Below are 72,089 nucleotides of genomic sequence, written 5' to 3'. Positions count from 1 at the left end.
TGTACCACAGTTTATTCATTAGGGCCTCTTTTCTCTCTCTCTCTCTCTTTTTTTTTTTTTTTTTTTTTTTTTTGAGACAGGTTCCTGCAGCCTTGACCTCCCTGGCTCAAGCCATCTTCCCAACTCAGCCTCCAAGGTATCTGGGACTATAGGCATGCACCACCATCCCCAACTAATTTTTGTATGTTTTGTAGTGATGGGGTCTCACTTTGTTGCCCAGGCTGGTCTCAAACTCCTGGGCTTAGGTGATCCACTCACTTTGGCCTCCCAAAATGCTAGGCTTAACAGATGTGAGCCAACACACCTGGCCTGTTAAACCCTCTTCGTATTATAAAATCTTAGTGATCATGGCTTTTTTCAGCACAACCAAGATATTTGATTTTTATATGACAATTACAACATACATATTTTGATGCCTATGGAATAGCCCTGTTTTCTCACAAATCAGAATTCTGCAAGGAACAAATAATAACCATAAATGTATTGCTGTATTTCATCTTCATTTCCCATCTGGTCTCACTTGAGGAGAATCTTATTTGAACATCAACAATGTCCTAGGTATCCTAGAGGACACTCTGAATTAATGGCTGAGATCCTCATTTGGCGAGTACCATGCAAGGTAGGGAATATTCGTCATCGTTTTCCTCTGGTAAATTATATTTCTCTTTAAGAAAAAAGATCAGACACATCATGGAACACTGCTGATTTTGTGTTCATCTCTGGTATATTTGTGTGTTGTATGCCTGCTGCCATTGTCCATTGTTTCCCCCAGCAGCATGTGTCTGGATGGAATCCAGGTGAACCCTGTGGACCTGGCTGACCCCTACCCCCACTTCAGTGATGCTCACTAGGAGGTGAGAAGATGGAGGCAGTTCGGATGGTTCAATGACCAAGTTAATCACCGGTTAACTCAAACAGGACTGTTTCAGTTCTGAAATAAAATTGAATAAACACCCTGGAAAGGGACATAGAATGTAAATCCTTAGAGGACACTTCCTGTGTTCTCCATTTCAGCCTCTCTCCCTCAGAATCTATTAGAGTGCCTTCTCTTGATGAAAACTCAGTGTGCACATTCAGCTTATTAAAATAGGACACGGTTTTTTGGTATGGTAGATATTTTAAAAGCCTTATTTACATAGAGGGTCTGATTTTTTAATCCAAGGTAGTAAATTAGGAATGGGAAACCTCAATTTAATCTCATTTTAGTGAAGATTTATTGAGAGCCTACTAGATGCTGGAAACTGTGATAGGTATAATAGAAGATGCCACCAGGAATCAGAAATGGATTTCAGCCTCAGAAAGTTTACTGCTTTAGGAGGACTGATTTGCTCATTAATAGTAGAAAAAAATACATTACGAGAAAGGAATAATTCGAGTTAAAGGAGCTGGTGGGAGAGGTTAAGATGTCTGCATGAAACTGTCTTATATTGCACGAGCACCTTGAAGATGAAACTCAGCATGTCAAGCTATCTGAACTAGGTGGTAAAAACTACGAAGGCAAGAAAATGGGTGTGTTGCCCTCATCTCATGAGTATGTCTGGTTGTTAAATATCGTCTCTCTTTGAGTTCTGTTTCCTACTCCACGCCATCTGGATTTTCTCTCACTGGCTCTCTCCATGTGCCTCTTACCTCCTTTTTCTTATTCCTTCTGTCTCTCTTGTCAAATTGTCCTCAGAACTCAAGATTTAGTAAGTATTACATACTTTGAATGAATTTTTGTATTGTCTGTGCCTACTCTTTAAAGGTATGTGAAGTAGTTTGTATATCTCACAATACTGAATTAAATATGTTTAATGTCTATGGAGAGGTGTCATGCTCAGCACTTTGAAGCAGAAGGATGTCTATCTTATTCACCTGTTTTTAATAGTGCCTGGGACACAGCTGGTGACTCCAAGAGGTTTCAAGCAAGAAAACCTGGAGTTTGTATCATTTATTAGTTCTGTGGCAATGGAAATTTTGCCCATTTTTTAATGTCTTCTCATCTAAAAAAAGGGGGTAATAATTATATTTCAAAGTTCATCTTAAATCAGAAGAAACAAAAGATAGGAAAACACAGCCATCAAGTGTTTGAAGTATTGTGTGTTGCCATTTGTTTGGATGGCAATCAAGAGCTCATGAAAGAGTAAAATTCTCCAGGCACGGATGAGGCGCCATTCCCCCTTTCCAGTTAACCTGATTAGATATATTTTTGAGGTTCCTTCAAGGTCTAGAATTCCACATTTCAGGACCATCTCATTTCACCAAGCTCAAGACATATTTCTTACACATCTTTTTTTTGGACCCACATTTCTAAATCTGTTCCCTTTCTCTTGTACCACTCTCCCTCCCCATTACAATGCACTGTAATATATCTTGGAAAAAAGTCCACTTTGCCTTCCTAACTTGACACAGACAGCAAGATCCGACAGATTTATTTGTAAATGGGTCTTTTTATGCTTCATGTAGCTCAGCGCTGCATAAATAATACCTGGAAAACTTCAGATTTCAGCCCATTGGCAGGCTTGAACTCCACATACATTGTTAGAAACTCCTACAAAGTGAATCTAAATGCCACGGTCCTTGTAGGGGGCTAAATGGCTGATGCGGCAGGTCAGGAAAATGCATACCTTTGCATGAGTTCCTCCAAACTCAAGACTGGGAGGAGGTGGCCTCAGGATGTCCTCTTGAACTGAGTGCATGGATTACAATCATAAGTGTTTCAGAATGAAAGAAGCTGAGAGAAGAGGAAGGAACGTTTGACATATCATAGTATGATTTCCAGGCCTTTAAGGGATTATAGAGAGGAGGCTGGGATGTTTAGGACACTCACTGCCCCAAGAACACATATGCATGGGCATGTAGTCACATGCAAACTTACGTACTCCCACCAAAACCAAAGAACACGTGAAATGGACTGGTCACATTTGAGTAAAGTGGTCACCTAGGAACAGTGAAGGAGTGAAGGAGCAAAGGTGAATCTTCACTGAGAGTAACCTGCCTCATTTACTCCATCCTGCTCAGTTCCATGGTCTTTCCTTAGCCATTTTGTTTGTGGGAGGCAACCCTTTCTTGGGACGAAAGCACTGTCCTCACAGCACAGTGGAAGTATCCTAGGGTAGGCTGTCTTAGCCTTTATCTGTCAATAACACAACAATAGACTGCATCTTCCCTAAGTCAGTAGTTGTCTCTTCTCTTGACAGTAACAAGTCTCAATGGTGGTGCTCTCACATGGGTTGGGGACTCCTCAGCTGTAGCAAAGAAAAGGCCAGGTAAGGGCTATACTACTGAAAAAACCAGCTGGGAATAGCGTAGTTTATCCCAAACTCCCGCAGGTTGACAGGATGGTGGCACTTGATAATTGCTGCCTTATGGAATGAGAGACCAGCCACATATTTTATGGGAGATAAACAAGGGCATTGGCAAGTGAACAGGTGGGTGCAACATAAGATTGACAGATAAAATACAGGATTCCCAGTTAAGTCTGAACTTCAGATAAACAAGTAATGTTTTAGTTTAAGTAGATCCCAGACAACCCAGTTATATTGGAGTTTTAAAAAAACTCTCTCATTCGTATATATATATATATGTGTGTATACACACACACACACACACACACACACACATATATATATGAAGGCCCTGAAAAGTGTCTTTCTAGTGAGTATGAAATGATAAAGCGTTGACTATCCATGTCATAGTCATGATTACTAATTTTAATTTTTATTTTATTTCAGTAGCTTTTGGGGAACAGGTGTTTTTTTGGTCACATGAATATGTTCTTTAGTGGCGATTTCTGAGATTTGGTGCACCCATCAACTGCGCAGCATACACTGTATCAATATATAGTCTTTTATTCCTCACCCCCCTGCTAACCTTCCCCCCAAGTCCCCAAAGTCCATTATATTATTCTTATGCCTTTGCATCCTTATAGCTTGGTTTCCATTTATAAGTGAGAGCATACGATATTTGGTGTTCCATTCTTGAGTTAGTTCACTTTGAATAATAGCCTTCAACTCCTTCCACATTTCTGCAAAGGCCATTATTTCATTCTGTTTCGTGGCTGATTAGTATTCCATGGTTTTTACATACCATGTTTTCTTTATCTACTCAAAACAATTTTTTTTTAGCATAAGTAAAGTCCCATGCAGTATTTGGCCAAGAGGATCAATTTAAGTGGGGGTGGGAGAAAGCCCCATGACTGACAGTCCATTTATGTTACGTGGAATCTGGGAAGCACTTCAAATGGAAACAGAAGAAAGGGTGAGGAAAAGTGTGTTGACATAAAGAAACACCTTCACCAACAAAAATGAAACACAATGATCATGGTCCCTACAGATGAAATAATTGAAATTAGGCTAAAGGAAAAAGATAAGTAATTATTTTGATTCCTAAATGTTTTGAGTTATGCTTTAATCCCTAAATTTTGGAACATTTTTCTTACAGTTATTCACCATGAGTAGATTAACTTAAGTAAATGTCATTATTTACTCTCAAATTTATTTTTTGGAAAAACTAACCAATAAGAAACGTACTCTCATCCAGGTTCATTTCATTTGCCCTCTCCACACTTCCTAATCTTTTCTAGCTATTTTCACATGTTTTAAAAAAAATGCTCACCATTTCTGCCCATACCAGAACCAAGCAAGTATTTAATCATTTAATGCAGTTCTCTATTGACTTCCCAGAGGGAAATCTGGGGATTTTGAATGGAAATTCAGAGCAACGTCTGTGTTGCCCTTGCCCCCATCAGATTCCACTTCTCCCTAATTTATGCCTTTCTTGTCAGAAGGAGTTCATTGAGTTCATTGCCAACTTCCACTGCTTCATTACCAAATGTGAACCTCCCCCTGGCACTAGGCTTACTTTAGCATTTTTTCCTCAGGTGAGAGCATGAAATGTCTGAGTTTAATCACTTGTGAGCAGAGATGGCACCAGATAGCAACCCGGGTGCTCTCCCACCTGCAGCTTCGATAGGAAAGAATCAACCTAGCATATAAAAGCAGGCACAGATAAATTGCTAAACACTGTAGTACAATGATGGCATACATCTCTGAAATGAGAATCTTCAAAATCAATAAGAATTGAAATTGAAAAAGGAAGAATTGTAGCTGTCAAAATGCAGGATGCCGGCAGGTTATTCACATTGAGGTCCATTTTGGCTTTTCTAGCCCAGGAGAATCATCTGTTAAGAAAAGTTGTCTCTAGGGTGACCTTTGTTATGTCTCTTTGAAAAAACATTGTGTCTCAGCCTAGGGACTGGATTCTTCTTCCAAATCATAATTGACCTTATCCTTCATGTCATGTTAGGGGACATTCCCCTCAGCGAGAGAGGGAAGCCCAAAGGAGAATTAGAAGCCAGTGTTCAGAGGCTCAGGTAGGGAGGGGGCCTGGGTATAGTGAGGCCATGTGGGCTGGAAGGACTTTAGTTTTTGACCCAATTTTACAATCTGTTCTATCATATTCTGAAATTTGAAATTCTAAAAAATCAAGGAAGCTACTACCATCACAATAATAACAGCCCATTATTTACTAAGTAATTATATGTGCCTGCATTGTGCAAAGCACTTGATATACATTCTTATATATGACAATAATGGTGATAATACTATTGATAATAGCTAAGTTTTTTAGTATATATTTGATGAGCATTGTGTCATGAAAGCCTTCTGCCACCCCTCCGAAGTATGTACAATTATGATCCCATTTTACAGATAAACAGGCTTAAGAGTGGTTGAGTACCTTGTTCAATGTCACGCAGTTGGTGGGGGCTGGGGTGGACATGAATCTCACTCTGTCTCTCTCCAGAATTTTCCTGCTTTGCTCCCTTCAGTCATATTTTACATCTGTGCATGTTAGCATTTCTGGTGGCTGACAGTTGGGCTGCCTTTGATGTTGTTGTTTTGTCCGTGACTCATTCTACTGCCCTGAAATTTCCCCACCTCAAACGGCAGGGAGTCCTTCGTCATGCCTGGTCTCCTTTCAATTATAACTTCTTGGACATGTTTCTTTTTTTCACCAAACTTAGAGCAAAGGAGATAGGGAATCTTCCTTTTGGCATTTGGAAATCTGTAAGAATCGCCATCATGTGATTTAGTGTGTGTGTGTGGTTTTTTAAAACTAACATACAACCATTCACAAATTAACCACTGTACGTGTGTCCTGAAAGCATGTTTTAAACCTCATCCTCATGTAATGATTAAAAACAAAAGTTTGTTGCCTGGAAGACCCACTAGGAGTGCAAGTAGCAACAGGGCACAGAGAAGAAAGAACTTGTCACAAACCATGGGGACCAGAAACCTGTCCTGTCCCTCAGTTATGAGATGAAATTCAAACTGTGAGGCTCTACTTTCTGTATATCTACATTTTTAAATGGATCGTGTTTATAACTAAGGAAGGGGTCTCAGGCTAAATTCTACAAGGCTGACACTAACCAGTTGGCCAACATAAATGAGTATCTTATTTGAAAGAACCTTTTTACTATAGAATTTGAAAATTAAAGCTAAATTTGAAACCAACTTATATCCTTCTCCTTTTTCCTCATTTCTCCCCCAAATACTTTCTAACTTCCCACTCAACTTCTCTCAGCCTATGATTAAGGAGACTAACCTAGTAGTGGCACTTTACATTTTACTACTTGAGCAACATAATATTTAGAAATACTACCTAAATATGACAGTGCATTTTGAGGCTTCGCTGCTTTAAAAACAAACAAAGGTTTACAGAGGAGAAACCTCACAAATACTACCTTGGCCAGGTGATGAAGCTTAGCGTTGCTGGTGAGAAGTTTTATTGATAGCACATACCACTTAGTATGATATAACAAGAAAGGCATTCACGTTTGTGGCATTCTTGCCAAAAATCATAACCCCAAGCTAATCACAAGAAAACCAACAGACAAACCTAAGTTGTGGGATGATCTACAAAATACCTAACTGGTACTCCTCAAACTTGTCAAGGTCATTCCAAACAAAAACTGAGAAATTCTCACAGACCAGAGGAAACCAAGGAGATGTGAGAACCAAATGCAATGAAGTTCCCTGGATTGAGTCTTGGGACAGAAAGAGGACATCAGTGGAAAAACGATTAAAATCCAAATCATGTCCAGAGTTTACTAAATATTGATTTCCTGCTTTTGACAAATGTAACAGTAATGTGGTAACGTTAGAGGAAACTCAACTGGGTGAGGGATATATAGGAGTTTTCTGTACCACCTTTGCAATGTTTCTATAAATCAAAAATGATACTAAAATGAAAAACTTATTTAAAATGATGTTGACACTAGGGAGGGAGTAGAAAGAGGGAATTTAAGGAATTACTGAAACATTCTTTTTGATAAGAATGACTCATGGACACTTTTTTTCCCTGATAAAGTGTGTGTGTGTGGTATGCAGGAGTGTGTATTTTGCTAGTCATATACTGAGAAAAATAAAGTCATACAGAAAATCAAAGGCTACCACTGGTTCAAAAAGGAAGGCATGAGAACATATCAGTACCACATGGAAGGTGTCTTTAATAAAAAGGCCTTAGTCATGAAAGTTAGCCCAGATGCTCAGCTGACACTTACCAAATTGCTTTGAAAGAAAGCATAGTCTAGAGGAACTGTCGAAAAATCTGTCGAGTGACTAATCCCAAGTTGGATCCCAATAGAGGAAATTGGAGAGATCCATTAGGCAGACGAGGCTGTCCATTTCCTCGGAATTATCGACCGTGGCAGTGCCCTTGCTCCCTACGCATGTGCCACCTTAGAAGCTCCCCTGCCGGAATCAAGTTAAGTGGAAACATCACAATCAATAAAAGACACTCTATTTTCCATTTGCTCATTGTTTTTTAAGGGCTTATTTTGGAACAGCATGAAGAGGATTCAATTCAATATCAATTCACCTTCTGGGTGGGGAGAGGACTCCAGATATTGACTTTCAGTGCCTGATAAAGTTTGTGACAAGGCTCAGTTTGCTAACATTCTGACCAAAGTGCAACCTCAGCCACAGAGGATCCAGAATGAGCAGATGTTCAGTGTCACTTCCTCATCCTAGAACCCTTTTCTAACTCAGCAACCAGTGTCAGCGGAGCATCTTCTGGCTGGTGACCTGGCAATGGAAGACCCTGCTCAGAACTATTGAACTGAGTCACAGAATCATGGGAAATAATAAATGCTATTCTGACACTGTGTTTTCCAGTGGTTTTGTTACATAGGAAAAGTTTACTCATACAGTTTATATTACTTGTTAGAATTGTTTACCATAGAATTGTTACATTTTTTCTCTCACCCAACTTAAGCCTTAAGGGTTCAAATCCTAATTCATGTAGAGGCCAAGATCAAATATTTTGTCCTCAGAGATCTGCCTCTATCTGTAAGCCATAATTAATTGTTCCTCTTTCAATGATTCCTTGCTATTGTTGTATTTTACGTGAAACACTGCTGCCATACTCCATTATACCTTTATTGTCTATTTCTGTGTTTCTCTAAACTCTACATGGTAAGGTGTATACATTTTTGGTGACTAGCACAGTTTAGTAGACACTGACATATTTATTGAAATTAAGTGTACAGAAGTTCTAGGAAAATTTTTTTTTTTTTTTAATTAACCAGCTTCTTTTTTTCGGTGGGGGTCTTTGAATCCAACATATAAGATCTTGAGTTTTGACCAACCTGAGAAATAAGAGGTTAGTCAAAACTCAAGAGGATGCTATATGCTGGACTCAGAAGAAATGGCAACGGGAGTATATTATGTCTATTCTATTAGCAAGAAAAGTAAGATTAGAGGACATAGTATACCTGTAAGCCAACATGCTTTCTCATTCTCACTTCCAGACTTAACCAACTTACCCCGTTGTTAGCAGTGCTACACTAGACTGTGTTTGAGTGGAGTCTTGAAGATCACCCTCCCTGTCCCTCCCCTAGGGTAGCAGTGACCCTGACCTCTCCAGGTCTCCATTGTACGTATGCCTGTTTGGGTGCCCATAACTCTTCCTGGCAATATTAATTATAGGTGAAGACCTAGCACCCTAGTTTTCTGTATTCCTTGTGCCCAGGAGAACTCCAGTTCTGGAGTCACAGGCACAGAGTTAGTACTTGGCAAATAGTTGTTGAAAGATTTTGTGATTCTGGAGATAGATTCTATCATCTTTCTCACTTAATTGGCATTAAAACCATCACACTTATTACACAGCAGCTTTTCTATGATACATAACACTGCATGGACAGAAAGGAAAATCAAGCTGTATGTGACACATGGTGTCTGGTGCATATGATACTCAATAGGAACATCCTCACTTAAGGAGAAGAGTTAGAACTCATTGCAATAATAAGGGATGATTAGCATAGGCATTTGCCACTTGTGCATTAACTTAACCTAATGATTACAGTAGTTTTTTAATGATTTAAAGATAATGTGAACATGACATGTTCTGAAAACTGAGTAGGGATTTGGTTGATTTTTTGTACTTCGTATTTTCAGCAACTTTCGTAGGTATGTAATAAAATGCCTTGGAAGATGTTTCTGTAAGGAATGTAGCTCTCAGATTCTAGTGGGGCATGTGATGCTTCTTAAAGTTAGATTCCTGGTCTCCATCCCTCCCATCTTCTGATTCAGGAGGTCTGGCATGGAAACCAGCATTCGATATGCTTAACCACCACCAAGTGGTTTGGATTTTAGTAGTCTATCTGCCACCTTATATTTAAGGGCTCTTTTGGTTGCCAGGAACAGAGACCTGCTCAAGCCACTGGAGTTTAAAGGCCATCTTTCTTTTGGAAGGATAGAGAAATGGCCCAGGAATACAGGAAATATTACACAAGCAGACTTGTGCAAGGTCCAACACCAAAGAAGCTCCAGGGACTGGCTTGACCCTCATCTATTATGGACTGAATATTTGTCACCCCAAAATATGTATGTTGAAATCCTAACCCCAAGGTACTAGGAAGTGGAGCCTTTGGGTGATAATTAAGTCATGTGGGTGGAGGCTTCATGAATGGGATTAGTGCCTTTATAAGAGAGACCCCAGAGAACTCTTTCTGCCATATGAAGACACAAGAAGTCTGCCATTTGCAATGCACAAAAGTGCCTTCACTGTGCACAGCACAGGACCCATCCATACTGGCATCCTAGTCTCAGACTTCCCAGCCTCCAGAACTGTAAGAAATAAATATTTGTTGTTAAGCCACCCTGTTATGGTAGTTTGTTATAGCCACCCAAACTAAGATACTACGTCTGTCTCTCTTGCTTTCTCTGATTCTTTCTTCATGTCTAATCTCTTCTCACTCTGAACCACTTTTCCTTAGGTCTTTAGGCCCTCAGGACATGGGCACAGGCCACCCCTCTTTGTGCCCCAGTTCTTCCCTAAAGTTCTCATCATTACCTAGGAGCTTACGATGGTTGCTTTCCTGAGAGAGGATCTAAATGGTGCAGTGCATCCCCTGGAGCCCTGGCATACAAGTTGAAGGTCAGGAACAACCTCTGTGAGAACCATTCCTGGCTGGGTATCCACTCTTCAGGCAGGCCACTGGGGGTGGGAGAGAAGGTTCTAGAAAGCAAGGTGGCTGGGAGGCTGAGGGGCATGAGTGAAGTGTCTGTTACTGACACTTGTCGTACTGTCTCATCATCTCAACCTCAGAATTTCTGACAGATAATAAGATATGGAGAGAATTCATCTTAACAAAAGACCTCTACCTTAAGGAGTGTTCACAACTGCAGCCCAATTTGACACTACTGTGGAGTGTGATGTCTTAATAATACAAAGACCCAACAGGGAAGTTCCAAGATGTTTACGGATAGAGAAACTCTTAAAATTCAAGGGCTGGAAGATGGAGAGGACCTACTTAATTAGGAACATATTTTGATTCAGTTGAGTCAAACTTTGAGTGCTTATTACGTCTTAGTGCTCCTCAGAATTAGTTGTGTTAGGTGGCATCTTAGCCAGCCAGAGTTTTCCATGTTGCTTTTGGTTGACTTGGGTTTTTATTTATCAAAATTAGTTGGGAGTATGATTTACTTGATGAAAATTTACCTAGATCAACTCTTTTCACACTTCAGAAGTTAAAAAAAAATCCATCATATTCAGAATTGATGTGTTTGGCAAAATAATTATTTTGAATTTTCTGTGTGTGTGCACACAAGTATGTGAATGTGCGATAAGAAAAAGTATACATTTGGAGTCAAAAACCAAGTATTTTCTTGAAACTCATAAACTGTCCACAGGTTAGAAAGATTTCATTTTGGACATTGCAGTGAAACTTGAGTAATTATCCATGTTGTGTGTCGGTAAGTTTGACAGTGTTGCCTTCAAAATATTTTGATATGCAACCTTTCTTCTTTTCCTTTGTGTTGTCGGACAACGTGCCAGCTGTCAGATGGAGGGAAGAAGGAAACTTTGGCATCACTATTCCTGCCACCTTCACCGAGAAGGCCCTATAAATAGCATAATAGGATAAAACTGGCCACAGAGGGAGAGCAGCAGCTGGCACACGTTGTATCCAGAGCTGGAGGTGTAAATGAATTTCAGTATCTTAGTGATACCAAACAACAATAAGATTACAGAGAATGAAGCTTTTGTTATGAGAGAGCCCAGTATTTGAAGTAAATAATAATGATAATGCTTTTCATTATCAGGCTTCTTTCCCCTTTGAAAGTGGTTGCAAAGAAGAAAGGGCCCTGTTTCCAGAACAACCAATTTCCTCTCTTATCTCTCTGAAGAATCTCTCTTGATCTCCCTCTTTTCAGAAGTGGGAGGTGATACTGATCTGAGCCAGGTGGTGGGTGGAGTGAATTAAGTTGATTGTTAACTTAAAATGTTACTATGAAATATATTTTGCTCTAATTACCAGAAAAGGAAATAATAGAGGACTTCATCTGGAATGTTCTTAATTGTCACCCCATTTCTTGGCTTCCCTGTTCTCTGCTCATTCCTTGCCATTTCAAATTTGTCACTTGAAGTGCCCATTTGTCAACTGAAGAGCCCATCTTCAGTTCTGGCTCTTTTTTCCTCTGCCCCAAATGCTTCATATCAAAGGAGCTCACCCTTCTTTGACCACCGATAGCATGTATAGAAGCACACATGTCACATACAGCTAAGCATTTGTATTGTCCTTTAGTTGTGTCTTATACTCCATGTTTTTAACCAGATTTTGAACTTCTTGAGACTACAGAAGACTTAGTCTCCAATTTGCTGTCATGGAGCCCAGCATATTTCTAGACTCATAATGCTGCCTTGTGCCCAACCTAACCAGGGTACATTGAACCAGCATCAAAAGACGCAGTCCCAAGAAACTCAGGTCAGTGGCAAAAGTTTTGGTCCCCTGACCGTGTGCCATATTTCCTTACCTCCTGCCTCCTATGTCTTCTCAGCTCTCAACTCCAATCTGCCACTCTGGTCCCACACTTACCCCTCCTGCTTGGATGCAGTTTCAATGACTCCAGTTTGACCAGTCCTAATCTTGCCCCAGCAGTAATTTTGCAGGACCCTCTGACTCCCGGCCACTCTGGCTCCCAGTTCCTCTTGGTGACTTCTCTGCCTTAACCAGCCTCCAAGATCAGGAATTGGACCACAGATGCTCAATTGTAAAACTGCAACCTTATCTCTTGTGATCAATCCAAATCAAGCCCAACTTTGTGCCAGGGTCACAGCTCCACATAATCTGACCTCCTCAATGTCTCCAGCCTTTTTTTTTCAGGCTTCTCTCCCCTCCCCTCCCCTCATTCTAGCATTTACATGGCCATTCCATCTGCCTGGAATGCTTTTCCTGCAGCGGATCACATGTCTGACTGCTGCCCATGTTTTCAGCTTATTCTCAAATATCTTGAAGTTGACCTCACCCAGTTACTCAACCATTTTTATTGCTATCAAAGCATATATCACCATCTATAATTATCTTATTTGTCAATTTGTTTACCCTCTGTCCCCTCCCATCAGCAGAATATAAGCTCCTTGAACACAGGAACCTTATGTATCTTTTCACTATCACTGTCACTTTCGCTATCACTGAGGGGGCATTGAATATAGAAAATGCTTACTCCATGGATGGAGGGTTGCATGGATGTGGAAAGAGTGAGAACACAGTAAAATAGGGTTCTTAATTGATCTCTGCTTGTGTGTTCTCTCTCTCCCTCACTTTCTCTCTCTCCATTCACCTCAGGGTCCATGACCTCCCTACTGCTATATGGCCCGGTAACAAATTGACCCTGAAATTGTGAACATCACAGATGCCAAACTATTTTGGTAAATGGTGGTTGGAGATCCATGCCAAGCCTTGCTTAATTACCTGTATTTCCTCACATTTAAATAGAGTGGATAAATTTCTAGTTGAATATTTGCTGAATATACCATGTAGATGAGACAATGGTGCTGTCTCTACTAACTGTGGAGATGATACACCACCACCAACTGGAGTAAGCTCCATTTGCCCAGCCCTATTCAGTGTTCAAAGGGGTTCTGCTCTATGTTTCTGGTTGATGTAAACAACAACACAGGCAACTGTGATGATCAAGTAATATTACCCCATTTCACAGACAAGCAAACCAAGGCTCAGGGGCTTTATTACAAGGCTGTTAAAACCAAGAACTGAATGTATACTGTGGTTGTGAATTCCAATCTGGGCTTTCCCACTCTACCCTGTCTTTCTCCTGGTCCTCTGTCACTTTGTTCTGGTTTCTTCTTTACTGACAGTCATAGTCAACCTCAATGAAATTTCCATGACCAACAGAGGAAGGCCTCCTGTAACAGCATATCCATGGGGTCTTTAGTAAATCTCCTTAATAAATGTGTTCCCAGGAGGGAAACTGGAGGCAGTCTCCTTTCCTAATACTCAAAGACAGGGATCAGCAATTTTTTTCTGGTAAAGAGCCAGATAGAAATTTTAGGCTTTGTAGGCTAAGAAACAAAATGGATGATATTTTGTAGATTCTTGTATGACAAGAGACAGAACTAACTTCCACAAATTTTTTCTAGAATTTAAAAACATAAAATCTACTCTTAGCTCATGGGCCGTATGAAAACAGCCAGATTTGGCCTGTGGATTGTAGTTGGACAAACTCTGCTTTAGGAGAAAAGCAGACATACTGTCCCAGGACTGCATTATGTTGAGTTTCACTGTGAATATATGTATATGTATATTAATATATGATTATATGTGTGTTTATGTGTGTATATATCCTTAGAGGGCATACTCCCAATACCTACCCTGAGGTTCCCTGGAGAACGTCAAATCTCATTGACCTTGCCTTCAACCAAGGACGTGTGGCTCCTTTTCCCTGGAGATGTAGGGACAGTATGGGGTGTGCTGGCTTCTATGCTTGTGCCTTGGCAGCCCTTCTGTAGAAAGTTGGAAAGGGCTATACCTTTCACCTTGGCCACAGGAGACGTATTCTCTCACCTGACCTCGTTGGTCAGGTGTAGCTTGTTAGGTGGGCAGTCTTGCTGGGTATTTGCCATCTGGTCATTGAGCCTCTGTCACCTTCTCTACTTAGAGGTCCCTGAAGGAGGCCTTTCTGCCCATCCAGTGTTCCAACTCTCCTCAGAGGCACATCACTTATCCAAAACCCCACTAGATTTGACTGTCAGATTTTCAGATATCCATAAAACTTTGTATTGGGAGTATTATTGTATGCGTGAAACCATGAAGGTAGTTAGGGTTAGGCCGATTGAGAGTGCCGTTTTTCTGTATGTATGGGCATGAGGCCTCGTTTTTCACTGAAGGGGGTGGTAATTATAATAGAGGTTTAAGAACTGCCTGATCATTTAACACTGAGTTGTTGGGTTATACCTTAAACTGTATTTTGACTATAACACGTGGGCTTTCTTCTATGGAAAGTTCTTCCCATTTTTTTAACTTTTAAGTTCAAGGGTACAAGTATAGGTTTGTTACACAGGTAAACGTGTGTCATGGAGGTTTTTTGTACAGATTATTTCAACATGCAGGTGTTAAGCTGAGTACCCATTAGTTATTTTTCCTAATCCTCTCCCTCCTCCAACCTTCCACCCTCCAAAAGACCCCAGCGTGTGTTGTTCCTCTCTATGTGTCTATGTGTTCTCATCACTTAGCTCCCACCTATAAGTGAGAACATGCAGTATTTGGTTTTCTGTTCCTGTGTTAGTTTCCTAAGGATAATGGCCTCCAGCTCCATCTATGTCCCTGCAAATGATACGATCTCATTTTTTATAGCTGCATAAAAAATGTGTCTGTATATGTACAATACTTTTTAAATCCTGTGTATCAATGATGGGCATTTAGGTTGAGTCCATGATTTACTATTGTGAATAGTGCTGCAATGAACATACACATGCATGTGTCTTTATAATAGAATGATCAATATTCCTTTGGGTATGTACCCAGTAATGGGATTGCTGGGTCAAATGATAATTCTATCTTTAGATCTTTGAGGAATTGCCACACTTTTTTTTTTTTTTTTTTTTGAGGCGGAGTCTTGCTCTGTCGCCCAGGCTGTAGTGCAGTGGCGCAATCTTAGCTCACTGCAACCTCCACCTCCCAGGTTCAAGCCATTCTCCTGCCTCAGCCTCCCGAGTAGCTGGGACTACAGGTGCCTGCCACCATGCCCGGCTAATTATTTGTATTTTTTAGTAGAGACAGGGTTTCATCGTGTTAGACAGGATGGTCTCGATCTCCTGACCTCATGATCCACCCGCCTTGGCCTCCCAAAGTGCTGGGATTACAGGCGTGAGCCACCACGCCTGGCCCACACTTTCTTCCATAATGGCTGAACTAATGTGCACTTCCACCAACAGTGTATAAGCATTCCTTTTTCTCCACAGCCTTGTCAGCATCTGTTATTTTTTGACTTTTTAATAGTAGCCATTCTGATTGGTGTTAGGTGGTATTTCATTGTGGTTTTGATTTGTATTTCTCTAATGATCAGTTATGTTAAGCTTTTTTTCCATATGATTGTTGGCCACTTGTATGTTTTCTTTTGAAAAGCATCTGTTTGTGTCCTTTGCCTACATTTTTATGCAGTTGTTTTTCTCTTGTAAATATAAGTTTCTTTTAGACACTGGATATTAGATGTTTGTCAGATGCATAGTTTGAAAAAATTTTCTCCCATTCTGTAGGTTGTCTGTTTACTCTGTTGATGGTTTCTTTTTTTTTTATTATTATACTTTAAGTTTTAGGGTACATGTGCACAATGTGCAGGTTAGTTACATATGTAAACATGTGCCATGTTGGTGTGCTGCACCCATTAACTCGTCATTTAACATTAGGTATATCTCCTAATGCTATCCCTCCCAACTCCCCGCACCCCACAACAGGCCCCGGTGTGTGATGTTCCCCTTCCTGTGTCCATGTGTTCTCATTGTTGAATTCCCACCTATGACCATGCGGAGTTTGGTTTTTTGTCCTTGCGATAGTTTGCTGAGAATGATGGTTTCCAGTTTCATCCATGTCCCTAAAAAGGACATGAACTCATCATTTTTTATGGCTGCGTAGTATTCCATGGTGTATATGTGCCACATTTTCTTAATCCAGCCTATCATTGTTGGACATTTGGGTTGGTTCCAAGTCTTTGCTATTGTGAATAGTGCCGCAATAAACATACGTGTGCATGTGTCTTTATAGCAGCATGATTTATAGTCCTTTGGGTATATACCCAGTAATGGGATGGCTGGGTCAAATGGTATTTCTAGTTCTAGATCCCTGAGGAATCGCCACACTGACTTCCACAATGGTTGAAGTAGTTTACAGTCCCACCAACAGTGTAAAAGTGTTCCTATTTCTCCACATCCTCTCCAGCACCTGTTGTTTCCTGACTTTTTAATGATCACCGTTCTAACTGGTGTGAGATGGTATCTCATTGTGGTTTTGATTTGCATTTCTCTGATGGCCAGTGATGATGAGCATGTTTTCATGTGTCTTTTGGCTACATAAGTGTCTTCTTTTGAGAAGTGTCTGTTCATATCCTTCGCCCGCTTTTTGATGGGATTGTTTGTTTTTTTCTTGTAAATTTGTTTGAGTTCATTGTAGATTCTGGATATTTGCCCTTTGTCAGATGAGTAGATTGCAAAAATTTTCTGCCATTCTGTAGGTTGCCTGTTCACTCTGATGGTATCTTCTTTTGCTGTGCAGAAGCTCTTTAGTTTAATTAGATTCCATTTGTCAATTTTGGCTTTTGTTGCCATTGCTTTTGGTGTTTTAGACATGAAGTTTTTGCACATGCCTATGTCCTGAATGGTATTGCCTAAGTTTTCTTTTAGGGTTTTTATGGTTTTAGGTCTAACATGTAAGTCTTTAATCCATCTTGAATTAATTTTTGTATAAGGTATAAGGAAGGGATCCAGTTTCAGCTTTCTACATATGGCTAGCCAGTTTTCCCAGCACCATTTGTTAAATAGGGAATCCTTTCCCCATTGCTTGTTTTTGCCAGGTTTGTCAAAGATCAGATAGTTGTAGATATGTGGCATTATTTCTGAGGGCTCTGTTCTGTTCCATTGATCTATATCTCTGTTTTGGTACCAGTACCATGCTGTTTTGTTTACTGTAGCCTTGTAGTATAGTTTGAAGTCAGGTAGCGTGATGCCTCCAGCTTTGTTCTTTTGGCTTAGGATTGACTTGGCAATGCAGGCTCTTTTTTGGTTCCATATGAACTTTAAAGTAGTTTTTTCCAATTCTGTGAAGAAAGTCATTGGTAGCTTGATGGGGATGGCATTGAATCTGTAAATTACCTTGGGCAGTATGGCCATTTTCACAATAGTGACACATACACCCTCCCAAGACTAAACCAGGAGGAAGTTGAATCTCTGAATACACCAATAACAAGCTCTGAAATTGAGGCAATAATTAATGGCTTACCAACCAAAAAAGTCTAGGACCAGATGGATTCACAGCCGAATTCTACCGGAGGTATAAGGAGGAGCTGGTACCATTCCTTCTGAAACTATTCCAATCAGTAGAAAAAGAGGGAATCCTCCCTAACTCCTTTTATGAGGCCAGCATCATCCTGATACCAAAGCCTGGCAGAGACAACACAAAAAGAGAATTTTAGACCAATATCCTTGATAAACATCGATGCAAAAATCCTCAATAAAATACTGGCAAACTGAATCCAGCAGCACATCAAAAAGCTTATCCACCATGATCAAGTGGGCTTCATCCCTGGGATGCAAGGCTGGTTCAACATATGCAAATCAATAAACGTAATCCAGCATATAAATGGAACCAAGGACAAAAACCACATGATTATCTCAATAGATGCAGAAAAGGCCTTTGACAAAATTCAGCAAGCCTTCATGCTAAAACTCTCAATAAATTAGGCATTGATGGGGCGTATCTCAAAATAATAAGAGCTATCTATGACCAACCCACAGCCAATATCATACTGAAAGGGCAAAAACTGGAAGCATTCCCTTTGAAAACTGGCACAAGACAGGGATGCCCTCTCTCACCACTCTTATTCAACATAGTGTTGGAAGTTCTGGCCAGGGCAATCAGGCAGGAGAAGGAAATAAAGGGTATTCAATTAGGAAAAGAGGAAGTCCAATTGCCCCTGTTTGCAGATGACATGATTGTATATCTAGAAAACCCCATTGTCTCAGCCCAAAATCTCCTTAAGCTGATAGGCAACTTCAGCAAAGTCTCAGGATACAAAATCAATGTGCAAAAATCACAAGCATTCTTATATACCAATAACAGACAAACAGTGCCAAATCATGAGTGAACTCCCATTCACAATTGCTTCAAAGAGAATAACATACCTAGGAATCCAACTTATAAGGGATGTGAAGGACCTCTTCAAGGAGAACTACAAACCACTGTTCAATGAAATAAAAGAGGATACAAACAAATGGAAGAACATTCCATTCTCATGGATAGGAAAATCAATATCGTGTTGATGGTTTCTTTTGCTGTGCAGAGGTTTTTTAGTTTAATTAGATCCCATTTGTCAAGTTTTGCTTCTGTTGCAATTGCTTTTGATGTCTTCATCATGAAATCTTTTCCTGTGCCTATGTCCTCAATGGTATTGCCTAGGTTGTCTTCCAGGGTCTTTATAGTTTTGGGTTTTATATTTAAGTCTTTATTCCATCTCGAGTTAATTTTTGTATATGGGTTAAAGAAGGCATCCAGTTTCAATCTTCTGTATATGGCTAGCCAGTTACCTCAGCACCATTTATTGAGTAGGGTATCCTTTCCCCATTGATTGTTTTTCTCACGTTTGTTGAAGATCAGATAGTTGTACGTGTGCAGTCTTGTTTTTGGATTCTCTGTTCCATTGGTCTATGTGCTGTTTTTGTACCAGGACCATACTGTTTGGTTACTATAACCCTGTAGTATAGCTTGAAGTCGGGTAGCACGATGCCTCCAGTTTTGTGCTTTTTGCTCAGGATTGCCTTGGCTGTTCAGGCTCTTTTTTGGTTCCATATGAATTTTTAAATAGTTTTGTCTAATTCTGTGAAGAAAGTCAATGGTAGTTTAATGGAAATAGCACTGAATCTGTAAATTGGTTTGGGCAGTATGGCCATTTTAATAATATTGATTCTTCCTATCCATGAGCATGGAATATTTTTCCATTTGTTTGTGTCATCTCTGATTTCTTTGAGCAGTGGTTTGTAGTTCTGTTTGTAGAGATCTTTCACTTCCCTAGTTAGCTATATTCCTGGGCATTTTATTCTTTTTGTAACATCTGTGAATGGGAGCTCATTCATGATTTGGCTCTTGACTTGACTGTTGTTGATGTTTAAGAATACTAGTGATTTTTGAACATTGATTTTGTATCCTGAGATTTTTCTGAAGTTGTTTATAAACTTAAGAATCTTTTAGGCTGAGATGATGGGGTTTTCTAGATATAGGATTATGTCATCTGCAAACAGGGATAGTTTGACTTCCTCTCTTCCTATTTGAATGCCCTTTATTTCTTTCTCTTGCCTGATTGTCCTGGCCAGAACTTCCAGTACTATGTTGAATAGGAGTGTTGACAGACGACATCCTTGTCTTGTGCCGATTTTCAAGGGGAATTCTTGCAGCTTTTGCCCATTCAGTATGATGTTGGCTGTGGGTTTGTCATAAATGGCTCTTATTATTTTGAGGTATAGTCCTTCAATATCTAGTTTATTGGGAGTTTTAAATGTGAAGGAGCATTGAATTTTAATGAAAGCCTTTTCTGCATCTATTGAGATAATGTGGTTTTTGTCTTTAGTTCTGTTTATGTGATGAATCACATTTATTGATTTGTGTATGTTGTACCAACCTTGCCCTGGGGATGAAGCCTACTTGATGGTGGTGAATAAGATTTTTGATGTGCTGCTGGATTCATTTTGTCAGTATTTTGTTGAGGATTTTTGTATCGATGTTCATTGAGGATATTCGCCTGAAATTTTCTTTTTTGTTGTTGTATCTCTGCCATATTTTGGTATTGGGATGATGCTGGCCTCATAGAATGAGTTAGGGAGGAATCCCTGCTCCTCAGTGTTTTGGAATAGTTTCAGTAGGAATGGTACTAGCTCTTCTTTGTACATTTGTAGAATTCAGCTGTGAATCTGTCTGGTTTTGAACACCATGCAGAGTTAGAGACAAAGTCACAAGTCAGTCTCCTTTGCTGAAGCCGGAACAGGGCTGTGTGCTAGTCACTGGGGTTGCGCCCAGGCATTCCATTTCACCACCCCCTTCCCAGTATGTGGAAGGTTACAATTCCCTGCTACCTTGCAGTTGGGTGGTCAGTGACTGGCTTTGGATGATGAAATGTGAGAAGAAGTGGTGTGTGTCTTTTCTAGACAAAAGCACTTAGTAGCCAGAGCAACACTGAAGTGCTACTTTTTACCCAGCTGTGGGGAACACAGAGGCACAGTAGAGATGGGCCTATCATCAGCCTCGGTCCCTGAGTCACTAAGGTAAGCAGAGCCCTCAACACAGGGCATGTAGTGTGAGTGAGAAATAAACCTGTGTGGTTATAAGTCACTGCAATGTGGAGTTATTGTCGCTGCATCGTAACCCCGCCCATCCTGACAGCTATCATCTGGCTAGCCCAAATATAGGAGAGTTGAAAGAGAAAATTTGTCAAGCTGCTTGTCTGACACTGTTAAAAATGGTTTCCAGTGAGGCTATTTCTGGATACTGTTGTTTTGTTCACCACACTTGAGCTGGAGCAGTGGGCAGTTTTGTGTCTTTGAGTAGGAAACCAAAAACCAAACCTCTGTCACAGAAAGGGAAAGCCACGCACTGGCTGAAGAACTCCAGACACTTGGGTGAATGTCATTGCTTTTTACTCTGCACATATTGAGTGCCTCTTGTATTCAAGGCTCTGTTAGAACCTCAGACTGCTTTGTCAGACATTTTCTGAAAGGAGAGCTGCAAGGATTCTCTTTGAATTCTTACTTGTTTTCTTTGCGGTCAGGCAATCAGTAAGGAGGACACCTAATTAGCAGCTGTTGCATCTTTGTGCAGACAATTTACAAATCTGTTCTCTAAAAGGTGAGAAGTTAATGAGCGTAGAAACCTGTGGCTAACTCTGGAGAGGAAACCCAGCCCCCTCCCTGCCACCACACACCCACCCACTTCATCATGTTTGCTGGGCAGCTCCATTCCTTCAGTTTGCTGAACGTGGTCAGAAGAAGCCCCTCGCTGCTCACATGACCCTAGTTTATTTTGATCTCTTTGGATTGAAAACTTATTACTAGTTTAGTAAGCCCTCTCTTCTAGCATGAGCAGGTAATGTGAAAAATCAAAACTGACAGCACATTTAACTCAAACCCCTAACCCAAATTTGGTGTCTGTACATCTCATGGAACAATTTAAATCCCCAGGTGAAAAAGCAAGGAGAATTATTGCAATTGCTGCAGCATGTGTATTGAAGGTGGAACCTTCCAACTGCTGACAACCAAATGCTGGGCAAACCAGGTTTAGGTTGCAGGGAGGAAATAGAGTCACCATCCATTCAAGAAACCTAGAAAAGCCACAAAATAGAAAGGGAGACCTTCTTAGTTTAGTCCATCACACACCTGCAGCCACTACAGAATTTACTGTTCTAAGCAACATCACTAGAGAATTACCTTTTCCTCCTCTTACTGAAAAATACCCAGATTTATTCAATGAATACTTTTCATAAGTCTCCATGAGACTCTTTTTTAGTGGAATAAGAAAATGAAAAACTCATAAACAAGTGGTCTCTGCTGCTCAGGCGTTTATAGTATACCCTGAGAAAGGGCACCTTTGGCTTGCAGGTTCTTCTCTAGTTGTGTTCTGCCAATGAACAAGATGGGAAAGGAACTTCTGATTTTTGAATCATAAATATTTCTTTGTGTGGTGGGGGAGTAAAAATATGGTGAAAAGGGGTTAGTCAGAGGCTACTCTGAGAAAGAGGAAAGAATAAAAATGTCCACGTTGGTAGAACTATAAATATTTGCTGTTTCTATTCAAAATCACTCTCTGAACCATAATATCAACATGTTTGGGACAGGAGCCAGTCTGGGTATTAGAAACGAGAATCATCTTTTTGTTCACGTAAAGAGGTAAGGGAGTACCTGTTAATTTATCAGAATGAAGTATGTGGTTAAGGCGCTCAGAGAATTGAGTACACTCAATTTTGAGCAATCTGGTTTCAGAAGGTCGGATTGGGGGGTCTTGCTTCATGTACAGAACTTTGGGTATCTTTTAACAAGTGTACCTGAGTTCCTCCAATGCTGATAAGCAAGGCTTTGGGCCTCAGAGGTCTGTAGTGGACATGGCTTTGGGTTCTCTTGACTTATTATACTACAAGGGCAATAACCAGTTCACGGAGGCCTTGGAGCAGCTTAGCAAAGGCGCAACAAGACAGCATCTTACTCAGCTGTGCATCACACACCTGCTGCCTTTGTTCTGTGCTTTTCCAATGCTGTGGCGCAGGGTGACTGTCAGAGCGGCTTGGCAAGTTTGCAGGTGCGACCCGGAGGCTCAAGAATTAATGCTTTTTAGGGAAACCTTTGGCAGGGGCAGTGGGGAGCCAGGGAATAAATGCTTTCTCTTCTAACCTTCTAGGTGGACATTTCTAAGACATGTTTCATAAGGCCCCTCAGAAAGTCCTAGGGGATTGAGCAGCTCAGTTCACAGTGCCCAAGGAGGGCCAACCTGATGGCATGGCTTTGTGTTGCATTCTCCCTTCCCTGTCTCACGAACCCAGTCCCTCACTCCTGCTCTGGGAGTCCTTTTACCAAATAAACCACCTGCACACAAAATTTGTCTCAAGCTCTCGTTGGAGATAACCCTTCCTAAGACACATTCCACTCACAGGCCTCTCCCTCCTTCTGTAGAAGTGTGTCATTTTAGACTAAATTCAGCCTCACTGCTGTTGGGACATTATTAGTGAATATAAAAGATCCCAGTCACTTTTCTGTTTCCAAAATGGTTTTAGAACCAGGGGCCAGTGGACTGAAATGATCCCATTAAAATGGTTGATGACCTATTTTTTTCCTTTTGATATAGGAGAGGTTCTTTTAATGTGTGTTTTTAGCCTGCTGTATTGCTCCTTTGTGAGTCTCATTATAAAGCCTTGACCTTTAGGAAAGAAATTAAAGTATAGGGCCATTTCATGGTATTCGCCTTCATTCTCTATATGCTTTCTGATCTTTGTGGAGTATAAACAAGTCTGGAGAGAGCGCTGACGAGGCCAGCATTGTGGCCTTGATCCCGCATGGCTGATTAGCCTTGCATGGCACAAAACCATCACATAGCCTGAAATTGCATTTTGAATTCTGATGGAACGTGGTGTAAATGTGTGCTCTTGGTCACCCAGGGTAGCAGATGACAATGCACATTTCGCCCACGTTCCTGAACACCAAACGAAAGTGCTTGTGACAGTGACTCGGAAGTGCGGTGTTGCGTGTGATGAGAAGAACACGTTTATGTAACAAACGTTTTTAGCTGGCTGAGCAGGGCTCAGATGAGACTCACGGAAGCAATGCTCTGGGGTGAGGAGCGCAAGGGCAAGAAACCACTGGAACTGTTTATCCCTTGAGACAGAGGACTTTGTGAGATGCTGGGCACAAGCAGAGGACCTTCAAGGCTCAGGTGACCATGCACGGCACTGGGCTGAGGCAGGGCCAGGCTCTCCACTCTGCAAGACCCAGGATTAGAGGTGTTGCTTCCATGCGAGGGGATGGCATGCTTGCCTCGACATAAGTGTTAATAAGTGTGGAGGAGGGTAGGGAGAGGGATAGGAGTATTGGTCTACTGAGCAGCATTTGGTAAACTGAGGTAGGAAAGGGGAGGAGGAAAAGAACAAAGATGTGGTGACTCAACAGGGTGACCATAGTCAAAATAATTGTACATTTTTAAATAACTAAAAGGATGTAATTGGATGTCTGTAACATAAAGGATAAATGCTTGAAGGGATAAATACCTCATTTTCCATGATGTGATTATTATGCATTGCATGCGTGTATTAAAACATCTCATGTACCCCATAAATATATACACCCATTATTTACCCACAAAAGTAAAAATTAAATTTTTTTAAAAAGATATGGTGACAACAGCACCCATTGGGTACTCCTCAACACCAATGAGACTCAGCTTTGTCAGCAGATGGACACACCTTTGATCACCCTGGCTCAGGTGGTGGCTGTTGAGCCAGCAGACATTTGGGTCAACTTTTTCTATTTCACCATAAGGGACTAGGCTGTGGAGGACTCCCTTTCAGATCTCTGTAAGGCTGTTGAGTGGTCTAAAAACTTGGTAATTATGGTGCATTTACTTTGTCACTTTCTCCCTTGCCCCAAATGAGCTGACTCTGCTGCCCTATTTCCAATGATACTGGGTCATCTTGGCAGCTCTGTGAGTTGCTGTTGTCCCTGAGTTTCAGGTAATGTCTGGTGGTGCCCCAGGAGGGCTGCAGCTTGCAGAGGCTTCACTAAGAGTAGAATTGGGTCTTCAGGATAAAGTGTGTTTGGACTAAATTTTGTGGTCCAGGAATATGGGGTAGTTTGTTTTTGTTTTTTAGGTGAAAGTCACATAAAATTAACCATTTTAAAGTATACAAGCAGTGGCATTTAATATATTCACAATATTATATGACTGTAATCTCTTTCCATTACTAAAACATTTTCATCATCGCCAAATGAGACCCCACAGGCCCACAGGAATGGGGTTGTAATGCCTGCCTACATTGATAATGACATTTTTATGAGGGACAAATTTTATAAAGAGCAAGCTGTGTACCACCTTTGAATTTAATTTTTAAATGATATCTTGTTTTAATTATTTAGAACTGATAGACACAATTTATCTTTAATGCAAAAAACTTGAAAATTTTGAAAATCACATGGGAAAAAAACCCAAATACAATACAAAGAAGATACAGGCCACAGTTTGGACTCAATCACTTGAAAATCTTTTGCTAAACGTACATGCTCTTCTCTGTCCACCACGTCGAGGTGGAGAATGTGTCTGAGAATCCCCTGAAAGAATATGGACAAGTATGAGTTCATCAGTCTCCTGCGGGATTGTGCTAAGCCTCTTCCAGCATGTTTGAGGATTACTGGTTAAGCAGCAAGGGTGGTTTAGAATCAGATCAGACCTGAGTTAAAAATCTGAGCCCTGCTACTCACTACTAGAAAAAAAGCACTGCAGTCTTCTCCCTCAATGGAATGGCTCATTTCTCAGCGTGTTACTAATCTCCAGTTTTGCCCCAAAGATAGTATTTTAAAAACTTTCACACTGAGTTCCTTTCTGTATCAGATGAGCAAATTTTTCTGAGCCTTGGTTTTCTCATCTGTAAATCTGTAATATCTGCTTCATGAAGTTATTATGAAAACTAAATATGAGTAAATAACTTTTTTGTTTTATTACTATTTATTAACCTATTTATCTTTTTTATTTTATTATTATTATACTTTAAGTTTTAGGGTACATGTGCACAATGTGCAGGTTAGTTACATACGTATACATGTGCCATGCTGGTGTGCTGCACCCATTAACTTGTCATTTAGCATTAGGTATATATCCCAATGCTATCCCTCCCCCTTCCCCCGACCCCACAACAGTCCCCAGAGTGTGATGTTCCCCTTCCTTGTCCATGTGTTCTCATTGTTCAATTCCCACCTATGAGTGAGAACACGTGGTGTTTGGTTTTTTGTCCTTGCGATAGTTTACTGAGAAGGATGATTTCCAATTTCATCCATGTCCCTACAAAGGACATGAACTCATCATTTTTTATGGCTGCATAGTATTCCATGGTGTATATGTGCCACATTTTCTTAATCCAGCCTATCATTGTTGGACATTTGGGTTGGTTCCAAGTCTTTGCTATTGTGAATAGTGCCGCAATAAACATACGTGTGCACGTGTCTTTATAGCAGCATGATTTATAGTCCTTTGTGTATATACCCAGTAATGGGATGGCTGGGTCAAATGGTATTTCTAGCTCTAGATCCCTGAGGAATCACCACACTGACTTCCACAATGGTTGAACTAGTAGTTTAAAGTCCCACCAACAGTGTAAAAGTGTTCCTATTTCTCCACATCCTCTCCAGCACCTGTTGCTTCCTGACTTTTTAATGATTGCCATTCTAACTGGTGTGAGATGAACAGATACTTCTCAAAAGAAGACATTTATGCAGCCAAAAAACACATGAAAAAATGCTCACCATCACTGGCCATCAGAGAAATGCAAATAATAACTTTTTTAAAAAGAGGCAAGAACAACAAAGGCAGAGATATAGATGTTTGGGGGCCAGCTTGGTACAGCTGCCAGGCAAGGGCCTTTCTCTGGCATTTCATCCTCAGAGTGAGTTTGATTTAAACTAATGCTTCTACAAATGTAGCAAAACTGCCACATACTAAAGCCAGAATGCCAGACATATACTGCTAGGCACTGCCTTCTTCTGCCAGGGATAGTCTTCCAATTCAATGCAAGATGAGTTTTGGTACCAAGTGATGATGCACCAGCAAAGGTGGAGAAGTCAGGGAGCAGACTGATGGAGGCAGTGGAAGGCCATGTGCTCTGCACATGACTAGCTCAGTAAACCCAGGGCTTTGGAAACAGGCCCTTTCCAAGGCTGTTGAGAATATCAGTTCGACAGGCTGCTGGAGGTAGACTTGCTGCTGGAGGGAGGACATCGATGCTCATGCAGCTGAGAGGTGCTCACACAACATGCCTTCCGACACTGGTTTTGTGCAGGAACTGAGGACTCATTGCATCAGCTGTCATCTAGGGATGGAGTGAAGTCTGGAATCCTGTTAGCTTTGCTGGGTGACATGTCCAGCCTCGCCAGTTTGTAATTTGTTCTGCAACTTGTTGAACATCTGTGCCTTAAATGCTATTGAAGGTGTTGACATCTGGAAATAAGCCATTCCCCGGGGGTGTCCTCCTGTGCATCTCTCATGTCTCTGGAGATTTCATCCATCCAAAAAAAGTATTCCATGGCCAGGCTGGTTTGGGAAACACTGTATAGGACATGACTCTTTCTTTTCTTTCTTTTTTTTTTTTTTTTTTAAGACAGAGTCTCGCTCTGTTGCCAGGCTGGAGTGCAGTGGCGCGATCTCAGCTCACTGTGATCTCCACCTCCTGGATTCAAGCGATTCCCTGCCTCAGCCTCCCAAGTAGCTGGGACAGCAAAATTTTTTTTTGTATTTTAGTAGAGATGGGGTTTCACCATGTTGGCCAGCATGGTCTCCAACTCCTGACCTCATGATCTGCCTGCCTCAGCCTCCCAAAGTGCTGGGATTACAGGCATGAGCCACTGCACCCGGCCAGGACATCAGTCTTTAAGAGTCCTAGGACAAATTAGCATTTACAACCTCTGAGATGTTCCATAGCAAAGGAAAAAGAAAGAAATAGTGAAAACTGAACTTGCTATTTCTCATGCTCATTTAAACATGAAATCTTTTTGCCATTTAATACTTTTAAATAGCTCCTAAAATCGGTGTTTCCTGCTGGTCTACAGGAAATCTGTCACAATAAGATACAAGGTTTTCAGACTGAGATTCATAAACAAAACTCCCCCAAAATTGTACTTTGATCCAAATGCAGATTCACATAGTGCCTTCAGAACCTTTGAGATCTGATTCTATTTTCAAAGCTTCTTAGGAGAGAGATTGCAAAGTGGGATGTTTCTCTAGCCAAACAGGGCAGGTAAATAGGGGAGGCTGGTGGGATGGGAGTTCATTTGCACCCATGTACAAATTGCTGGGAGTCATGGTGAGCTGGAAACCTACAACCCTCAGCTGTAGCCAGTGGCTGCTGTGCAGTGGGAATATGGGTCAGATCAGTGAGAGCTTTAAGTTTCTTAGAGGACACGGAAAACTGTAATTTTTAAGCAGGGAATTTCACAACTTTAATATGTTACTTCACATTTTTAAAATATTGTGATGACCCAGCAAAAACAACAACAACAACAACAAACAGGTGTTGAGACCAGCCCCATTTCGTGAGCTACCAGGTTGTGACCTTGCATGGGATGGGGCTGTGGACTATTTTCAGATTAGTAAGACATATAATAAAACGAAAGGATGTGTGAGTCTCTGAGGCAAATGCCGTGCCTGGATAAAGATGTTGGTGACTCATGCCCTCCATAGATTCGTGATGCTGTCTTCATCTTTCTTGACTCTGAGTCAGCAGCATTGACTCAAGCTGATGACGTCTTCCTCCCCAATACATTTTTTTCAATTAGTTTCCAAGCCCGTGCTCTTGCTTTTCTTCCTACCTTCTCCGTCTCCTTTGCTGTTCTTCCTCTTTTCCCCAATATGGGAAGGGTTAGAACGCTCTAGGGCACAGCCCTTGATCCTGGTTTTCTTTTTTTTTTTTTAATTTAACTTTTATTTTAAGTTCAGGGATACATGTGTAGGTTCGTTATACAGGTAAACTTGTGTCATGGGGGTTTGTTGTACAGATTATTTTGTCACCGATGTATTAAGCCTAGTGCCATTAGTACCCATTATTTTTTCTGATCCTCTCCCTCCTCCCACCCTCCACCCTCCAAAAGGCCACAGTATGTGTTGTTCCACTCTGTGTATTCATGTGTTGTCATTACTTAGTTCCCACTTATAAATGAGAACACACAGTATTTGGTTTTCTGTTCCCACATTAGTTTGCTAAGGATAATGGTTCCCAGCTCCATCCATGTTCCTGCAAAGGACATTATCCCATTGTTTTTTATGGCTGCATAGTACTCCATGGCATATATGTACCACTTTTTTCTTTATTTAGTCTATCATTGATGGGTATTTAGGTTGATTCCATGTCTTTACTATTGAGAATAGTGCTGCAATGAACATACACAGATTTACTCATTTCCTCGACAATCTCACATGGCTTCACAGCAGTAGATGCTATCTATATGGCAAGAGTGTACAGATTTATATTCCAGCCCAAATCTCCTTCCTGAGCTCCAGACTAGTGTATCCAAGTCACTTGTCATCTCTCATCTGTGATCTTGAACCCAAAAGATCCAAAGTAAAACTCCCAATCTCCCGATCCTGCTAAATCTCCATACACAACTTTGCCTATCTTGATTAGGGTCTTGGCACTGGTGATGATGGACAGTGTGGTGAATTTTGTTACTTCCTTCACATCTTGAATGAAGTGTTCCCTTTCTAAGGAGGTCTACCCTGACAACCCTGTTTTAAATTGTACACTCTAGTCTGATATACCTTTTCCTATAGCACTTATTTTCTAACATACAACATATTCTTCTTTGTTTATTTTTCAGCATCTTCCTCCCCACACTGGAATGTAAATCTCCATCTGTTTTATTCACTGTACCCCTAGATTCAATATCAGGTGCATAGTAGATACTCAATAAATATGTACTGAATGAATGAATTAATGAATGTCAGTTGTCACTTGGTTAAAAAAATTTCAAGAGAAGGTGTGCTTAAAGCTGTTCATAAAAGTTTAATGTTCATTGTCCACTAATTGCATTGAACCACAAACCATTGCTGTGTAAACAAAGAATGTCTTCATGATTTTTTTGGTAGATAGAAAACCTACTATAGTAGGGGCAGGTTTGAAGAAATGATATGTAAATATATATATATATATACATACACATTCTTTTTCTGATCAGCAGTTCCACATGTTGTTGCATAGACCAAATATTCTAATGGACATGACTGCTTAAGCATTCTACCAGCTTTCTGCTGGGTTTCCAATTTTAAAATTTAAAAGAAGAAAAAAAGCACTGCAGTCTTCTCCCTCAATGGAATAGCTCATTTCCCAGCATGTTGCTAATCTCCAGTTTTGCCCCAAAGATAGTATTTTAAAAACTTTCACACTGAGTTCCTTTGTGCATCAAAGACAAAGTTATTATCAAAATTATTACTCATGTTCTTTGTCATGCAAAAAGGCATAAGTAATGTTTTTAATAATGCAAGCCATTAAAAAGTAGATGGGCTGAATTCATTGTGCCTGTTTCTAACCTGCTTTGGGAAAGGATTTTTCTACGCAGAAAGGTGTAACCCCTTGATGCCTGCATGAGTCTTTCCCCCTAGTTTTCAATATAGAGTTGAACATGTACTTCATTTAGAGACTCAGAGACAAAGCTGCACTTTTTAAGAAGAAAAGGGTTTTGAAGGAGATAGGCTCACTGCAAGGAACAACTTTCTTTGGTAACCAATGGATTTGGAGGAAAATAAAGGTTGTGGGATTTCTTTAAAGGATAATTGAAGCTCTCATTCAAAATGGTTTAAGGTTAGGGTCATTGGACAGGTGATATTTTAGGAGTTAAGATTCCCTTCATGACTGAAACCTTACTATCACTGGCTAGCTAAGAAATAATTGTGGTGTGTGGGGAGTGGATACTTCATACATGTGCCCCTGTTTTCCTAGGCACTTAAGGTCGTGAAGTTCCTGCTTGGGTATCACTAAGATTAAAGAATCTGTTTCCACTGAGTTCCACAATCTTTTTTAAACATGGTGCTCCAGGTAGCCACCAACAATCAGTTTGAGTTGGTATGTGAAATTATGGTGCAGGATAAGATATTTTGTAAGAAAGTATTTGTAAAGGATAAATGACAAAGTCAGGTAGAGCGGCGCTCATGAAGTCTAGACTCAAGGCCAGATTTCATGTCCGTCTGGTTGCTGCTACTACCTTGCCAGCCTTTCTAAATTCTACAATTCAGGTTCCTGCCCTCGCTTTTGACCAATGCCTGAAGGTCCTTCTCTGAGATTTCTTAAACCTTTATGCAGGTTTTTAGAACAAGAGATATGGTCATAAGATCCTCATCTCAGTTCATCACTCTGGTATGTTTTGAGCACCCTGGCTACATACAACAAACATCTTTGTTTCGACTGCCTTAAATTATTTGACATACAAATGTGACATATTCTGAGTTTCATTTAGAAGAACCAGGTAGCCTGTAGCTTTAATTCCTTTTACAAATAACAGTCTTTGTTCTAGTCAAAAAGAGTCCCAACCTATAAGGTCGTATAATGGGAGACAGGAGAGAAGGCCTGGGATTAGAATAGGTCCCCAGAGAGGAGAACATGTCATAACTTTCTCAAACCCCAAACTTGTGGTGCTTCTCTGCTATTGGAAGAAAGTCGTGTTTCTTTTTCCCTTCTCATTTTCAGAAAAGAAATGTGAAAGGATCAAAAGAAAGGATTTGCTTAGATGTTACTGTGGCCTGATTAGGTCGGAATTAGCCTTTTTCTCTTTTCACTGAGAGAAGCAGAGACCATTTGTGGAAATTATTTAAATTCATGTGCCTTCCAGGGAAGCTGTTTTATTTGCCCCTGCATTTATTGTAGCACCGGGGAGCTTGACAGTCATTCCAAACTTTTGCTGCAGTAGTACTAGTATTGCCTGTGGCCATTAGATTAACAAAAGGAAAAATTAACTTTCCTCCAGTTGAAAATTAACACTTTAGATTAATTAAAAAGCAAATACAATCAAAGCCTCTGGATTTTTTCTCTGAAGGTGCATTCTGCAGGGCCTCAGGACTGCAGTGAGTCTCCTTAGCTTATGGGGAGGGAAGAATGGAATGTTTTATCAGGATTAATTTATAATGTAATTTGCTCAATGTGAATAGAATGGAAACCAGTGGGAGTCTAAAGTCTATTTCTCCAGGGAGAATGGATTGCACTGCTGGTTGTCTTGGAGAAGGAGAAGGAGGGAAACAAGGAGGTACACATAGGCTACTTGAGAGTTCTGGAGCTCAGTCACATCCCAGGTGCCCCACTTCCTGTGTGACCTTGGGCAAGTAATGTAACCTCTCAAGAACTCTGTTTCCTCATCAGCAAAATGGGGATACATAACAGAACTCACACATCACAAAGCCCTTAGCACATAAGGAGCATTCACTCAAAGGATGGTGGTCATCATTGTGACCAGGCACTTAGTGAGATCATCACTGATCATTACAAACATAGATGATGTTGACTGAATTATCCATTACTACTTGGTCTTTGGGTGCAATACACATATTTCAACCCACTTGTTTCAATTATTTGGGAAATGTAGTTTTGTTGGAAGGAAGTTGATTTGACAAAGGGAATATCAAAATCTACATATTATGTGATAGTACATTTTCTTCTATACATTTTGCTTATTCTTTTCCTTTGAAGATGCTTCAAAAATCTTCAATGTTTCCTTTTTAAAAAAATATTCTTCCAGCTACAAATTTGGCTCTTCAGGACCCCCTTGCCTGGTGTTTAAACTTTTCACTGTCTCATCCCAAACAGCCTTTGCTGCCTTGTCCCATAGACTGTGAAGTACCCTAGCCACACAGAAATTGTTGCCATTTTTCAAACCGGCTGTGGATTTTCATACTCTCTGCTTTGGCTCATAAGATTTCCTCTAACCGTGAAAACTTTTCCTCATTCTAAATCTGGAAAACTCTCCTATATAGACCTATCTCAAATATCTGTTTCTTTATAAAGCTTTCCCCTGATGTTAATCCGCATTCTGGTTCCATCCTTCTTTGCAGAAACAACTCATCTGTCCTTATACTCTTCATTTTAATTTTGTGTATGATAATAACAATTTAAGGTATAGTCATGCACAGCGTAATGACATTTTGGTATATAATGGACCACATATATAATGGTGGTCCTATAAGATTATAATGCCATATTTTTACTGTACCTTTTTTATGTTTAGATACACAGACACTTACCATTGTGTTGCAATCACCTACAGTATTTCAATTAACATACTCTACAGGTTTGTGACCTAGAAGCAGTGGGCTATGCTACATAGCCTAGGTGTGTAGTAGGCTATATCGTCTAGTTTTGTTTATGTAAATCTATGATATTTATACAACAAAGTGACCTAATGATGCACTTCTCAATGTTTTCCTGTCATGAAGCAATACATCACTGTAGTTATTTATTTATGGGACAGAATTATTTCCTACAATTTCTAGAGCATTACCATGTGTCTCGCATTGTGTGAAGAACAGACTCATCTTATCTCATTTAAGCTTTCCAGTAACTTACCTATGACTTGCCCTATTTGGCAAATGAGGAATCCAAGACTCAGACACTTACCATGGTTCCATAACCAGTATGTAGTAGAGCAGATGCTAGAACATGGGCCAGTTTGTCTTTAAAGTCCATGTTCTCAAACATAGACTATTGTTCCCACCCATGGCCAGGACAAATTCCCTTGTGTTATGATTTATGCTCCTGTCGGTCCCTCTTTTTTAAATTGTAAGTCCTCTGAGGTCTAGGACCATGGCTCATTTGTCATTCTATTCCCCAGGCCCAGAAGAGTGCTTGCTACCCACTGAAGATCCAGTACCTGTTAGAAGGACTGGATTCGTGCCTGCATGGGCAGGTAGAGAAAAACGCTGAGGACAACGGCTCCCAACTTTCTGAAATATGACAGTCCCATAAACGACATCAGTTTGTGTGCCTCCTCTGACAATGACTAATGATTCTCAGTCTCCTTGAGCACATTAAGACACGATTACATTCTGTTAGCTCAGCTCTCCTGCCTTCTAAATTAGAGTGGTGAGCACAGTTTCTCTGCTCCAGTCACGTTTTGCTGCAGCAGATTCCATTCAACCTCCTGACACCAATTTGTGTGCTATTTCAGCATTTAGTACGAAGACAGGAAAATGGTTTTCCCGCCTGTGTCCTCCAGGCAGACGGCCTGCTTTAAGGTTTAGCCATGTGATTTGCACTTTCCCCAAGTCTAGTCTACTCGATTGAAATTCTCCTCCTGAAATTCACTTATTAAACTCTCCCAAGATCCATCACTATGAAACGGATTATTACAGTGTTGTCTTTTACCATTATTAATCTTTGGAGATTGATGCTCTCTGGTGCATCTGACTGACTTGCATGATTTTGGCTATTAATCTTTATCTCAATCAAATTATTTACTGTTTTAACTTGGAAGGTCTTGCTGCTCCTGAGATTGAATCGTATCAGCTCTTATGGCTTCACAGTAAAACCTATTTTTAAAAATCTCACAAATGTTTGGGTTTGCAAACACAGTCTACTTCCAAAAATTTCTGAACACTGTTATTTCCCTGAGCCCATTCCAAACACTATAGTCTCTCCCTGTTTTTGTCCTTTCTCCATCCTCATGGGGACAATTAAATGTGATGCCCGAAAAGTGACCTTCAGATGTCAAATTCCTGGAAGATGACAGCGGCAGCCATTGGAGTGCTCTTTGTAGACCTCCTACTTTGTATGACCTCCTAAGTGTCATAACTGACTGAGGGTCCCAGCCACTGCAACTTGGAATCCATCATGGGTTTGCAACAGGACCACACCTTCTACCAACTACTCCTTGCAAATAACTGAGAGTGTCACAGTTATTCTAAGTCTAAAAGTTATTTTAAGTCTAAGGCAGACCCATTCCTGGAAGATAAGAGACATACATATTTGTCCATGAATTTTGGTTCTCTCCCATGCCTGGTGACAAAGGTACACACCCTACCTTCTCTCCTCTCTGGCTCACTTGGGGTCAGATTTCAGCATGAACTGATTGCTCTCCCTAGTCTACCCCAGCTTCCTCCCAGTGATCCAGACTAACATGACTCCTTTCCCATCTTTGACAGATCAAGACCTGACTACACATGGAGAATTTAACTTTAAAGGGAAATGGTATTGGGGAGGTGGGAGAAATAGGCAAATCAAAAATCAGTATTCTCTGAAGAAGAAAATGGAACCAGTGAAATTACTAATGGAATGAAATGGAAATAGTTTCTAAGACAGGGCATGTGGCATTTGCTATTTTATTAAGCCCACTTAGTTTAAGGTTTAATATGTTCATTAGAATAGAATGTATTCATATACTTCTCAAATAGTTGGGGATCAAAGGCAGGGAAAAGACATGACAGATACACTAAAACAGGGAGGGTGTGAAGATACACTCTGCATTATTCTGCAGATAATCATGTGTTTTGGATTTTGTATCTCAAAAGTAGATTTTTAAAAGTTAAGATATATAAACTATTTACAGGCTTGTGTGATAATAATAGAGATATAAAGAGAAGGAGATGATGTTCATTAAGAAGACTGAGTTTTAAAAGACAGAACTAACTCCAATTCATGATAATTTTAGACAATGAATTGCAAGGAGAGCTGATATTTACTTTTTCTCCTCCAACTTTCTTTTGGGGGTTTAGGGGATGGGCAATAACAATTTCAGTAAATTGACTGCACTATAATAGGTACATACAAATGCATGTTGTCAAAACTTGTCTAGTTTTCAAACTAAAACAATTATTACAGAAAAAATGAGTATTTGAAAACAAAGTACTAACAGACTAATATTATTCACAGTGGTGACTTAGATATATAAATCTTCAAATTTACACACAATGCTTTCACACAGTTGTCGCATTTACCCTTCTCTGTGTGATCTCTCTCTCTTAAGAATGCCTCAAAGTAGAAAAAGTGAAATCAGCTCCCCATTTTATGGATGAAAAAATTGAGACTCAGAGTAGTTGTAACTCACCCAAGAGCAAATGGCTGACAGGTGGTGCTAAAACCATCTGGAACTCCATGGCTGTGGCTGTTAACTTCGCTTGCTGTTCTTGCTATGACCTTCTTAGGACCAAGTGTGGCAGGCACACGTCATAGATTCAGACAGACCTTGAATATGTGATCTGGGGAAACTGAGGATTTGCTGAGCTTTCGTCTCCTTGCCTTTCCTATCTTTTCCTGAGGTACAGCGTGTGGGAGCACAGATGACAGGATCCCAGGAGACCCAAATGAGAAAAGGAGACCATTTTGTTGTGGTGGTAAAGCAGTAACACATTGATTTCAAATATTTATCCCAAATTCCTTCCCAATGAGTAGACTGTCTTTGTGGTTTTTTAAGGGGGCACAAACATCCCTAGTAAACATGAATTCAGCAAATATTTATGAAGCAACTTCTCCATGATAAGCATGGGGCTAAATGTTGTGGATAAATAATAAGAGGCTGCCAGTATCTTTGGAGCTCATAGTGAGATTAAACATTTCTCAAGCCATCTTCCTCAATCACCTTGGGAGCAAGTGAAAAGCAGAGATTTATGGAACGCATCCCAGTCTGACTGAATCAGAATCACTGAGGGTGATGGTGGGAGTGGGAGGGGGCAGAAATATATATTTTGAAAACATAGACCAGCTGATTTGCTCCAGTCACATCCACACAGTTCAAAACCACCATATTGTTCTATCTATTTCCCCTATTTAGATGACTTGCATTAATTACCTAACTGATTATTTGGGGATGCATGGCTGTGACCTGACAGTAGGGAAGAAACTCAACATGGAAGAAGTCACAATGTATAGTTCCTTACATGCAAGTGAGTTTTATCTTCTTCCGCCTGCAGTGCCTGTTAGAAGACTGGCTGAGTGAAAGGTTGCTCTGACAGAGCCTAGCCTGGGAGGAGGAAAACTTGAAAGCTAATCTCAAATCAGCTAATAATTCACCCTGCTCTCTGGTTCATCTTGTTGAGAGGTGAAGCCAGCTGGACTTTCTGTGTTGAGTGGGGACTTGGAGAACTTTTCCATCTAGCTAGAGGATTGTAAATGCACCAAGGAGCGCTCTGTGTCTAGCTAAAGGTTTGTAAACACACCAGTCAGCACTCTGTAAAAACGCACCAATCAGTGCTCTGTGTCTAGCTAAACGTTTGCAAACACACCAATCAGCACTCTGTGTCTAGCTAAAGGTTGGTAAACGCACCAATCAGCACTCTGTAAAATTGACAGATCAGCATTTTGTAAGATGGACCAATCAGCAGGATGTGGGCGGGGCCAAATAAGGGAATAAAAGCTGGCCACTTGAGCCCGGAGTGGCAACCTGCTGGGGTCCCCTTCCACGGTGTGGAAGCTTTGATCTTTTGCTCTTCACAATAAATCTTGCTGCTGCTCACTCTTTGGGTCCGCACCACCTTTATGAGCTATAACACTCACTGTGGAGGTCTGTGGCTTCACTCCTGAAGTCAGTGAGACCACGAACCCACGGGGAGGAACAAACAACTCCAGACGCACCACCTTTAAGAGCTGTAACACTCACTGCGAAGGTCTCCGGCGTCACTCCTGAAGTCAGCAAGACAGCGAACACACCAGAAGAAAGAAACTCCGGACACATCTGAACATCTGAAGGAGCAAACTCCAGACACACCATCTTTAAGAGCTGAAACACTCACCGCGAAGGTCCAGGGCTTCATTCTTGAAGTCAGCGAGACCAAGAACCCACCGGAAGGAATAAATTCCGGACACATTGTCATTTGTACAGCTAGGAAGGATGGGCTAGGGGAGTGCAATATGCCCTTCCTGTGAACATGCAGAACCTAGCAAACAACTTGTAGCCCTGGAAGTTGAAGGTTGGTGGTGATGAGTAGTTGAGTAGTGTTTCATGTCTAGAAAGCCAAACCTCACAGAATGATCTCAGAAAGATAAAAATGAGTAAAATTGAAGATACTTTCCTATTGGCCAGTTAAATATATAGAAAGAGAATTTAAGAAAGAACATAATCCAAGTTGTCTTCCAGGAAGTGTGGATTTCATGGAATTCTCTGTTAATTCAAGCATATTTATGGAGTATCTATTCCATGTTGATGTCAGGCACTGTGCCAGATGCCAGCACTGTTTGGGGATAGACCCTATTAGCATAATTCTGCAGATGAGCCCAAATTACTCATTACCTAACACCCTGGTGTTCTCTCCTCCTTCCTGGGAAAGCAGAAAGAGAAGGTTGGACTACGTGGAGTGGTGGCAGCGGAGCATCAGTTGAGCTCTTCTCTGCATGAAGCCCGCACCTTCAAAGGTAGAACTCACTTCCCATCAGAGAAGCCACATGTATATGGATTCAAACTAAAAGCTTTCTATCATATTGCCTTTTAACATTTCTTGCGGCTTTTAGAAAGGGGAGAGAGAATCCGATTGGGTGACAACACTTCTAATGGAGTCTTTACTTTTGATGGTTTCTGAAGGAAAAATCATTGTACGTGCTCGCTATGAAATGCTTTCTGTCTTGGAATGTCAGTTGGCTTTTTTTTTAGTCACAGAGACTCATTTACAGCACTGTGATCCCGGGCTCTGGAGCAGGTGGACCGAGGGTTCCAAGATCATTTGGCATGGCCTCTGCCACGTGCTGAAAATTAGGAGGGATGGTTCCCAGGCAACACCGTACTACAGAAGAGTCCCACAGTGGTTCTAACTCTAAGTGGGCTAGCATATGACCAAATAACTAACCAGTCACTTATTGCTGGGTTGATTCTCTGTCCAGCTGTCCAGAACCCTCTTGCCACCCCCACCTCCATTGAGTCTCTGGGAGAGTTTGATCAACTTTGCCTTGTTTCTAAGTTCTCTTTCACAGTGAACATCAAACACATTTATCAACACTAATTACAAAGTTATTTCTGACCCTCTGAAGAAAAGCTTAGAAAATACAAGAAAGCACAAAGAAGAAGAAAAACGCTATTCCTCCTTTCATCTTTCTATAACAAATATTTTCCATATGATTTTTTTTTCTTTTTTTCCTGAATCAGGGATCTTATTGCACACACTGTGCTGTAATTACTTTTCACTCAACAGTATATCTGGAACATTTTCTCCACCTTTATATCTTTTACAACAGGAGTTTTAGAGCTGCACGTTATTCTATTGTATTGATGTGCCTTATCCTATAGAACCATGCCCTTTTGTTAGAAGTTTAGAGAGCTTTTTTCTCCTTCTAACATTTGTCTATTATATAGAGACTATCCTTTCATTCAATTCTTTTGCACATCTGTGATTTTCTTCCCCCAGGATAAAATTTTCAAAGTGGAATTGCTGGGTTAATCAGGCCTTTTAAAGTTTTATGGGCTTGAATCATCGACAATTGTTTGAGGAGACCATTGGATTAAACCCTGTGCACTGCAGATGGAGGAGGTGATGGATTCTAATCTTTACTGATTTGTTAGGTCAAAATTGTGTCTAATTGTTATAAAAATTTTCATTGTTTTGATACCTAGGGATTTTCAAGTGTTTTACTCTTAGGCTCACTGAATTTTTGTGTGTTTCCCCTTATTATTTTCATTTATTACTGTTGTTTTTTTGTATTGTCCATTGTAATTAAAGTATCTTTTTATTTTAAACTCTTAATTCACACACTAAATTGTTCACAGGCTTTTTGTCTGACTTTGGTATTTAACAATGAGGTTTTCATTTCATTTTTATGATGCCAAATATTTTAAAAATCTTTTCCAGAGTCTCTTTCTTTTTGATTCTTTCATCCTAAGAGTGAGTAAATATGCTCCTATACTCTTTTGGTTCTTTTAAGATCTAATTTATTAAAACATGTTAATTCCCCTAAAACTTGTTTGGATATATAAGAAACTTATATATATAAAACTTATTTGTCAGGAGGGATCTAAGGACCATTTATGAAATATCTTTTTCACTGATCTACATGCCTCCTTTGTCTACATTATGTACATATTTTAAGATTTAATCCATTTTCTATTTTTTTCTGCCCACCTACTTTTAGGTCAATGCAATCGTTTTAGTTACTATGACTTTTAAATAGTTCATATTCCCTTGGGTTTTTTTTTTGTTTTGATTTTGAGAGTATTTCTTAATTTCTACCTTTATTTCTGCTTTTTAATGTGTGACTTCTCTCCTCTGATTATATAGGTGAATGATTATTATAAATGTTCCCAGAGTGCTTAAGCCTTCATTCCCAGCTGATTCACCCTCATATTGTCCTAACTCACACCATGTAAGTCTTCTGTTTCAGGCCAGGGGCCTCTATTGAGTGCCAGTTAATACATATTAATGTGAAACATGAATAATTGTTAATTATCATTTCTCTTACCCCTTTTTAAAAAATCCTCTCCATTCTTACTATATTTCTAGCCTTCTCTCTCTTCCTAATTGTACCATGTTTGTCTCTCCACCTATACAGTTAAATATCTCAGACTCTTGAAGGAGCTATACTTTCCCAAGTTGGATTATATTTCTTTTTTCATCCTATGGGAATTGAAAAGTACCCATGTGTTCTCAAACTTTCTCTAAAGACCCAAAAGATATAAATGTGAGCAGTAATCTCGAACTATAATTTGCCATGCAGTTCCATTTGATCTCAGCAGAGAGAAAGAAATACTGTTCTCCTAGGTCCACTTCCCTGATCTGTGCTAGAAACCACCATCTCCTTGACTATAGGGGTCATGTACAAAGAAAACGTATTTCTTTCCAGCTTCCCTCCACAAGTTGAAAGACAGGTTTTACATTAGAATATAATGTAACACTGTTGGGGGCCTACAATAAATTAAAAAGTTAGCAAATAGGATTTGCAAGTAAGTTTTCCATCCCTTTAGTTTCACATTTCCCCCAACACTTGACTTTTCAGCGTCCCAGAGTGTCTATCACTGTTGGGTTTCTCCTAGATGCTGTGCGTTAATGCAGAAATGATCTAAGAAGCAATGTGGCATCGTGGTTAACAGCAGGGGTTGGTAAGTTGGTTCTGTAAAAGGCAGATAATAAACATTTTTTGCTTTACGAGCGATACTCCCTGTTGCAACTACCCAACTGTCATTGTAGTGAAAAATAATCATAGACAATATGTAAATAAATGAGTATGGCTGTGTTTCTACAGAACTTTTTACTGAAATGGGTGAGGAGCTGCATTTGGTTCATGGGATGTAGTTCGCTGCTCCCCGATTAAGATTGCAGGTTTTGCAGCCAGCTTGCCTGTTCTGGCTCTGTTCCTCACTTTCTAGGTCCACAATGTTAGGTAAGTTTCTTAGCCTTCCTGTGCCACAGCACTACATCCATAGAGTGAGGATAATTATAGAATTTACTGTAAAGGGTCGTTATGAGGCTTGAATGAATTCATGCAAATAAAGCCCTTAGAATTTATGTGCCGGGAACATAATAAGCCCTAAACTAAGTGTTTAATGTTGTTTTCACTCGAGACCAGTATACTTCATAGATCATTGATAAATTTGTCAGGAGAAGAACATTTTTGGCTAGTTTTAAATATGTTATTAATAAACCCTTTCTTTTCTCTTAATTTCTATTGTTTAGACCTTGGATCCACTCCCAGCCCTCCCAGCATCACACCTTGAAATGTGAATGAAAAAGTCTAACTGCTGCTTGCTGTTGTTATATTTCCCAAAGAGAAAATCACAGTGGCAACAGCAGTCTTCCCGGGGTACTTTGTAACACAGAAAACAAGGTCTGCCTTGTTATGGCTACAGAGAAGCTCATTCCATACATTTCTTTTCACATGGTTTGCCAGTCAAGATCTATTTACTCCATGGCTTCCTGGCTAATTATTTCCAGCATGGCACTGATTGAGCTGTTAATAAAGTGTGAAGGTGCCTTGCAGATATATTCTCAGCCTTAAAGAAGCGGATCTGTGTTGCAAACTGCAAACTGCTGTGTCCTCCGATCCCCCCAATATTCTGGTGATAGCATCTCCAATTGTAAAATTAATCAAACTTTTCTCAGTGACAGAAATGTTAATTTAAAATTTTTGTCACAATTACCGAGAGTGTTATTGCAGCTTCTGACTTGTAATTAATTTCTCCTTCCTTTTCTCCATCACTGGGTTAGACTCCTTTGTAATAGTGATAAATGAAATAGCTGCCTGACCTTTTTTTTATTTAAAATAAATTACTTTACAAGAAAAAAATTACCTTCAGGTAATCAACACCTTCAGATAAACAGGGGAACATGGGATATAAGGTACTTTATTGTTTCTCTCTCTCTTTCTCCCTTTTTAATTTGTGTGTCTTCAGTGATTGAAATGACAAATGGTGAAAAGGTGAAGTGAGTCTACTTTTATGGCCATGTTCCTGTGTGGAACTAATTTAGGTTGTGGTGTTGGTTTTTATGAGTACTGGGGAACACTAACAAAATCAGAATATGATACTAAGGAGAAATTGTAAATTAGAATTAAAGATCACCTCAAGGGGGAAAGAGGAAGCAAAATGTTGTCTTTACTTGAGCAATAAGTGGAAAGTTTACCTCAGTATGAATCTGTCTCTTGCTATTCCAAGTGTGGGCTGCAGACCAGCCACATTGGTAATATCTGGGAACTTGCTAGAAATGCAGAATCTCAGGCCCTGTCACCCTAGTTGCACTAAATCAAATGAGACCCTCCTGCAATTTATATATGTACTGGAGGTTGGAAAATACCATGAGCCCAGATTTAGAGTTGGAATGTCTGTGGAGGCAGTTACAGGTGAGGCTTGTCAACAAATAGCAAAGCTCATGGCATACCACCACTGTGCGAAGAGTAAGAGATCCACTGTGCATATTTGAAATTCAGAACATGCACAAGGGATGAAAAAGGATACTTAGAAATAGGAATTGCTTTTCTAGTCCCCCTGCAAGAGGGCCAGATTTGGTACAACTATCAGAATTGTCAGCTTTTGAAGGGCAGGAACTGTTCAGCTGTATCACAGTAGGAGGTCACCAAACATCTGACTGAGTTCGCAGAAAGAGTAATGGAATCGACTAGACCCCATGGTAAAAATCCAAAGCAGCTGGTTGAAAGATGTAAAATGCTTTTGTAGCGCAAGTGGGTTGGTTTGTTTAACTAGAGTAATTGTGGTAGAATGAATGAGGATTTCCTGCTTCTTGAAACAGAATGATGGGGAATGAAAGAACATTTCCTGGCTGAGGTGCTAGAGACTAAGAACAACATGTAGGTGTAGAAACATTTATTGGGGACCTATGACAGCGATATGGCCTCCACCCTGGAGCAACTCATAGAGTCTGAGACATGGTAGGGCAACAGACTTAGTTTCTTTCTGGGACTCACTTTATCACTTCCTTTGGAATACATGACTTTTCTCATTAATCATTTGGAATACATGACATTTAAGCTAAATATAGAGCTTAAATGTTGGATTAATAATTAATATTTAGCTTAAATGTTTACCTCCAGATCTCAGCAGAAGTAAAGCTAATGAACAGTAGTGCAATCCTGGGCCACATTCACATAAATTTGGACAGATTGGGACTTCATGACATTACTAGAAGTGTGCTCATTTGTCATGTTGCTATTAATCATCAAAGTAGTTAAAAATGCTGGCTTTTAAAACCCCATCCTCAGCAGAGTTTTGTGAATAAGGATTACATGCACAATGTTTTTCTAGGAGAAGCAAGACTGGCTTGGGATCTTTGTTGTGAAACCCTCTGTCAAAATTAATTAAGTGAATCATGTAATTAAAATTTATGCATCTAGATGGCCCCCAATGGCTTGTTTCTTAATATGGGATTAGTTCTGAAACATCTGAAATAGCAACGAAAAGACTAAATGGCCTTTTTTGAGATAAAACTTAAAGCAGCTAAAAAACATTTGATTTAAGTGTATCTTAATGGCAGTTTTTGTTAGTATGGGGTCCTTCCCTCCTTTCAACTTTTATCGTATTAGGTGTAAATCCTCAGATTGGGGGCTCTAGAGACAACCTGGTATTATTTAAAAAACTAGGCCACATCACAAACAAACTTATTACAGGTGGCAAAGCTGGCAGGAGATAATTACCAGGCACTGGGTTCACACAGAGGCACTCGCCGGCAGATTGGGTTCCTCTGGCCCTTGATAAACAGAGTTATCACTAAAATACACATGCTGGTGAATATATTATTTCATTCACCAAATAGAGATTTCAAATGACTTTGTAACACGCCAAATTAGGTTAATTATCTTATAAGAGTGTTTTGGAAAAACTCTAAATGTGCTGTAATGAGGCTGCAGAGGCCCTGGTATAAGCCGGCCTTTAAAAAACTATCATTTCAAACTTCACTCATGTTTTGCTCCTGCCATCTTTATTTCTCCTTGCCTTGAAGGGCACCCAGCGAGTGTTTCTTGTGGCAACTTTTGTTCCTCCAGCCCAGTGCTGCTTTTACAGAGACCAAGACCCTATCAGAGTTTTTCCCCTCCTACCTCATCTATGATAACCCACCACATGTCCTGGGAGCTGTTCTGAGCCAGGACTCACGCATTTCGGGTTCTTGAGAATTGCCACCCATTTGTCATCTTGATGTTTTGATAAAGACATCTCTGTTCAGCAGGGAGCCTCATAAGGGCAGAAGTGTTATCGGTGGAGGGTCTTGATTACGTACTGTCCAGGTCCTTGGCGTTTTGAACAAAGAATTGAACAAAACGCACAATGTAGCAGAGGAATGAAATGGAGGAACGAAGCAGCGAAAGCAGGAATTTATGAAAGCGAGAAAGCACTCCACAGGGTGGAAGTGGGCCCCAGCAAGTGGCTCAAGGGCCCAAAGTTTTCTGGGCTTTAAGTACCCCATTTGAAGTCCTTATCAGCTACCCCTTATCTGGATGAAGGATTTGGTATGTGGCTAAATAAAGGCTGAGGCGAATTTGTACCCTATGCAGATGAAGGGCTGGTCCCTGCTTGGCCCTGCCAACCCAAGGCACTCTCCCTTTCCATCTGAGCCGTGGTAGAGTGAGAGGGCTGTAGGGAAAGTAGCCTTTGATCCTTTGCTACTCTGCTGGGGAGATGGGGTTTTTCCTTTAGGTTCAGCTTTAGGAAGTTGGTGTTAATAGGCCTTAGGTTTCCTGTCCCCAGACCCAGATGGTGTTCTTTTGATCCAGCTTTGGGAAGTCAGCAGGACTTGGCCTTAGATTCCCTGCCCCCAGGCCTTGTTGCTTTCTCTTTTAGGAAGTCAGCACAAATTGGCCTTAAGTTCTCTGTCTCCAGACCCTATTCTCCTGCCTCAGGAGCAGGGTTGTGTTTATCAGAGAATCCTAGCAGGGGGCGCATGCTTGGGAAGCAGGCTCCAATAGTACCTGTCCAATGAATGAATGGAAGATGGTGAAATCTATCCTGTCACCAGAATGTAGTTGGCACTCAGAGCTGGTGGAATGAGTAAATTCTGTGACTTCTCATCTTAGAATTCCCTGACGCTCCTTTCTACAGGATAGAGACAGAACTTTCTCATATCACCTTCAAGGTCCTCCTGGGCCTCTTTCATGTTGCTTCCCACCTTATATTCTCAAGTTTAACCACACTGAGATTTTCAGGACCTTGAAAGCATCCAGTCCCTTTGCTGTTAGAGTTCCAATACACTTTTTCCTTTACCTGGAATAAGTACCTAACTTCCGTCACTACCCTTTACATTCCTTTGCTGGTCAATGCCTCCCTTCACAATTTGCTTTGATATTACTTCTCTGGGAAGCCCCTCTGAGCTCCCAAGACTGATTCAGGCATCCATCTTTTTCTATAACATCTCACACCTGCTCTGCACCCCCAAATTATTTGGTACTTTCATCTCATAGACTGTGAAATCATTTAGGACAGACATCGCACCTGTCTCATTTACTGTTTGATTCCCAGCCCCTAGCACAGTATCCCTCACACAGCAGGCACTCAGTTTGTGTTGAAAGGATAAGTCACCTCTGCTTGGTTGTAAGATAAGCAGATTGTCATCAACACAGAACAAGGCTTCAGATTTAATGACCTCATTAAGAGTGGAAGATTAATGCTGGAAGAACCCTCCTAAAAAAGGGTTGAGATATGTGTGAATTGGAGATCCTGCCATTGTGGCAGCTGAGAAACATCTTTGTCCTGTGGAAGCAGCACTATGTCCTGAGGAGCAGCTTCCTGGAGGACTTGCTATTGGGTATGTCAGGGCCCCAGGCTTTTTGAGTTCAACAGAACTCTACTACCTGAAGGGCCAGGGTTCTTTGAAGTCTGCAAACTCTTGGAATTAAATGAGAAATGATGGGTGTGAGTGGCAGAGGTTGCCCATCCATCTCTAAGTATCTCCCCACCCTTCCTCTCCCATTCCCTAAGAAATAGAATTTCAGTTTTGCCTGCTTACCTCCCTGACTTTTTTTTTTTTGAAATAGAGTCTTGCTGTGTCGCCCAGTCTGGAGTGCAGTGGTGCGATCTAGGCTCACTGCAACTTCTGCCTCCTGGGTTCAAGCAATTCTCGTCCCTCAGCCTCCTGAGTAGGTGTGATTACAGGTGCACACCACCACAGCTAGCTAATTTTTGCATTTTTAGTAGAGACAGGGTTTCACCATTTGGCCAGGCTGGTCTCGAATGCCTGGCTTCAAGAAATCTGCCCTGCCTCAACCTCCCAAAGTGTCTCCTCACTTTTTATATAGCAAAAGGCACAAGGAATTGCCTAAATTCCTCTCTTGGTGAGGGATTCTGAATGCTTTAGTCTTAGAGATCTTAGAGTATATAGAATATTTCATTTTACCCATTGGATTTACTACCGAAAAATTCTTTGTTGGATACATGTGAGAACTTATTTCAATCAGTATATCCAGGAACATCTCTAAGTTTGTAGAGTTGCCTGGAAAATAAGAAAATGTAGCAATTGCTGGCATTTTCTGGGCATTTCTTATGTTGTAAATACATCTGCATTCAGCAGGGAGCCTCATGAGGGCAGAAGCACAGTCTTGTTCATCAGACAATTGTAGCACAGGACACATGCTTGGGAAGCAGGCTCCAATAGTACGTGTCCAGCGAATGAATGGAAGATGGTGAAGTCTATCCTGTCACCAGAATTGATTTGGCACTCAGAGCTGATGATTTTAGGGATATCTGGAGGTTGTAGGGATATCTCATTTCAATACACATGGCAGCCCACTATTATTGTCTCCATTACCAATGAGGAAATCGAGGCCCCAAGAAGAGACTTACCCAAATGGTAAGTCTCTTGTCTCTTACCAGAGCATGCAGCCTGTAAGAGACACAGTCAGTATTTGAACTGTCTTTCTTTCTTTTCCTTTCTTTCTTTCTTTCTTTCTTTTTTTTTTTTTTTTTGAGATGGATTCTCACTCTGTCGCCGGGCTGGAGTGCAGTGGTGTGATCTCGGCTCACTGCAACCTCTGCCTCCCGGGTTCAAGCAATTCTCCTGCCTCAGCCTCCTGAGTAGCTGGGACTACAGGCACGCCACCATGCCCGGCTAATTTTTGTATTTTTAGTAGAGACGGGGTTTCACCATGTTGGCCAGGATGGTCTCGATCTGTTGACCTCGTGATCCACCTTCCTCGGCCTCCCAAATTGCTGGGATTACAGGCGTAAGCCATCGTGCCCGGCCTCTGAACTCACTTTCTTTCTAGAGCCCATGTTGTTATTCTAAGTATATGGTAGGTGCTCTTGCTGGCCTCATTTCACAGATGAGAAAAGCAAGGGTCAGAGAAATTAACTAACTTACTGAAGGTCAACCAGTCCTCATGGTTAGCAGAGACAAGCTTCAAACCACCTCTGAGTCCCATGAGTGCTGGTGACCACCAGACTGTTTTGTTTCCTGGCAGTGTTCTGCGTCTGGTACCTTCTGGTTCAGAACCAATTCCTTAGAAAACCTGCTGGGGGATCTATTGATAACTTCCTGCTTTATCTACACAAGTGCTACAACATGGAACGACTCCTGCCTGGGAGCTGTTTTTGTTCCCCATTCTCCACAAAGCAGCCAAACCGCATTTACTTCCCAGTCCTACTGCATCTGTGACCAATGTCACTCCCAGAGGGCATACTGATGGCAGTAGCTTTTGTAAATTGTCCTGAGAGAAGCTAGTGTGTTCTGAACCATCTCCAGGTATGAATGTTGGCGGAATCATTCCTGCAGCCTCTGGAGATATTTTGCCATAAACCTCTGAACATAGAACTGAACTTTGTTCTTCACTGTGCACAATGAAGAAGCACAATGCCCTAAAGCTGTAGAGTGAGCTATGACACTGGACCAAAGGATCTTTCAACATGTATTTTAATGATGTAGAGTTTAAAGTTTTCCTTCTTATGGCAAGATCTGCTCTCCAAATCACTGATCTTGTAGGCCAAAAGTGGATGTGGTTCAACTGGACTTGGTATGTCTCAAACCATTAGCCATCACTGGAGTATTTCTGTTCCTTGCTGGCCTTCTTGACAAGACTTTTTGTTTGTTTATTTGAGTGTTAAGTAACATTACTGGAATGTTTGACTAGTTATTCAGGTAGACAAATGAATAGTATTTCTGAGCACTAAACAGGATGAAAAAGTTTCCAAACACTGGAGAAAACTATTGAAAATTTCAAGGTTTTAGGCTTGAAAAAGTATTACTAACTTCATGAAAACAGAAATCCTACAGGTAATACAATTTTCTAAGTACAATAGAATTCATCAATTAAAGTGGAAGCAATAAGTAATGTTTAACCACATGCAAATTTCGTAAAAGATCATTTAAGATAACTACTGAAGTAAGTAGGAGCTCCAAACTGAGATTACTTTTACAGAGTCAGAGAATTGCTAAGGAGGAAACATTGTGATTGAAGCCAAGGGACCTAAATTCACACAATTAATTATTCCAGTACTATCTTCATGTTACAGGAAAACAGTAATTCTGGACATATGCAGGTATTATTCATTAAAATAGGGAAGTATGACTCAATATGTACAGAACATAAACACATTCTAGTATTGAAAAATATTTATAGTCTACAAATGATCTTATATGGTATATATTGGTGGTGTTCTAAATGAAGAAAAATTGGAATTTCTTTTTTAATTGTTTAAATTTTTCTGAGTATGTAATAGTTGTACAGATTTATGGGGTACATGTGATATTTTGATGCAAACACATGATGTGTACTGATCCAGTCAGGGCAATCAGAATACACATCACTCTAATCATCCATCATCAACCCGAGTTGGGAATGTTCCAAGTATACTTCTCCAGTGATTCTGAAATATACGACAAATTAATGTTAACTATAGTCACACTATTGTGCCATGACATACTGTTCTGACACAAAATATTTATGTGAAATATTTACTCATATATGTAAAAAACACATATTTCCAAACATCATTTAATACAGACAAAAATCCTCAAAAGTTACAAGAATCCTGAAAATGTCCAATAGAGCTGATAGAAAAATATGGAAACCTCCCGGGACCAGAAGTAAACTAAAAGAAGTATCAATAGGAGAAATCAGAGAAGCCAATGCCCTGTTGGGGTACTGGTTGGTCACAAGGAACTCAAAACGGTGGATTTTCCAGTTTGCCCCCAGCAGCAGGACAGTCTGCGTGAACTTTTTCTCTTGGGAGATTCTTGGGGAGAGCTGGTCCTGCGAAGGTGCTGGGATCACTTCTGATGCCTAATTCTTGGGAAACAGCAAAGTAGGAACAGCGGTTTCCAAACTTTCCCATGAGGGAGCTCATTTTCTTGTGTAATGATGCCTAGGTGGGTCAGCTGGCCTTAGACCTGGACGTTTCCGTCATGCACACTGTAGAGGGGCTGGAAGAACACTGCTGGAGGGGGCCATTCTGAAAGAAGTTTCTCTCCATCCTGTCTGAGACTCCAGGGGATGATGGAGAAGCATGTGGACCTGGGAAAGTTCTCCATGATAGGATGAACCTGCTCTTGTACCTCAGACATACCTGCAAAGCCACCCTACCTGTGCTGTCATGCTCAGCAGCTCACCTCCATGTTCTGGAATTCGAAGCAGGTACTCTGAACACCCTTCAGGTAATAGCAGAACCCAGAATGAAGAGAAGGTAAGCTGGCCTTGGAGAAAAGAAAATCTTGACATGACTTTTGTGCCTGCATGGTATCGATGGTATTGCTAGTTTTCATTTAATTACTATTCGCTGCATGTCTACAATGTGTCAGGCACAGAGGACATAGCTAAGACTCTTACCCTGAGGGAGTCAGACAATGCACAGAGAAAAGCACAATCAAATGCACAAGTCCCCTCTTATCCTCCATTTCCCTTTCTGCAGCTTCACTTACCTGCAATCAATGGCGGTCCAAAAATACTGTGTTGAAAACTCCAGAAATAAACGATTTAAAGGTTTTAAATTGTGTGCCACTCTGAGTAGTGTGATTAAATCTTGTGCCATCCCACTCTGTCCTACCTGGGACATAAATCATACCTCTGTCCAGCATCTCCACACTGTCTATGCTACCTGCCTGTTGGTCACTTTGTACCATCTTGGTTATCAGATTGAATGTCCTGCTTTCACAGCACATATGTTCAAGTAACCCACATTTAACTTCATAATGGATCCAAAACACACGAGTACTGTGTCTAATTTATAGATTAAACTTTAGGTGTGTATGTATAGAAAAAGACATAGTGTCTATTGGGTGTGGTACTGTCTGAGGTTCCAGGCATCTGCTTAGGGGTCTTGGAATGTATTCCCTGAGGATAAGCGGGGACAATTGTACCAGGCTTTGCACTGAGCTAAGTGCTGTGAAGGACAAAGGCGAGAAGTAGTGATAAAATGGGGAAAACTAATTACCAAGGATCATTAGAAATGGACTCTTTGAAGGGATTATATTTATGCAAAACCTGAGAGATGAAAGAAACCCAAGGGGGGCAGTTGTTCCTGGCAGAGGAAACAACATATACAAAGACCTAGAGGTGAGAAAAACTTGGCATGTTCTGGAAACTGATCACAGAACACAGTGGCTAGAGAGTAGAGAATGAGGGGTGGCTGTCATATGAGATAATGGAGAAGTAGGCAAAGTCTGGGTTGTGGAAGACCATATGGGTATTGCTGTATATTCAAGGTCATTGAGAAGCCACTGAAATGTTTTAGGCAGAGAAACACAATTTCATCGATAATTTTAAAAGCTTCCTCTAGCTGCTGTGTCAAGGTTAGATTGAACTGAAAACTACAAAACATTGCTGAAATTTAAAAGACATAAATAAGTGCAAAAACATATTGTGTTGATGGAGTGGAAGGATTAATAATTTTAAGATGACAATATTACCCAAAATATCTACAGATTCAATGCAAGTCCTATCAAAATGCCAATTTTTTTGCAGAAATTAAAGTGATACTAACATTTATGTGATGCAAATTAAAGTGATGCAAAATTCATAGGCAAAACAATGTTGAAAAAGAAGAAAAAAGTTTGAGGACTCACACTTTCTGATTTCAAAAATTACAAAGCTACAGTAGTCAAAACAGTGTGGCACTGGCATAAGGACAGGCTTATACACAGATACATACACAAACATACACATACAGGTTGAGTATCAAAAATTCTAAATGCTCTAAAATCTGAAACTTTTTGAGTGTTGACATCACATTAAAATACATACTCATTGGAGCATTTTGGATTTCAGATTAGGGCTGCTCAACTGGTAAGTATAATGTAAATATCCCAAAATCTGAACAAAATCTGAAACACTTCTGTTCTCAAGTATTTTGGGTAAGGAATAAACCTTAGTATGTATGATCAAGTACGTCAAAACTATCCAATGGGGGAAAATCATCTTTTCAACAAATAATGCTTGGAAAACTTGATATCCACATTGCAAAATAATGAAGTTTGATCCTTACCTTGCCATATAAAAAAGTTAAGAGAGAACAAAGACTTAAATGTAAGAGGTAAGACTATAAAACTCTTAGAAAAAAAAATAGAAGAAAAGCTTCATGACGTTGGACTTTGCAATAATTTTTTTGGATATGACACTAAAACTACAGGCAAAAGAAAAATAAGTAAATTGGACTTCATCAAAGTGAAAAACTTTTTTGTATCCAACGGCACTATCGAGAGAGTGAAAAGATAACTACAGAATGGAGAAAATACGTGTAAATCATGTATCTGATAAGGTATTAATATTCCAAATATATTAAAAACTCATACAATTCAACAACAACAAAACAAAGCCAATTCAAAAAACGGGCAAAGGACTCGAATAAATATTTCTCAAAAGAAGATATGTAAGTGGCCAATAAGCACAGGAAGAGATGTTCAACATCACTATTCATTAGGAAAATCCAAATAGAAATGACAGTGAGATACCCCTTCATACTCATTAGAAAGCTATTAGATGGCTATTATAAAACAAAGGAAAACAACAACAAAACCTGCTAGATAACAGGTGTTGGTGAGAAAGTGGAGAAATGGGAGCCCTTGTGCATTACTATTGGGAATGTAAAATGGTACAACTGTTGTGGAAAACAGGATGGCGATTTCCCAAAAAGTTAAACATAGATTACTATGTGATCCAGCAATTTCATTTCTAGGTATATACCTGAAGAAATAGGAAACAGGGACTCAAAAGATTCTTGTACACCAGTGTTTATAGCAGCATTATTTACAATAGCCAAAAGTTGAAAACAACCCAAATGTCCACCAACAGATGAATAGATAAACAAATTGTGGTACATACGTGCAATGGAATAGTATCCAGCCTTAAAAAAGAAAGGAAACTCAGATACATGCCACAACATCTTGAGAACATTATGCTAAGTCAAATAAACTAGACACCAAAGGACAGATATGGTATGATCCCACTTATATGCGGTACCTAGAATAGGCAAATTCATAGAGATAGAAAATAGTAGCTGGGGGTATAGCTACTATTTGTTTAATGAGTACAAAGTTTCAGTTTGAGATGATGACAAAGTTCTGGAAATGAGTAGTTGTGATATACAACATTGTGAATGTATTTAATGACATTAAATTGTATGAATAAAATAGTAAATTTTTGTTATGTATATTTTACCAAATGGAAAGAAAAATAAGATTGGATTAGAAGAGGAAAAGATTACAAATGGGAGCAGCAGTAAGAAATACCCTTATGCAGGAGCTAAAGGAAGGGATGATGATATTTGCATTAGACTGAGGACAGTTGAATGAAGAAATAGGTTTCTGTGGGAGGGGGTAGGTGTGATTTGTAGGGATGGAGTACCACCCATAGAGGTTGTGTTTTATTTCCCCTTTAAGCTAAAATAAAAGTCCCTCTTACTGTAAGGTATTGTACTTTGGGAAAATTCCATAACTTTCTTTTGGCCCAGGGAGTTCTCATGACACTGTAGCTTCATTTCATGGGGCTAACTCTCACCCCTACTTTGACTCACCATTTCCTTTGGCACACCTATTATAGAGATTTCTGGGAATTCGTCATGTGTGCCTTTTCTTTAAAAATGTGTAAAGAAACGTTTTGATTTTTAATATCAGGAGGCAAGTCACCATGTGATTATTCGGATTACAATGGCTCAAGTACTTATAGACATTTTTCCAATTTAGATAAAAAGTTTATTTGGTGTTAAGTTACCTTAATTTACTTTATTATAGTCATTTATATATGTAATTTATACTTTTGTCCCTTGGACAGCCCTTATAGCCTTGGTTTACCCATCTGGTGCCAGGAAAATCAGTTAGTATCTAGCATTAGCATTAAGGGTCTCTGACTATATGGCCTTATTTGCAAACAAATCCACCCAAGTTCTCAGCAAACATTTATTTTTGAGAAGGCAAGTTAGCAGAAAAGATAAAGATTTTTCACGTATTTGCTTTGTCAATTATCTGTTTAGAAGAGGTAGTGTTATTTTGCATCATCAAAGAATGGAAAAACAGCTTCTATTTCTTATCAGCTCTTCTCTCAGATTTTTACAAAGAAAATTACATTTGAAAGCCCACAGCAAAGTTTCCAGCAAATGGTCACAATTTCCTAAAGTGATAGCTTTTCTCTCTATGCCAAGAGAAAAGTCACAGTGGATGTTGTGGAGGTTCATTTTGGAAAGTGTACTGCTTTCAAAGCTTGTTCATTAAACCACAGAGAAATACTGTAATGGCTCCTGTGTGCAGATCGGACCCCGCTTTATGGAGCACAACAGCTGTGTTGGTATTACAGCGGGCAGCAATGCAGTGCTTAGGTGTGTGATTAACTGAGCTGGGGATCATGGGCTGTGGAGGTAGCCTCTGCAGGGCCGAGAGGCTGAGCCTACTGGGTACCATAACTAGTGACTAACCTCAGAAAAGAGGGCCAGATATGTTAGTAGGGAGCCCAGTCCACAGATACTGGGTTTCACCATAAAAAATACAATCCCTTTCAAAGTCAGTGAAAAGTAAGATGGGGAGGAGACAAGGTCGTTTGAAAAAGATTTTATAGTCATTTTCTTTGTCACTTTTATAATAAAGCAATCTTCTTAACCTTTCTTGAGTTTATGGGGAAAATATTCTCCTACTCTTGTAAAAATAACAGTGGCAGTTGTAGTGAACTCCCAATAAATGTTAACTCATGTGCCAAGAATTGTGATAAGGGTCAGTTATGGACTGAACTGTATTCCCTTAAGGTTGATACGTTGAAGCCTTAATGCCCAATGTGACTGTATTTGTAGATAAGACCTTTAAGGAGGTAATTAAGGCTAAATGATGTCCTAAGGATGGGACTCTAATCCAAAGGACTGGTATCCTTTGAAGGAGAGGAATAAATATCTGATGTCTCTGTCGTCTCTGTCTCTCTCCCCCTCTCTCTCCCTCTCCCTCTCTCTCCCTCTCCCCCTCTCTCCCTCTCCCTCTCTCTCTCCCTCTCCCCCTCTCTCCCTCTCCCTCTCTCTCTCCCTCTCCCCCTCTCTCCCTCTCCCCCTCTCTCCCTCTCCCTCTCTCTCCCTCTCCCCCTCTCTCTCCCTCTCCCCCTCTCTCTCCCTCTCCCCCTCTCTCTCCCTCTCCCCCTCTCTCTCCCTCTCCCCCTCTCTCTCCCTCTCCCCCTCTCTCCCTCTCCCTCTCTGTCTCCTTCTCCCTCTCTCTCTCCCTCTCCCTCTCTCTCTCCCTCCCTCCCTCCTTCTCCCTCTCCCTCTCTCTCCCCCTCCCCTTCCCCGTCCCCCTCTCTCCATCCTTCTGTCCCTCCCACCCTCCCTCCCTCTCCCTGTACGAGGGTAGCTGTTTACAAGCCAGGAAGAGAGACACTCTCACTCGCTCACACTCTTGCTCGCTCACTGTCTCTCCATCCCTCTCTCTCTCTCCCTCTCTCTCTCCCCCTCTCTCTCTCCCTCCCTCTCTCTCTCCCTTTCTCTCCCCCTCTCTCTCCCTCCTCCCTCTCTCTCCCTCTCTCTCCCTCTCTCTCTCCCTCTCTCTCCCTCTCCCTCCCTCCGTCCCTCCATGTACAAGGGTAGCTGTTTACAAGCCAGGAAGAGAGGCTTCATCAGACATCAACTCTGATGGCACCTCAATCATGGACTTCTGGCCACTACAACTTTGAGAAAATAAATTTCTGTTGTTTCAGCCACCCAGTCAGTCTGCAGTATTTTGTTACAGCAGCCCAAGCAGATGAATGCAGGGTCCTATAAAACTTGTCTAATCCTCATAGCAAACTTATGAGGCAGGTGTTTTGTTTTTTTTTTTTTAAGATAAGGACCCTCAGATGCTCAGATAGGCTAGGTAAATTAATAAGTATGCAGTTCTTGCACCTGTACGGCTCCTACTCTGAAACATTGTGAGTCACAGTTTTCACCAAAGAAAATAGAGACCTTATTTTCTTGCATTAAATGGCTTGTTTTCTGTCATGATGCTGGAGGTGGTGTTTTACCTTCCCTCCCTCACCATCACCCAGCAAGGCAGCCAGTACAGGGTAGGTCCTCATAACTTTATTGAATGCAAGATGTAGAGGCACTAAAAATAAAAGTGAATGCGGAGTGATTTAGATCATCAACCATTTAATTGTATTGATTTAATAATTATTTCCTTCTACTTAAAACAAGATAGAAAATTTGGCCACATATCATGAGTAATTGACTAAATATATCCTCAGGAGAAAATATGATTCTTCAGCAATTCATTATGAAGAAAAAGATACAAATAAGAGATACAACCACTGCTGATGGTTTTAGATAGGAAAGTGGCCATTGGTATATTCCTCAACTAAGAAAAGGAAACTCATCTATATCGACAACATGTTCTGGGGTAGTTGTATTCACTTAACTCTAGAATTGAGCTGTAGAATTCAGAAATCCTTTGGTCCAAGTTATTAGGTATTTTTTACTTCCTGGTGACTGACAGTAGTGGATCCTAAAGCCTTGGAAATAAACCATTCTCCAGGATACATTGTTCTAATTCTTCCTTCTTAAAGAGGGTTGGCCATTCCCTAAAGAGGAGGTAAAAGAGTCTATTCTATGCCTTTCTTCTCAGTTCTGGAAGAAATTTTTCTCAAGTCAAAAGCATATGTACATGCCTCTTTTCCTTTGAAATACTGTCACTGAAGGAGATAAATTATTCTCGTCTCCTTAGACATTGGTAAAAGATGAGAGAGCTACACACATTAAAAAGAATTTTCAGTCTTTAAGACCAAATTCACTGAGGTCTCCCTGTTTCCCAGCACATGGTCCTATATTATCACATGATATATGTGTTAGCCTGTTTTCACACTGCTATAAGGAACTGCCTGAGACTGGGTAATTTATAAAGGAAAGAATTTTAATTAACTCATAGTTCAGCATGGTTGGGGAGGCCTCAGGAAACTTACAACCATGGTAGAAGGCAAAGGGGAAGGAAGGCATCTTCTTTACAAGGTTGCAGGAAGGAGAAGTGGCAAGTGAAGGGGGAAGTGCCCTTTATTAAACCATTAGATCTCCTGAGAACTCACTCACTGTTACTAGAACAACATGGGGGAAACTGCCCCCATGATTTAGTTACCTCCACCTGGCCTCTCCCTTGACACATGGGAATTGTGGGGATTGTGGGAATTACAATTCAAGATGAGATTTGGGTGGGGACACAAAGCCTAACCATATCAATAGGTGACCACTAAGAGTTGTTTAATGAAAAGAGGAACTCTAAAGTAATTTTTGGTCCTAGGTAAACTGGACTTCAGAAATCCTGACATATGACCATGCAAAATGAACAAACACGAATCATCTTTTAGACGTTGACTCTATTGCACTTAGGTGTTTTGTTTAAGTAAACGAACAACAAGCCTCTCTCACCTCTAGAGAGAGGCTATGGCCAGGGAACCTAAAGCATGAATATTAAGCTATAAATTATCAAAGGCAGCATATTTACATATCGAATAAAACAACAGGATCCACCTTATAGAATCATAATGCAACATGAGTTTTTCGAAATTCATTTCTTAAGGGGAGAGAAATCTCTTTCCTCACTTTTTCTTCCAATTAAAAATCTCTTAATCCTTTCTCTGCCTTCAAAGCAATACTTGAGTTTTAGAATCCCAGAGCTGGAAGGGAGCCAAAAGGAAGCAGAATCCAACCCACTCATTTTACAAATGAGGAAAACCTGATTAACTGATTTGTCCAAGGTCATGTATCTATTAATGGCATGCTCAGGACTGAAACCCAGATATTCTGATTCCCAGGAAATCCGAACTTTGCTTCCAGGCTTGTAAAGGTGTAATTGCCTCCATCATCTGAAATTGAGATATGCCTAATACTGCTGGGTTCAGTCTCTTCTCAAGATGGATGTGTAATTGTCTAAGCATCATCTGTTATTCTGCCAAAGATTCAACACAGTACTCAGTGGGAAACCAGTTCTAATTTAAGTCAGAGCAAATGATGTGTTTTTTTTTCTCTTGCAGGGCATGACAAGTTTCAGAAATAATGAGCTCTACTCACTGGACTTCTCTTTGGCTTTGTATTGTACATTAGAATCATTCTTACTAATATCCTCTAAGGAGCTGAAGGGTTACTTGGGCTTTTAGAGCCATGTTTTATTATTAGGATCATTCACACCAGTTACGCATAAGCACATACCAATATAAATAGGAATTTGTAGTATTGTGTGGTGTGTTTAACTGAACGTGGAGTGGTGTACTGAGGTTTGAGATCATATTAAAGTGCAAGCCTTATTTTTATGTAAATCTTCTCTGGCCTGGGGCACTTTTCTCATTACAACCCTCCCTGCTGCAATCTCCTACCATAAAGGGAGTTTTTGCTCATTGAAAAATATCAAAAAGTAGATAGTTTATTAACGTCAACCATTTGAGCAGCCGGTTGAAATGGATGGGTGGAAACAGATGCTCCTGCAAATTCTTCTATCAATGGAAAGAGGCACAGCCCCTTGTGTTATCTAAGCCCCACACTGCCACACAAATGCCACTCCCCTTCCTGAACATTTTCCCTTCTGTGTCTGCTGTGTGACCTCAATAACGTTTCTTGACCCTTTGGAGGTATAGACTCTATCCATCATTTGACAAAAGCCCGTGGACCTGTTCCTCCCAGCCCCAATGCACATGGTTAAACACACCCAATTTTGCTAATAATTTAAGGGGGTCTTAGTGACCCTCTGGAGTCTTTGAGGGGCCTTAAGAAATCCTTGTTAATGTTCTTTCTTTTTCTTATAATCCAGAACTTGTAAGCTGTGGGGAAATCATCTTTGATTTCTTATTTGAGGTTTAAACCATGAACATTGGTCGACATCTGACAATAACCCACAGCAAATGAAATAAATTTCTCATCAAACATTGTTTCGATGCACACTACATATATCATGCTAGACAACCTGGGAGTACCTGAGATACTCTTACACCGAAGCATACAGTTTAGGTGGGGACAAAGTGAAGCGAATATAAAACGGTTGGTTGAGCACAAAATGGTAAGCCCCACTCTGCAGGGTTCAGAAGACAAGTAATCTCATAGGGTCAGAGCAATCAAGAAAAGTCTTTGCAAAGGTGGGAGGAAATAATCACTTGAAGCATAAATAAGCCTTAGGTAGGTGGAGGAAAGATATAAGGATGGGGAAGATATTTTGAGCAAGGGAGCAATGTATGAGCATCACTGTTGGAGAGAATATCAAATCAAATGAGCAAGAATGTGGACAGCAATGAGTGTATGTAGCAATTTTTTGCTATTAGTAAGCATCACCTGACAGATGTTCAAAGATGGTGGTTCTATAGGTCTGCTTCTGCTGAGGAGGCATGGTTATATAACCAATCACCCTAAACTGGCCCCAATTTGGAGTTACAAATATGTACATCATTTATCGAATGATGTTATGTACTCTTAGGTAAAAGATATGTTCATTTGAACCTTTTTTCTTCAATTCTTTTCAATTCAATGTTGTTTTCTGGGTATCAGGAGACCCAATATGTCTTTAACTTCTGCTTCAATCTATCTTTTCTCTTTTTTATACTTTTTCTTTCCCGTGATTAATAACAAAAGTTAGACTTTTGTGTACTCATATGTATATACCAATGCATTTGCATATCCATATACATGCATGTATGTGCAAAACTATTTGTCGATAAATAGGACAGGAGTCTGAAGGTCTTATTCTAAAGTGTTGGCAGCAGTTGCCTCTGAGGACTAGGATTGGAAGATGGTAATGGCAAGAAGGGAACATTATTTTTACTCAACATACTTCTGTATTGTTTGAACTCTGTATAATAAGCAGATATTGCTTTTGTAATTAAAGAAAAAGAGAAAAAAGGGAAGAAATTAAATTTGACATCCCTACAAGTAACATGAAGCCCTTTCATCCCTTTGAAGGTATGAAGAACAACAATTGTGCCTCCAGGGAAATTTATTTTATCAGAACCTGTATGATTTTTTTAATCATGTAATGAAGCAGCTTGCCCTGGATTTCCAGTAGGCTTGCTTTGTTTAATATGCAGATCTCTGCTAATAATTGACGGTAACTGGAAGTGCTGTTTGTTAGACCGGCATCTCATCCCCATGCTGGCATGCACATGTGCTGGTTGATGTTAGTTTCCCTCACTTTCTGTACAACTCGGACTTCCGTAGCTGATGTGCTGGTTTTTCCATAATCTCCCTTCTCCTCCATCCTGTGACCAGGATTGTGTTTCCCATACAGTGCCCTAGGGCCACAGGATGAGCTAAGAAACCATAACTTTTTTGTACCTGGCAGAGCTCCAACCTTCCTTGGGGTTCTAATTATTCTAACGTCGTACCCCAGAATTCGATGCAAGTTCTTGATTTGATGTGAGCTAACTAGCTGCACAGAAACTGCCACTCAGTGTGTGCGGGGTGTAGCGTACCTACACACATAGATGGGAAGTACAAAAGGCTAATTCAAGTATTATGATCACAGACATGGGAATAAAATATTTTATGTTATTAACATCATGGTGCAAAACAGCAAGTAAATTGCATGTCCAGTCTTTTGATGACGGTGTAAAATCACACATTTAATGAGAAACAAAAATGGTGAGAGTACACACAAACACTTCAAGATGCTGCATGAAGAAGGCAGGGATAGGGATGGTTTTCATTTTATCAATATTAAATTGCTTCATGAAGTAAAAAAAATGGTGAGAAGAGACTAACCATATGCGTTTCAAGGTGAGTGTGATAACTGATAATAATGTAGTGGCAGCATGCAGAGTATTCAAGAGCATGGCCTCTGGAGTTTCAAATTCTGGCTCCTTCCCTTATGAGCTTTGTGACCTTGGTCAAGTTACTTAACCTCTCTGTGCTTGAGTTTCCATGTAGATAAAATGAAGTTAGTAGCAGTAACTATCTTATGGAACTAAGAGGTTTAAAAGAGCTCATGTATACACAGCATTTAGAGTGGTGCCTGATGTACAGAGGGTATAAGAAATAAAAGTTAGTAAATATAGGAAGCATATATTGAGTTCTTCCTGCTTGCCAGACACTGACCTGAGTGGGTTACAGGGTTCTAGTTTATTCCCCAGAGCCCTGTAAGAAGTCTTATGATTGTTCCCATTTCATAGATGAGGACAACAAAACTCAGAGAGATGGAGCAGTGTGCCCAGGATGGCTATAGAAGCAGGATTTAAATATGGGCAATCAGGTCCCAGAGCCCCTGCTTCCAACTATTATCATCTACCGAGACAGGAAGGAAGGCGTTGAGGAAATTTCACCCAAGCCAAGCATCTAGTCCATGGTTTAAATTATTGTAGGTTTTATGGGTGTAGGGTTTCCTTTTGGGGGTGATGAGAAAGTTCTGTGACTAGATAGTGGTGATGGTTGCACAAAAATGTGAATGTACTTAATGCCACTGAATGGCACATTTGAAAATGGTTAAAATGGTAAATGTTATGTTATATGTATTTTACCACAGTAATAAGAAATAATTGTAAGTACAAGGACAAGTAGTCCCTTCCTAAAGAATTATATTAGATGTTGACTGTTAATCTTTGTAGCCAACTGCTGCAACCAGGGTGCACTAAGATAACAGCTCATTTTCTTCTTGAGGTTGGCCTCTCTTTCTGAAATAGGTATTCTCCTAGATTTATTTTTTAAAGTATTCGATGCAGATCCTGGGTGTGATTAAATCTCCCTGTGGCAAACACAGAGCAACTGTCCCTCCTATAAGTTGAGAGGTGTAATTGTATTTTCTTCCTGGATGATAAACTTCCTTGCATATTTTAAATGCTAAAGTGAGGAGCAGAAAAGCAGAGAGTCCAGGAGGGATTTTGTTTTTAGTGAGTAATAATTTTACAAGATTAAGGCAATGTGAAGTGAAATGAAATTAAGGAGAAATACTAAGAAATATAAACTAAGCATAATTTGTCTTTAATTTTGGTGTTTATTGAAGTCTTTGAAGAGTGCATTGACTAGTTGCTGGATTAACAAATTTTGTTTTTGGAATTATTCATAGTTGCTTAGCACTAAAGCTTTAGAAAAATTTAATCCTTTAGTGAAAAGGGGCTAACAATTGCCAGTATGCTGTGGTCATGTTGATTTAATTATCAAACAGAACAAAATTGTTGATTACTTAATGATTAATAGTAACAAAGAGATATTAAGGGCAGTCTTGGCTGGGGATTGAGTCTTTAAAACTAGTTTATTTTGTTTTGTTTGAAAATGTTTAACCCAAAAACTTGGATAACAGACTGAATCATGGAATCATGGAATTTACATCTACAATATGAATCACAACATTTTAAGAGAGAGATGTGTGCCCTGTTTCTTTATTTTGGCCATGAAGATGAGGGTGAAGGTATCTGTTTTATTTAAAGAACTGGTGTTATTCACAAATACCTTGAGATAGTTAAAAGAAATTCTATTTCTTGATAAACTAATGCAAATGGAGTGTGTAAAAATAGATTTGGATATATTATCTAAAACGTGTGGTACTTTTATTGACAAAAGAAAAGGTCAAAACAATGAAACAGACTCTTGTTGCTACACATGCCTGGTCATGGAGCCTCAGGCTTTACCTAACACTCCAGGAAATTGGATACCAGATCCTCACTCTCACCCTCCAAACTGTATTTTATTCCTTAATAACTTAACACAGGAAACTAATGGGATGATGTTATCAGCTACTCCATTCTCTGGTTTCAAGGAACTGTTTGGTACCTGGGAGACATGATACTGCTTTTGTTGAATTTTAAAATGGTGGGTTGGCTGGAGATGCCAGGTCCCAAGGATTTCAGGTCATACCATCCTACCCTATAAAGATCATCAAGCCAAGAATGTATAGATGTTCTCCTTTTAAAGACTTGATGGTATTTATAGCATTTCTTCTTACAACATTTGGTTAGGTCAATTTGCTAATTTTAGAAATGGGGAATAGTGAAGCTAAGCATTTAACTTTTTTTCAGTGAAGGATTTGAAATAAGGTTCTTTAGAGACTTTTCTTGTTGCTTTTGTTATATTTAGCCCTAGTAGACTTAGAAACTTGAAAACCTTAATTTTGTATAATAAAGTTGATTTGTATCCTAAAAAAAGAAGTACCCTGGTACTGCCATCATAAATTAAGCATCATAGTTTTTATAGCTTGTGAAAGAGAAAATGAACTTGTGCAAAGGTGAGCTCCAGAGGACAATTTCTTGAGAATATTACGTGGCTTCCTCCCTCATGTCTCCTTTTCCTGAAGCTGCCATTAATTTCAGAAGCGAAGAAGTGAAGTACATAGGGAAGTATGGAAGGGTTCCAGGACAGATTTTAATAATTGTTTTATTATATTTTCTAGTTTTGTGAGAGGAAGACATGATGGCAGGTCTAGCTGTCAAGCTGCTTGGATGGCCTTGGAGTCAGGTAAATGCCAAATGACCTTTTTTTACATTTACTGATGGGGAAACTGAGAATCCAGTCCTCCCAAGACTGGAGGATGTAGGCTGTAAAACAGTCCAGCTGAAGAGTGGTTACTATTTTGTTTATTGTGAAAAACATACATGAGAAGCTGTTATATTTTTACTTACTTGGTTTCATTCATTCCCAAGATGATAAATGTTCTGTTTATGGAATAAGATTTTATGTTTTTGGAGGTTTGAATCATTGACTCCTAAATGTTGCAAGATGCATTGCCTCTCAAAATTTCCCTGATATTAGTGTGATCTGGATCTTAATCTGACAGTCTGGAATGGTTACATTGGTTGAAGATTCCAATCTCTGCTGGAAATATGGTACCATAAGCCCTAGTCTGTCATTAGTCATGCCTTAGTGATACTAGGACTTGTGATTTCTATTCAAATAGTGTAAGTTACATAGGCAGCAGAATTTTACTGCATCTTTTATCATAGATATTGGGAATGGTATTCATTAAAAGGTAAAATATGTCACATCTTTACTCCTGCCTTCTGTCTTGGTAAAGGATATTTGGTGTTAAAGATTCTCTCCTGATCCCAAAGCATTTTGTCAGTGTTAATATGAAATAAAATGTTTCTTATTAAGGTAGGAGGGAGAGACCTATTAGGCAAAAATCTTGTAAGATGAAAAAGAAGAGAGGAATATGTCTTATCCAAGAAAGCAGAATTATGTCCTAGGGCTAAACCTGGGCTGTCTTTTCCTGCTCTGGGTTTTTGTTATCATTACTTTGGGATAAGAGGTTAGGGCCTGGGTATAAAGCGATTGTTTAGTTTTCTTCAAGGGACTGCAATGGACGTTCAAAAACTTATTTCTCTGTGAGCCCTAGGTCCTTTATTTGTGGTCTCAGTGCCTTGGATATTTCTGTTGCTCTTTTGAGAAAAAGTTGTTCTATTAAAAAAGTGGTTAGTTGCCAAAGTCGGTGGATTGCTTGAGTCCAGGAGTTGTAGACCAGCCTGGGCAACATAGTGAGACTCCATCTCTTTTAGATTTTTTTTAATTAAAAAAAAGTAATTAGTTTGACTCTCCCCTCAAACAATCACACAAGTGCTTTTCTTTGAGTTAGCCACTCCGCTTCAGTATACAACACAAGTGTTTTATGCAACTTTCCCATTTTGTCACATAGGATATTAAGAAGGCTTGTACTTAAGGGCCAAGATTTAGTCAAGTGATTTTTTAAAACACACTCACCAAAGATTTTTTTATAATGCAACCTCCTCCTCCTCCTTCCCCTCCCTCCCTCCCTCTCTCTCTCTCTCTCTGTGTGTGTGTGTGTGTGTGTGATTGCCTTGATTTGTGCTAAGCCACTTAGCAGTTTTACCATGATTACTTTAGCATCAAAATGTAAAGGCAAACAAAGTGAAAAAGGCAATAATTTCTTAGGTTTATCATGACAATTGTTTTTTGACTTATTGGTTTCCCTAAAGGCCTCCTTGGACTCTGCTTTCCAACCTCTGGAAGGGTTCTGTGGGCCATAATTTGAGAATGGGTCTAGAATAATGCTTCGTTCTGGACAGCAATCCTTTGCGAAGTTTTTTTTTAACCTTCTTATTTTCTTTTGTTATTAACTGTAAACTTAACTAAGTCATCAGCTGTCCTTTGACTCCCATCCTAAGTACTTTATCTGTATGAAATATTTATCTCTAAGTGAATTGCTCAGCAGACATTCACACTGAAAAATAAGTTAAGACAGAGATTTTCTGAGGAGAAAAATATTAAAGCGCATTGATCCAAACCTTTAGTGACTGGGTAATATTACTGTGATCTAATCACAGTGGCAGAATGTTCCTCAAACGTCGAAACGAACAGCTCCATAATTTTCACACTGTGCTGTGTGACAGATGGCAAAAACTGTTTTGATTTTCCCCAATATCCAAGGAGCAGCAAGCAGAGCCTGTGCCTCCCACTTTGCTCTCTGTCTTTGTCATCTCCAGTCGGCCTGACAGCACACCGATTTCTACCTCTGTGATCTGTTCTTTGGATGACGATGTTTTCAATAACTATTTAGTATAAAAATAAAATGTGCAGGTCCCATCAAATAAGCTAATTAAGGCTTAGAAAGTGTCAAACTCCAAAAGCTGGGAGGAACAGATTAGGCACTGAGTATGAGAGTCACACAGACCTGACAACTAATGTGTTACCACGGCAACAGGAGAATCAATATCCCTCAACTGGGCAGATAGTTGACAGTAATTTTTGCTGGGTCAGAGAATTGGGGAGAGTGAAAACCACCTTCTGCTATGCAAATAATTGCTATCTCCTTTATAAGCAAAAAGCTTCTGAAGGATTTGTGATCAAATTCTGACCAAGTCTACTAGAAGCTGATACTCACGGTCTTGGAGAAGGCCCTCACCACGTACAAGGGAAGTGATTGAGTCTGTATTTTCTGTGATGCACTCATTACCTTTTTTAAAATCAGGGGTAAAGACATGTGTTTCTTATGTTGTAAAATGAGTGCCTAATGTATGACTGAAAGCTGGCTCATTTGATCTTTTTCTCCGGTTTATGATTAACCATAAGAATTTCTGTGTATGATCTTCAGGACTGTCTTGTCACATAGGAAATTATCATCCTGGATGTGGTGGTCACATATACTTTGAACACCCAGTGATGGCTACCAGACAGATTGGGTTAAACCTTGCTTTGTGCTTTGTGGAAGTCTGTCGTTTAGCAGAAAGGAAACCTCGATGTTAGCATCTGTTTTTCCAAACATACTTCTCAGGCACAGCAGATTCCAGAGCCGGTGGATATATATTAATACCTGATCCAGCAGAACAAGAGATTTAATATCAAACCCATTTAAAGAAAAATGATGCTTTCTGCAGTGCATAATAGAGTGGATGATAAATTGCAAAATAAAGAATAAAAATATTGTTACTCTCTATCAGGACTCCTTACTCTGAGAGTCCGTATATCCCTTTCTCCTTTCCTCCTTCTCTCTCTTTTCCTTTCTTTCACTCTTCCTTCCTCTCTCCGTCCCTCCCTCTCCTTTCTTTTCTTTCCTTTCTTTTGTTTCTTTCCTTCTTTCTTTCTTCCAACATAAACTTAATGAAACTGTTTTGAAACACTGACTAAAAGTCAATATACAACTTAGTTGAATAAAGTTCCATAATATATTTTTTGGTAATGGTTCTTGATGGTCCTCTCTTACTAAGTGCCATGATATGATATGTTGAAATTAAAATATGCGCATGCAATTTTAACACAAGGGCATTAACGGAAATGTCATTCCTAACAAATGAGGCATTGGGAAATCTGCCCTGTAACCAGAGAACCATGCTCATTTTTGCCTTTTGCTATAACTTATAAAAACAAACCTCATGATGTAAATGCCTGTGGGTTAGATTTTCAGTTGACAGGCAGGCGACAGGCTTCAGTGCAGGAATGGGGAGAGGCAGTTTTTGTTTGTTTCAGACAAAGGATTCCTGGCCTGGGGCGGTCCAGCTGCAGCTGCTGTCAATATTGAGGCAATGAGACTATTTTTCTAACTAGATCAAAACAGAAAATTCTGCCCGCGATTCATTATATCAGAATGGAGAAGGGAGAGGGTAAAGGGAGGAAGGAAGGGAGTTAGAGGAAGGAGGGACGAAGAAAGGAAAAGCGTGATTTTTAATTCTCCTGAAAATTATTTGCAGGGTTGCCACTTTCAAATTAGAATAAACTCTATCTCGGTCTGTTTGCAAGATAGGAGCCTAAAGAAATGCAAAAATAGTGCAATGAGTCTCTGCTGTAGAAGTGAGAGGAGGTGGTGGGACCTGGGTTTTTTGAGAGAGAACTGCAAACCTCAAGTGTGACTGAATTCAGATCAGGCTTACAAGGCGTGCTTTGTTTCTTATTTGCTGATTACATCGTGTTCTATTTTTTCCTCCCTTGGTATTTTCACGATGGTACTGTTTTAAGAACAAGACTTTGGGGTCAACTAGTTGGCTGTTCCTGTTGGTATCTGGGTAAAAATAACCCTGGCCAGCGTTGGTTTTTTGTTGTTGTTGTTGTTGTTTCTTTCTTTCTTTTTTTTTTTTTCTCCTGTACTCTCATTCTAGCCCCCTTTGGTGCTTGGACAGGTTAGGATCTGAGCCTTCCCTGGGCCTGTGGCTCTCCCAGTCTATTGATACTGACTCATCGCTTGGGCTCCTCTATCTGGGTAACTTGAGTATATTGGGCGGGGGTGGTGAAGTCCTTTTTTTCTACAACCTGCCTTTTCCCACACATTCACTTTTACCTTTTCAGTGGAGAACATCAGCACAATAGATGGGGAAAAAATAAGAAAAATAAATAAACCTGAGTAACTGAACAGAATGGCTCCTGGTATTTACTTGTGTTCAGGAAATATTTGCCGAGTGCCTTCTCCACGGCTGTGCCAGGCCCCTGGAGATGAACATATCGAGCTGGCAGGCACAGCCTGTACCCTCAAAGGTCACAGCCATTGAATCCATGAGAAGACACTGATCCTGGCATTTTGATATTTTGCTTAAATGTACGCTTGGGATGTAGCTTAAGTTATTGCTTATTTTATGGGATGTAGCTTAAGGTATTGCTTATTTTATTCTTTTTTAAGATGTTTGAGTGTTGTGTGTATGCAACAATCATGTAGAAAAATGTTAACTTATTGCATTGGAAATATGGCCTAAATTATCTGGTTTTATAACATATCCAATATGTTACATATACTACCCAGGAGAAGTATTATCAAGGTTAAGAATAGTAATTTCTAGGTTGTTATGGGCATGGTCAGGTGGTCAAGTAGCTCACAAAATTACCAAACTTGAGCTCAGGATAGCTCCTCCTCTTTGAGTCAGATTAGCATTTTGGGAATCATGGTGTATCTTTCTCAGGGTTAAGAGGATTGTCCTAAATCTGCATTCTCCAATATAGCAGCTAATGGCTACACGTGGCTGTTTAAATTTTAATTTAAATAAATGAAAATGTAATTGAATTTAAAATTTAGTTCTTCATTTAAACTAGCCGCATTTCAAGTGTTCAGGAGCCATCTATGGATAGTGACTACCATATTGAGCAGCATATAATATGGGACATTTCCATCATTCCAGAAAGTTCTATCAGACAGTGCTGTTCTAGAATACCTTCATTTTTTCAGCCAACCTTTCCTAGGCCTCTGCTATGTGCTAGGCATTGTCCTGGTGAAACTAAGACATAGTCCTTGCCTCTGTGGGCATTTGGCCCGGTGTAGAAGCAGATATTTATAGATAAGGCAAGCAGAGGATGTGGTATCATTCATGCAGGACCACAGCGGGTTGCTGAGATACGCTGTAGGACAGATAAGCTGCTTGGATTGTGTGGGGAGGAAGGGCTTTTCTGACGAGCTGACTTTGAGCTGAACTCTGAGGCTTGAGGAGGAGCCAGGCCTGTGAAAGCCAGAAAAATATTGTTTGGGGCACAGGGAACAGCAGAGGCAAAGCCGCTGAAGTGGGAAAGAGCTGAGCTTTTTCATAGCCCCTCCTCAGGCACAGAACTCTGAGGGGTGTGGAGGAGTGGTGGCAACTAAGAGACTGGCATTCCTTAACCCCAGTCACTGCCATGCCACCCTCCCCAGGATGCTCTGCTTTCTTTGCAACTGGACTCTCTTTCAACTCATGTTATAACATTTTCTCAGCTGTGACACTAGGCCTATCCCCTGGCCTCAGAATGAAGCTAAGAGAAGTTGAAAAGAATACATTTAGCATCTATGAAAGGTACTTACGTTTCAGGGACCTGGTACACTCTATCTGATTGTGGTTAACAGTGGGCTGTGGAGGCTTCTCGTGCTCATAATTGTGATTGTCTTTCTTTGCAACATTTCTTCCCATTCCAGGCCTTACTGAAGCCTCTCTAGGAAGCTGGGTGTCCATTCCAGAGCCATTTCCTGGTCTCTCAGCAGAGCTTTAAGAGCTCTGCTTGGCTAAATTCATCTCCCAGGTTCAAGGCACTGAGGCCTTTGACTCTGGAAAGTGTTCACACCTCCCACAGGCTGTCCTCCCAGAATTCTCAGGAGCCTGCTCTGGAGAGCTCCTTCCCATCTGGCAGGTGCAGCAGGCCATAGCTCACATTGGCACTGAACAATGGCCTTTGTGTAGATCTCCCTGTGATCTCCAGAAACCCTGATCCAGCTCGTAGGGAAGGGGAAGCAACAAGACTTAGCAAAATCCCTGCTGCATCCATCTCATACAGATAATCAATAACAGCAATCCTTGGAAAATGAGGCTTAAGCAATTAAATCTTTTTCTCTTTTTCAATGACAGCAGTCTAAGAACTGGGGCTTTGACTGTTGCTTCCTGAGGAAACCATGCAGTGATGAAATTAATGATGCATTAAAACAGGTACATAAAAATGTCACAGTGTTGAAGACAGAGCAAACAGGCAGGTCCTTCAGAAAAAGGTCCTCAGTTATCAGAAAAGTTATCTGAAAATGAAACCCTAACCGAGCAAGAAAATACTCCCTGAGCATCCCGTGAAGATGAGTCTTTCTCACTGTTCTTTTCTGCATCCCACATGCATAATGTAAATCTAACTAAAAAGCATGCAAAAGCAAAGAGTGTTTTTGCAAGTAATTGATGGATTGTGTTGCCTTCTATGTTACATGTCTCTAACAGACAAATGTATCATTTGTATTTAGGTTTACTCTCTTGTTTATATCAAATATAATTTTCAATGGGAGAGAGTTAATCAAATAACCTTCTGAAATGGTGTTTTGTGATATGGAAAACAAATGTTATTTAAGGAGATGATTCTTTTCTTCTTAAAAGAATATCACATAACCACAAAATAATTCTTCTCTCTGTGCTTACACTGACAGCACTGTGGGTGAGATTGTTGGGGGCTGGGGGTGGTCAATCTGATGAAACTCCAGTCATTTCACAAGCTGATGTTGGCTGACAGATCTTCAGGCCAGAATTTACAATTCTACAAATATTTAAGATGCTTCATTAGTAGAATACAGGGAAGACAGGTATAGAAAGGAACTATGTTGTGGATGGGTTCTATTTTTCTAGTAGCTTTGTTGAAATGTGGAGAAGATGATAGATGGGAAAGCTAGTCAAGACAATTTGTGTGGATTTGGCATTCTTTATAAGGGAAGCCTGTGTGTGTGTGTGTGTGTGTGTGTGTGTGTGTGTGTGCATGCACACACACAGGCATGCCTGTATAACAAGGGTGTTCATTACTTGAGAACCAAAGGGTTCAGCTACCTATAAACAGAGGCAACATGTCCCCAAGGGAAGTGAACTCTGCAGCCAGTTGCTTCGTCTATATGAAACCAATTATTTTTCCCTTCAATCTGATTGATTTTTTTATTGGACTGGATTGTATCATATTTGCCTTAATAAACAGGAGCTCATAACAATGCATTTAAAATCTGTAGTGATATACTCACCACCTTTATTTACTTTGTAAATATGTGAAAAAAATCTACAGTTATGAGATTAATGACACGGAAGAGTCTAGCAGAAGTATTTTTTATTTTGAGTAGACCAGGAAACTTTTATTTAAAGGTGATGTAAAATTAAAATGTATTGAGTGAAATCGTCTTCACCATGAGTCAACTTATTTATTGGGATGAAGGTGGCTTCTCTGTGTTTCTTGAGGACATGTTTTCCTTTTGTATATACTTGAGTATTTAGAGGAGACTTGGCCCATAAGGAAATATGAAAACATAATATTACCTTTGTTCAGCAGTTAATAAAACCATCCAGGATTATTAATAATTTTACAGGTCCTATGACTTTTCATAAAAACATGAGTGCTTCCTCTTTCACCACTCCAATCCCCAACCTTGGCAACTTTTTAGTTTTTAGTAACTCTTCTATAGAAATTTGAGAAGAAGTTGTATCTTCCTCTAAATGTGTCCTTATGTGAAAATTGGGACAAGACATTGTAGATGTGATTGATTAAACTGAGGCCATACTTTAGTAGGGTGTGCCCAAATTCAATATGACTCGGTTCTTATGAGAAGAGAAAATTTAGACACACACACATATAAACACACACAGAGAATGCTATGTGAAGATGAAGGCAGAGATGAGGGTCAAACTTCTACAAGCTACTAGCTTCTCTTCACAGTCCTCAGAGGAAACCAACCCTGCCATCATCTTGATCTCAGACTTGTAGCCTCCAGAACTGTGGGACAACAAATTTCTGCTTAAGCACCCAGTTTGTGGCACTTTGTTACAGCAGCCCTAGTAAACTAATACAGACTCCAAATGGAAAAACACAAAACAATTAAATCACCACTGCTTTTCACCATTTTCACTTGGTGGTGGTGTGTTACCAGGGTAGAAAATGAATACTTACCAACAAACCAGGTGCTGGCAGTATTTGACTATTTACCAATGTCACCATAGAAAGGCAGAGTTATTAAAGGATCTGCAATCACTGGGTAATTCAGCTCTTGACATTGATGGATAGAACTTGGCTTTTCCTCTCTGCCAAAGCTGCTGACTGGATAAATGTTTTATTCATGAGGCCCAGGACAGGAAGGGATGCCAAAGGCTTAAGAATATTTTAAGAAACTCTGAGATATCAGGCAAGTCATCAGGAGGTGTTAAGCAAGGAAGCTGAGGTGCTACATCAACCCAGCTGGACAATAAACCCCATGCAAAGGCTGGAAGCAGCAACAGTGGTCTTGGGAAGCCATTCAATTTTCTTTTCTTTTTTGTATCTTATATGGATTTGCACCCGTGGTCACAATTCAGAGAAGCAGGAGTTCTGACTGTGGTTTAAGGGTGTCCTTTTCTCATGTAGAATCCGAGATAATTCCATTTGGAGGAGACTTGTAGTCCTTGAAGTCCTGCCTACCCATGGATTGAGATTCTGAATCATTCTTCTGCATTGGCAACTGCCTCCACTGAGAGAGTCACTGAAATGACAGCATGTAGCTTGAGCATCAAGTCTCAGGAGGCTCATTAGCTATACATTTTCATTACCTGTTAATAAAATGATATTTCAAATTATTTAGCACAACAGATTATTTTATGCTGTGAGGAGAAAGGGCAATTTAAGTGTAGACCAGTTGCCAATGTGACTCGTTTTTTCTGCATAAAAAGAACAGTATTTTATACAATAGTGGGTTCTAATAAAAAATGTTTGCACTGATCCAGGCATCCATAATG

This window comes from Pongo abelii, chromosome 2 (genome assembly GCF_028885655.2).
Source record: "Pongo abelii isolate AG06213 chromosome 2, NHGRI_mPonAbe1-v2.0_pri, whole genome shotgun sequence".
In the NCBI taxonomy this organism is placed as follows: Eukaryota; Metazoa; Chordata; class Mammalia; order Primates; family Hominidae; genus Pongo; species Pongo abelii.
This window is presented reverse-complemented; position numbering follows the sequence as displayed.